The sequence below is a fragment of the Nicotiana tabacum genome, chromosome 18 (genome assembly GCF_000715075.1).
Source record: "Nicotiana tabacum cultivar K326 chromosome 18, ASM71507v2, whole genome shotgun sequence".
Lineage (NCBI taxonomy): Eukaryota > Viridiplantae > Streptophyta > Magnoliopsida > Solanales > Solanaceae > Nicotiana > Nicotiana tabacum.
Genome location: NC_134097.1, coordinates 10,585,558 through 10,657,646, shown reverse-complemented (window position 1 = coordinate 10,657,646; position 72,089 = coordinate 10,585,558). Strand labels below are relative to the sequence as shown.

The window sequence follows — 72,089 nt, the reverse complement described above, 5'->3', positions numbered from 1 at the left end:
CTTAAAATTCAATGAATGGTTGAGAAGGGGTGCGATGCGTATCTAGCTTATATGAGAGATGTCAGTATTGATACCCCTATAATTGAGTCAGTCCCAGTAGTGAGCGATTTTCCAGATGTATTTCCAAATGATCTTCCGGGCATGCTGCCCGACAGAGATATTGATTTTGGTATTGATTTGTTATCGGGCACTTAGCCCATCTCTATTCCTCCATATCGTATGGCTCCTCCTGAAATGAAGGAGTTGAAGGAGCAGTTACAGGAGTTGCTTGATAAGGGCTTCATTCGGCCCAGTGTGTCACCTTGGGGTGCTACTATTTTATTTGTGAAGAAGAAGGATGGTTCTATGTAGATGTGTATTGATTACTGCTAGTTGAACAAAGTTACAATGAAGAACATGTATCCATTACCTTGTATTGATGACTTGTTTGATCAGTTTCAGGGTGCCAGGGTATTTTCCAAGATTGACTTCCATTCAGGCTATCATCAGTTGAAGATTCAGGAGACAGATATTCTGAAGACTTCTTTCAGGACTCGGTACGGTCACTACGAGTTCCTTGTGATGTCATTTGGGCTGACCAATCCCCCAGCAGCTTTTATTCACTTGATGCACAGTGTGTTTTAGCCCTATCTTAACTTATTCGTCGTTGTATTTATTGACGACATTCTGGTGTACTCCTGGACTCGGGAGGATCATGAGCAGCACCTGATGACTGTGCTTCAGACCCTGAGAGAAAAGAAGTTATATGCCAAATTTTTAAAGTGTGAGTTTTGGCTAGACTCAGTGGAATTCTTGGGTCATGTAGTATCGAGTAATGGGATCCAGGTGGATCCAAAGAAGATTAAAGCAGTGCAGAGTTGTCCCAGACCGTCCTCAGCTACGGAAATCTGGAGTTTTATTGGTTTGGCGGGGTATTATCGTCGATTTGTAGAGGGTTTCTCATCTATTGCAGCACCTATGACCAGGCTGACCCAGAAAGGTGCTCCATTCAAGTGGACAGAGGAGTGTGAGGAGAGCTTTCATAAGCTTAAGACAGCTTTGACTATAGCCCCAGTATTGGTATTGCCTATAGGTTCGGGGTCTTATACTGTATACTATGATGCGTCGTGGATTGGTCTCAACGCGGTGTTGATGCAGGACGGTAGGGTAATTGCCTACGCGTCCAGACAGTTGAAGGTGCATGAAAAGAACTATCCTGTCTATGACCTTGAGTTAGCAGCTATTGTTCATGCCTTCAAGATTTGGCGGCACTATTTGTACGGTGTATGTTATAAGATTTACACCGATCATCGGAGTTTGTAGCATCTATTCAAGCAAAAGGATCTTAACTTGCGTCAGCGGAGGTAGTTAGAGCTGCTTAAGGATTATGATATCACTATTTTGTACCATCCCGAGAAGGCCAATGTAGTGGCCGATGCTTTGAGTCACCGAGCGGAGAGTTTGGGGAGCTTAGCATATCTACTAGTAGTAGAGAGGCCATTAGCATTGGATGTTCAGGCCTTAGCCAACCAGTTTGTTAGATTGGATATTTCTGAGCCGAGTCGAGTATTGGCTTGTGTGGTCTGTCGGACTTCTCTTTATGATCATATCAGGGAGCGTCAGTATAATGACCCCCATCCGCTTGTCCTTAAGGACACGGTTCAGCACGGTGATGCTAAGGAGGTCACTATTAGAGATGATGGTGCATTGAGGATGCAGGGTAGGCTTTGTATGCCCAATGTAGATGGGTTGCGTGAGTTGATTCTCTAGGAGGCTCACAGTTTGTGGTACTCCATTCATCCGGGTGTCGCAAAGATGTATCAGGACTTGAGACAGCATTACTGGTGGAGAAGAATGAAGAAGGACATAGTGAAATATGTAGCTCGGTGTCTGAATTGCCAACAAGAAAATTATGAGCATCAGCGGCCAGGCGGATTGCTTCAAATTTTAGAGTTTACGGAGTGGAAATGGGAGCGTATCACTATGGATTTCGTTATTAGTCTTCCACGGACTCAGCGGAAGTTTGATGCATATTGAGTGATTGTGGATAGGCTGACCAAGTCAGCTCATTTCATTCCTGTGATGACTACCTATTCTTCCGAGCAGTTGACTTGAATTTATATCCGTAAGATTGTTAGGCTTCATGGCATACCGGTATCTATCATCTCTGACCGGGGTACGCAGTTTACATCACCGTTCTGGAGGGCAGTACAACAGGAGTTGGGTACTCGGGTTGAGTTGAGCACAACATTTCACCCTCAAACGGACGGACAGTCCGAGCGCACTATTCAGATACTGGAGGATATGCTCTGTGCTTATGTGATAGATTTTGGGGTTGCTTGGGAGCAGTTCTTGCCACTTGCGGAGTTTGCTTACAATAACAGTTATCAGTCGAGCATTCAGATGGCACTGTATGAGGACTTATATAGGAGGCGGTGCCGGTCTCCAATGGGTTGGTTTGACTGGGTGAGGCTAGGCTATTGGATACAGACTTGGTTCAGGATACCTTTGTAAAAGTTAAATTGATTCAGGATCGACTTCGTACAACCTAGTCCAGACAGAAGAGTTATGCGGATCGGAAGGTTCGTGATGTTGCATTCATGGTGAGAGAGCGGGTGCTGCTCCCGGTGTCACCCATGAAAGGTGTTATGAGGTTCGGAAAGAAGGGTAAGTTGATCCCAAAGTTTATCGGCCCATTTGAGGTGTTGTGGCGTGTTGGGGAGGTTGCTTATGAGCTTGCCTTGCCTCCCAGTCTAGCAGGAGTTCATCCAGTATTCCATGTCTCGATACTCTGGAAGTATCATGGCGATCCATCCCATGTGTTGGATTTCAGCTCAATCCAGTTGGACAAGGATTTATCTTATGTTGAGGAGCCGGTGGCTATTTTGGATAGGCAGGTTCGAAAGTTGAGTTCAAAGAACATTGCTTCAGTGAAGGTTCAGTGGAAGGATCAGCCGGTCGAGGAGGCGACTTAGGAGACCGAGCATGATATGCGCAGCCGCTATCCTTATCTTTTCACCACTTCAGGTATGTCTTTATGCTCGTTCGAGGATGAACGATTGTTTTAAGAGGGGGAGGATGTAATGATCCGGCCGGTCGTTTGGAGTGTATTAGCCCCGATCCGCTGTTTACTGCTTTCTCCGTACCTTTTCTACTTAGGTAACTTGCCGGGAGGTTGTTGTTGTGGTTTCGGAGTGAATTGAGATACTTAGTCCCTAAAACGGAATCTTAAGTCTTAGAATTTTGACTGTAGTTGGAACTATGTGAAGACGAATCCGAAATGAAGCTTCGTTTGTTCCATTAGCTCCGTTGGGTGATTCTGGACTTAGGAGCGTGTCCGGACTGTGAATTGGAGGTCCGTAGCTGATTTAGGCTTGAATTGCCGAAAATCGAATTTTTGGAGATTTTGACCGGTAGTGGACTTTTTGATATCGGAGTCGGATTCCGATTCCGAAAGTTGGAGTAGGTCTGTAGGGTTGAATATGACTTGTGTGCAAAATTTGGAGTCAATCGGACGTGGTTTGATAGTTTTCGGCATCGGTTGTAGAAATTGAAAGCTTCAAGTTCATTAAGTTTGAATCGGAGGGTGATTCGTGTTTTTAGCATTGCTTGATGTGATTTGAGGGCTCGACTAAGTTCGTATGGTATTTTAGGACTTGTTGGTATGTTTTGTTGAGGTTCCGGGGGCCTCGGGTATGTTTCGGATGCTTAACGAATTGAATTTGGACTTATGCAAATTGCTGAAGTTTCTAGTTTCTGGTGTTTTCGCACCTGCGGAGGGGAGACCGCAGGTGCGGACTCGCACGTGCGGAAGGAGGAGCACAGGTGCGGTTTGGTCAAGCTTGTTCTATGCGTGTAGATGCGAGATTGGCCCGCAGAAGCGGAGCCACATCTGCGGAAGATGGAGCGCAGAAGTGGGCGGGGCTTGGAGCGTGAGGATCGCAGAAGCGGACGATATCCGCAGGAGTGGGCGCGCAGGTGCGGCCCCTTTCTTGTAGATGCGGACCTAGCCTCCTTAAGTCATTTCCACACCTGCGAGAGAAATTCTGCAGGTGCAGCGTCGCACGTGCGACCAGTGGTCCATAGATGCGGAAATGCCTGGGCAAAACCTTTTTAAGCGAGGTTTCGAGATTTTTGGCCATTTTCTTCATTTTTGAGCTCGGATTGACGATTTCTTGAGAGCATTTTCGAGGGTTTTTGTGAGGTAAGTCCCTTGTGCTTATTTTTTATCAATAATCTTGCTTCCCCATTTATTTTCCACCTAGCTAGTGTGTATTTAAGGTGGAATTTGGGAGTTTGAGGCTAGGGATTTGAAGAGTTTGATTTTGGGTTTTGAGTGGTCATTTGAGATCGGATTTTGATAAAATTGGTATGGTTGGACTCTTGAGTGAATGGGCTTTTGAATTTTATAATTTTTACCCGATTCCGAGATGTGGGCTCGAGTCAACGTTTTAGGATGAATTTTGGAATTTTTGTTAAAGTCTTGATTTCATTAAATAGATTAGTCTATTATAGTTGTATTTATGATATGTAATTAGTTTTGGATAGATTTGGGCCATTCGGAGTCGGATGATCGAGAGAGAGACATTGTTACCGATTGATTGAGCTTGGTTCGAGCTAAGTGGCTTGCCTAACCTTGTGTGGGGGAAATTCCCTTAGAATTTGGTACTGTTGTGATATGTGAGCGCCGTGTATGTGAGGTGACGAGTACTTACACGGGCTATTTATTGTAAAATCTGATTTATTTTACTGAGTAGCAACCTGTTTTTTCTTTAATTTGAGTTATACCGTTTAAATGAGTATTAGTCTATTTTCATTCTTATTTAAGTTATTCCAATATGTGTAGTTATCATATTTAGTCTAATATCGCATGTCTACGTGCTTTAACTACTTATTTGAACTTTGTGAAGCATGCCTAGTTGATTCCCTACTTTTTCTTGTTCTTTATCCGTATAAATGTAGAGACCTTGTTGTTAACTATTGTATTTGTCGGTTTGAGTTGTGTGTTTACTTTTGAGACTATAAGGCGATTCCTCGGGAATTCTCCCTGCACATTTACTTTTGAGACTACGAGGCGGTTCCTCGGGAGTTCTCCCTGCACATTTACTTTTGAGACTACGAGGCGGTTCCTTGGGAGTTCTCCCTGTAGATTTACTTTTGAGACTACGAGGCGGTACCTCGGGAGTTCTCCCTGCATATTTATTTTGAGACTACGAGACGGTATCTCGGGAGATCCCCTGCTGTTTACCCTTGTGTGTTGTACTACTACCTTGTTATGTTTCCTTTTGTTATATTCCAGTCTCTTATTATATTGTACATTCTCCTACCTTATTTATTATTTACCAGTGGACCCGACCTGATCTCGTCACTACTCGACCAAGATTAGGCTTGGCACTGACTGGGTACCATTGTGGTGTACTCATGCTACTCTTCTGCACATATTTTTATGTGCAGATCCAGGTAATTTTTATCAACCTCGCTATTAGCTGAGAGTGCTTGCTGTTGTACGGAGACTTCAAGGTACATATGCTGCGTCCGCATACCTCGGAGTCCCCCTCTATTCTCTCCTATGTCATTTACCTTCCGTACTTCTTTTGTTAGACTCTAGTGTATAGAGATTCTAGTTTCCTTCTGTAGTTTGTGACTTACGATGTTCCGAATTTTGGGAAGACTGTGTATTTATTTAGTATTGGTTATTGTACATGCCGAGCGGCATTGTTACTAGTTACTCAGTTATCCACTGTTGTTAATTGCCAAATTTTACTTTCATTTTTTTGTTATTTTTCGAAATTTGTTAAGCTTACCTAGTCGTAGAGACTAGGTGTCGTCACGACATTATACGGAGGGAGTTTGGGTCGTGACAATTGCCATATAGAACTCATATTTTTCGTCATCATCATTACACAGGGCTTGTTGTTGGATTTAGTCAAATCATGAAAATGACCTGTTTCTTCCCATTAGTTTAGGTACCTAACAAATAGAGCTTTATAGCTTTTAAATTCGAATTATTTTGTAAATACTTTTCTCAAAAGTCATTTTACAAAAGTATTTTTTATGAGAAATAATTTGTATTTGATTAATTAATTTTAAATAAAATATTTTTAAACAGTAATTATTGTTTGGTCAAGCTTTTAAAAAGTATTTTTAATTATTATTCTTTTCAAAAGTATTTTTCAAAAAAAAAAAGTTTTAATCTGTTTTTCAAAAATATTTTTTACTTTTAAAAGTTTGGTCAAACACCTTAACTTTTAAAAATAAAATTGTAATAAAAATAATATTTTTAGCAAAAAAAAAAAGCTTGCTAAACAAGTTATTAGTAGAAAAAGAAAGGCTACAAGACGTGGAGCTTCAAGCAAAGGTATAGATTCATAAATTAGTCACAACCGACATAAGATACCCTATTTTCATAAGAAACCATGCAAGACCGGCAACAAAATTCTCAATTTTCCATCATAACGTGATAAAAAGGATAAGGCTAAGTGACTGGAATCCATCAATTTGGGCACGTGGAGTGACCGGAATCCACTAATTTGAGATTATATATTATCTGTGATCGAAAGCTGAGGGGTAGATTTGGATTTTTTTTTTCTCAAAAAATTTGGACACGTGGAGTGACTGAATTCCAATAATTTTATATTGGGGCTCCGTTAATAATTTTGGTGTAACTGGTAAAGTTGTTATCATGTGATCACTAAGTCACGAGTTCAAGCTGTGAAGACAGTTTCTTACAGAAATGCAGAGTAAGATTGGGTACAATAGACTCTTATGATCCGGCCATTCTTCGTACCCGTGTATACCGAGAATTTAATATAATAGACCTTTATAATCCGATTATTCCCCGTACACGCTTAAAAATACAAAGTAAAACTGCGTGCAATAACTTTCTTACTCTTTTTTCTCTTCTTTTGTTTCTTTTATGTGTCTTCTATATATGGAAGAAGGTGGTAAAAAAATGTGATTGGTATAGATGGATTTCATGAGATAAGGAATATTTTTAAGATGGTGGTCCGATTCTTGGAGAAAAAGGGATTTTGCCTATATCTAGAGTAATGATTTTTAGTTTTTGTTGAATAAGTGATGGGTAAGGAAAAGTCAGAAGAAAGGGAAAAAAAGAAAAAAAACAAAAAGAAAGGGAAGACAGAAAAAATGAGAAAGAAAATTAGCACCAAAAATAACATTAGAACAAGAAGCAAGAAACTAGGTACTCAGTGTTTCGAAACTAACATGAGTACCAAAAATACACGATGATATTTGTTTCATACATTACCGTTTGAAAATATTTTTGAAAATATTTGAAACTTTTAAGAACAAGGATGAACAATTATCTGAAATTAACAGATGCTAATGTTTGTTTCACTTTCCGAATTACCATTTTGACACAATTAGTGTTATTAGTATTTCGACACCTTTTTGAAAAATATTTTGTTGGTGAAATTTCTAAGAATTTTTAAAAATAATTTGTGTTTGATTAGTTTAGTTTTTACCCAAACAACAATGGGCTTTCTTTCTTTAGAATATATTTTTTAAATTTATGAAAAAAAACATTTTGTTTCTTTGGTCAACAAAATAACTTCACAGTAGGCAGGCATTTTCTTCTCCTTGATCTTATCACTTTAAGGGAGGAAAGAACTTTTGTGAAAATATGGATAAATTGTCTTCGAGAATAGACAAGTGAATAAATTTTGATTGCTATTAATAAAGAAACAATCTAATCCCCAAATCAAGACCTTAAAATTAAAAAATATAACTAAAATCAGAATTTGCTTAAATGAATTTTTATTAAACGAACCATTTTTTTAGGTGAAAGAAAGAAGAAGGATAATACCTAATTAAAGAGTTATTTTCGCTTGAGAAGCTAAAGACAAGAAAAGTAGAAGAATTCCTATATATATTCACTTAAATTCTTTATATCAATTTTAAATTAGATAAAGATGAAAAAGCACGCTTCTATTACTTCCTTTGCACTTGTACCAAACAAGTAATAAAGAAAACTATGAATCCTTTATGCCAAGGAAAAAATAAATAAACTATTCTCCTTTATCTTCATCCTTCCCTTTGTTAAGAAAGAACTAGGAAGTTTTAAGTTAGCTCTTCACACAAAAGTAAAATGTCACTTTTCTTTCGCCAATGATCCTATTTATCTTTTTTCTTCCTTTTTTGTATTTTTCCTTCATTCTTTTCATTTAATTTGTATAATAATAGAAAAATGATCATTTTCTAACCTATTTATTACATCTCATTATATTTAATTCAGTTACAAAACAATTAATTAAAATACTCAGTAAATGAAATAGGCCTAATAAAGCTCAAGTAGCCGTTTGGTTTTCCTAAGGAATGCTCAAATGATTGCAAAAACGGATTATTAAGCTAGAAAATGGAAAGACACCGCTTAATTATTGAATTTGAAAAGGTTCTTCACAGCCTTGAAGTTAGATCTATATATATCTACAACTATATCCTTCAGCTTGCTTTGATATGTGTAAGTAAATTTCATGCCTTTTTGTTTTCAACTAAATGCTAATTATATATAGATTTGTTTTTGTTCCACTAAAAACAGTGGTAATCTCATGTTTTCTTATAGGTGCAAGATATGAATATATTTGTGCGGACGTCTTCTTAATTTAGTAGTTCACAACTCATGTGATTCAATTGTGCCACCATGGCATCTTTTATATACTTGATCAAATGCCGAGGCATTATTTGCAAGTGCAGTATAAGAAACTATCATGTCGAAACTATAGGTCCCTGGTAATTGTATTACCTTTTTTAAGAAAGAAAAAAAGAACACAATCAGCTCATATAGTGATAGAGAGGTTAAATTTAGTTCATGTACTTATATCTTATACCATCTTGTGATCTTATAGCATAGAAATGAGTTGATCCTTTCATATTTTTCGCATACTAGAGGTTTAGTTTTATTTTATGAAAAGAACATTGTTATTATTTCATAAAACAACTTGCCTCTAAGGAATAACTTATAGGTAATATTTTCTCATTGTGATAATGCTGGTCAAGAACCAATCTTAAATTATGAATATGAGATTGTGATAAGATACAAATTATATACAGATATATTATTTGACCCTTGTTAAATTTTTATATGTTGTCGAGAAATTATATACATTTAATAGGGCCTTTAAATAAGGAAGAAAAAAATAACCAAGACTATTAAATAGCAAAATGAGAAGAGAAAACATACTGTGCTTGAAGATTGATGAGTAGCAATACTCTTGAGACCTGCAACAGATGTTAAACTTGTAACTGTTTGAATCTGCTTGGCCACTTAAAATAAATACTAAAAGTTATAACCGTTTGATTAGCAACGTTTCAGCAAAAGTAATAAATGATAATAATCAGTCATTTCTCCTAACTCAGGTTTGATGAAGATGTTTGGTGTTTGTGGTTAAGTAATGAGGTAAACAATTAAAGTTAGCTGGTAAAAAAGAGGAGAAAAATTCAAAAGGAGGAAAAAAAAATCATTCTTAGCTTTTGAGTGATGCCAAGTCATCCTCTCAAAATGTTTTTAACTTAAATTCTAATCTATTTGGATTTAAAGATTATAAAAGATTTAAATACATTTCAATACTCGAGCATTAAAAATATTATTTTATAAATCCAATAAAAAAAATTATAACTGCGCGAAGTGCGGATCAATTCACTGGTATATGCTAATTCCGGAACCTTCTATTTTTCCTCTCCAAGTCAGGCCCAAAATCAGTGTGGACCCCTCTCCCCCGAGAAATGCCGTGTCTTTTCTTGCGTGTGTGTCACGACCCAATTTCACCTATAGGTCGTGATGGCGTCGGACACAGCTGTCAGACAAGCCAACAATAAATACTAAATAAATTCTCATTTTAATATTTTTGAAGTCATAGTTGTTCCCCTCAACTAAATAGCAGAAGATGACATTTACCAAATACGTACTAATATCTTTAAAAATTTTCAATACAATGCAACCCATAATCATCCCAAAACCCGGTGTCACAAGTGCATGAGCATTTACTAGGGAATTAAAATAAAATACAGCATCTGTGTAGAATACAAATTAGACAGAAAAATATAATAACTCTGAAGGAGACTCTATTAGCTTTGGATCGTAATATAGAATGCAGCTCACCTATGTCCCCATAATTATTAACCATACCTCTATGCCCACAAGGCCGCTATACATATATATACCTGTACAATAAAATGTGCAGCAAGTGCAGTATGAGTACGAAAATAACGTGTACCCAGTAAGTATCAAGCCTAATCTCGAAGAGGTAGAGACGAGATGGCCGACTATGACACTCACTATGAGTCAATAATATTAAATAATCATGAAAATAGAAATATTTATATCAACGTGATTCACAGAGTTAAAAATAATTTTATTGTACCAGCAGAGGTAATTAAATTCCTTCAATTCCAATAATTCTCAATATATTAATTAAATTCCTTCAATTCAAATAATTTTTAATTTATTAATTAAATCCTTCAATTTCAATAAAAATTTCAATTTATCAAATAGCTTTACAAGCTGCAATTCAATTACAATAAATTTCCAAAGAAAGAAGGACATTTTCTTATGTACCTCCGGAAGGAGAGTATATTCATTATAAGATAAATTTGGGAGGATGAACAATTTCTTTAAACAGTTAATTAATTTAAACAGAAAATTAAGCATATGAAATTTTTATCTTTATTATATTTTCTAACAATTCACAATTTATATATCAAATAATAATATTAAATAAAGAATATAATTTACACAAGTAATTCATGCTTTGTGTCCTAAACTACCCAGACTTTAGCATTAATAGTAGCTACGCACGAACTCTCGTCACCTCATGCGTACGTAGCCCCCACAATTAACAACATTATTAATTTAATCACCTATGGGGTAATTTTCCCCTCACAAGATTAGACAAGAGACTTACCTCGCTCCGAAGTTCCATAGCCGGCTCCCAAGCCTTTCAAATAACTCGACTGATGCCCAACGCTCCAAAACTCGCTTTCGCTTTATTAACATTCACAAGCTTTTAATCCTCCTCTGATATCGTAACATTGAGTAAAATACTCATACGCCACCAACAAATTGATATCTACAATTACAATCCCAATTACAATCAAAATATGACTCAAAAATATTTATCAATATCCATTTATGGCTCTCAAGTTGGCTACAAGCCTCCAGCTAAAATCGTCTAATAGTTTCACTTACTAGCATATTCAACTCCACTCTTATCATTCAATACCCATTTGAAGTCATCAATGATATTACATTAATTCTCCAACACCGCCAAATTACTATTCATCGTCTTCCTTAACCAACATTTTTAAAACATTCAATTCGGTGATTACTTAGTTGAATACTTTCAACTAAGCTAGAATATGATTCCATGGGTTCATTGCATCCTTTAATTTTATTTTCTAAGAACACTATTTATCTTTCCTTCATTTTCTCAAGAACACTATTCATGCCATGAACTAGAGTTTATGAAATCAATTATCCAACCATAACAACTTGAAACAACTATTAGAATTACTCTCACCGACTCATAAGAAATGAGCTTGAAGCATTAGTATTACCTTCTTGAAGCTTTTTCTTGAAATTCCAATATTTGGGAAATTTGGTGTTCTTGAACAACTTGAAAGATTTCTAGGGATTTCAAAGATTGAAGGATATTAATACTAGTGTTAATAAGATGTTATTAACTTAAAATATCCAAACAAAACTCACCTTGTATTCTTAAGTAGTCCCCAAGGTCGAATCCACCATGAAAGAACCAATCCCTAGCTCAAGAAAATCCCCAAAAATGGCTGCTGCCCATGACTGCCTTATAAAGGCACAGGTGCTTCAGCGAGTTGTACCTTGCGTTGTGCAGGTGGTACCTCGTATTACAAGTTTTGCCCTGCTGGACACCATTTACTAAAACGTCCATAAGTCCTTGTAGAAATATCCAAATGACGAACGGTCAAAAGCGTTAGAAACTAGACTCAAAGATCTTTCATTTGATAGGTTGTCCACTATATAAATCCTTATATATATAGGTATATATATATATATATATATATATATATATATATATATATATATATAGGCATGCTCGTCCAAAGTTAGGTTTTTGTGTGTACTTATTTGGAACTTTAGTCTATCATGCAATTTCCAACTTGATTAAGACTTAGGGCTCTCCTTAGACCCTACATCACTTATAATATGACTCGTTCACTTATTAACATACGAACCTGTTGGAACCTTAAAATTCCGATTCCGGGGTCGTTTTCTCAAAGTGTTGACCGAAGTCAAATTTGCCCTTTTAAGGCTAACTTAAGGAACCAAGTGTTCCGATTTCAACCCAAACACTTCCAAATCCCGAACCAACTATCCCCGCAAGTCATAAATTATTAAAAATATATTCGGGGAGTTTTATTTAGGGGAACGGGGTTCTAAAAGTCGAAACGACCAGTTGGGTCGTTACATTCTCTCCCACTTAAATATGCGTTCGTCCTCGAACGTGCTAAGGAGTGTTCCGGAGTTATCCAAAATTATTGTTTAATACCTCATGCACCTACTCGTGCTACCACACCAGTTGAGCACATTAACTCGAGCCAATCTGAAAATTCTCCCCTTTATTTTGGAAAATAAGCCTTAGAGCCCAATTCTAACATCCAGAATTCTCCACCATGCCTGTTTCCAACCTATGAATGTCGTATCTATCATTACACGATGCACCAATACAGGGTTGCATACCTTTGTTGAATTTAGACCATGCACTGCATCATTCACATGACTATAATAACATCCTCCGATAACAATAGCTAAAATTCCACGAATCTGATGTTCACAGCACACCTCATGATACATATAAGTCATGTTCCAACTCTTGAAATGCTTCCACGATGGAAGAAATGTGTAGAAATTCATAACCAACTGCCGAGTCAACAATTATTGAGTTTCTCCTTCTGACAAGAATCATTACCTCATTATAACCAAATAATGGTATTTGCTCTTTATTACACTTCATATAATCCGATCGCACTAATCCCGAATCCAATAATCTCGTCTCACCAAGTATAAGCTGCTCAGGCAATAAACCACCTCAGACACGATCAAAAAGCCTCATATGACGCCACAATGAGCTAATAAGCTACGGACTTGATTGCGATACATAAGAAACACGAACTCTGGAAAGGATTTCTCGACCCACGTGACTAATTAGACAACTGAAAAGGTGTCATGAACCTTCCTCAGAAAATGGGACACAAAACACATAAAATAGAATATAGGGGACTGTACTTAACATCACACTGTTGCGGCATGCAACCCGATCCAAACAACATACCCGTGGCGGCGTGCCACCCAATCCGCACATAAAGAATCTATAAGGAAATACTTACCGAGCTAGAATGCTCATTACTACAAAATATCCGAATATCGGACACAAGTACGCTAAGTGCATAATACCATCCCTGGAAGGACCGACATCGCCATACGCTACAAAACTCAAGCACAACTAAGGTGCGACATATAATCTGAATCCCGAGAGCCATCCTGCTCACATAACACCATCGCTCTGTGGAACCTCAACACATAAGAAATTTATCAAGTCATTTCGTAACTCACACGGCACAATATAGTATTACATGAAATAACCGACGATGAAACGACATCCAACGTCCGAATACTCCTCCATAGGGAGCTTTTATGCTGAAATGAACACATCCGGCCTGATATAGAGCCCGTATTCATATTTAATTCCATCCACAGACCTTAAGCCGATTCTGAGGTCTAGGCTAATAACCTTTCAAGGATCCATAATAACCCTTTTTCCCATAACACACAAGAATAGCCGTCATAATCGGAACAAACTTTCACAGTCCACAACCAAATGAACCAAGCGCCCTCCAGGCATAAATTCTCGAATCAACGATATTACCACAATCTTCATACTTGGTTTCAATATTCACTCAATTAAGTGACTACACGTTACTCTTACACAATATTTCCGTGAGACATGCTCCCACGACCTTCCACACCAGGTACCAAGTCTGCACATTCATGCTACCGGTTAGACAAAATACTGTAAAGCATATCAAGAATCCACAAATCAATACACAAGGTCCCTTATACCTGACATCGACCTTAGATGATGCCAAAAACAATACCATCTTACTTTAAACATCTAAATCCCTTTCTTGCTCATCCGAGCTCATAACATCCTTGTCAACACCGAACTCTTAAATCCTCAACTTTCGAATCCCATGCTACTTAGTGCAATTAATCACGCCAATGTGCAAGAGTACAAGAATTTTATCATAACTCCCGAACCACTTAATAGGGTAAACACTTCATCATATAGAAACCTTCTTCTTAACTCATTTCAAGAGAACCGTTGCAACACGTGGCTGAATTCCTATATCCGTAGAAAATACCGACCTTAGGTAGTGGTTTAAACCACCATAACTCTTCTGGGATCCCTCTACACATAACATGTCATAATACTTGAATTTCTCCAAAATAAAATCAATTACGGCGATCGTCAAGCCTCGCACGTACCGCCACAAATCACATGCATAATTCAATGCGATGAAGGAACTGATCATTGCCACCATCGTGTCGATTCAACCATTGTTAGCCGATCCATTTTTTTTTCTCGATTTACTCTCAACTTGCCTTAGAAATAATAATAGCTTCATTCATTATATCACGAACTCAAATCCACACTCATCCAAAGTAACCTTATTTCACGAGACCACGCTATTTCAAAACCCACTAATTATCTCATATCCCTTCTTGTGCGCACTTTTTACATCTTCAACTAGTACACCCATTCTGATACTTCTTTTATGAATCTGAAGTTATTTTCTTCCGTTTTTTCTAATGCTACACCACAACCTGAAGATAACGTAGAGTACTCCAAGACCTGTTTAATAATCTGCTGTAAAAGCTCGATACTCAACCATACTATAGACTCGAGATCCTTAGACACCACACTTTAAATTTTTGAATGCACTAGGACCGTTATTGAGAGTCACTTGCTCTGACTTGTTCCCATACATGATCAACTCTAAGGCCTTGCTAGCACATGGACACTTTCTCAAGGAAACACCCGACTGTCTCACTCTCCCTGTGCATTACATCTACACGAAGCATAAACTCTGAGTCTTCCCACAAACCTGAATATGGATTGATAAGGCCAAATATGGCACACATTCCCCAAATCCTTTGCTCAAATTACCAGCGATGTTTTCTTTCCTTAGTCGTAATGATCCACCAATACACCGATAACCAGAAATCGCACAAGTTGACACTACACAATCCAATCATAGACAGTGGGTCTCTTCCACTTAGCTTGAAGCTACAATTACAAAATTCTGGAATCCACCGAGATTCTTTCTTCATCGTCGGCATGATCCTGCACACGCAACTTGCCAAATGTCTTGAAATTCTTCTATTAACCTTTAATAAACACTCCGAACCACTAGCCATATTTACATATTAAATTTCTTACCGGGTAGCTAGTAAAATTCTTCATAGAAGCTTCATCAACACCACGCGACCGCTAACCTGCTCACATGAGATAAGCCATATGTGGAAATTACATGCTAACATATTCCAATGCTGCTGCATTGGGTGCAATTACTACAAAATCAGTAGATCACCCTGAGTCCGAGCTAATTCACCAGCTGCACCAGTCCGTTCACTCCTCATGGCCGTCAACTAGAGGTGCGACAATACATTATAATCCAAAGTCATGTTGTATCATTCTTCATATCAAGCAACTCCCTCCTGTTGTATCCAATATTCCTCAATATAGCAGTTCATATTACAACTTAAGTCCATAGACCTAGTCACTGTCCATTTTACATCCCAAATCACTCCAAACGTTCCTCAAGACATGTAATCATCCTACCACGTAACCCATGTGCTACCTTGCCACTCTCCCACTTTGGTCAACCATCTCCTTTAAGCAACTACTTTGCTTTTGTTTTCTTACACTTGGCATTTTCGGAACCTAACCACCGCAAGGCACCTTCCACATGTCCTTCCTCATCCTTCGTTGCCCAGTTGTTTCCTTAACTCATAATCCGTCTCTGTAGCACTTGAACCAATAGATCGTTACCATCTTTAAACCTTTCTGACGATCATCCTTCTAGAGACATCAATACTAGAAATGTTGTTTCGATCCTGAATCACTTCACATCGCGATCTCTAACGACTGCTTCCTCTATACCAATTCCTAACACCCCGTCATGAAGGTGAGTTAATGAAAATCATAACACTGGCGAACCTTAACGCATTTTACAAGGCGATGACACCACATCAAAATTGAGAACTCTACCACACTCGAAAATATCAAGCTTCGTTACTCCATCAACCCCAAACCTGAACATTCATAGTCCGATTGCCTTTTCTCTGCTAGAATTAAAACATGGAACCTCTGAATCATGTACTGAGAAAATCTTCTTTCAAATCGTTTACTGCCCCGACACATAGACGGATATTGTTTTTTTCCATTACATAAACACTGTGCGATAACAAAGCACGAATCGTCATAACAATTAATGCCAAATCTCAAAACCTTAAGTAGTACTGATACTTAATTTGAAATGACAGAGCGGCCTTTCGTAAGGCGATGACAATAGCCCAATTAATTACATAAGGAGAAGTGTCCGGTACTACATCTGTAGTACCATTAACAATTTCCTCGATACCCAATTTATAACAAGCGCTTCACATCGCATAAGATTGAGTAGGAAGGAAATAAAGGCATAAGCATCAAAGGAATCGAATCGCACGATGAGGAATCAAAAATGGAAGTATTCCTAACAGCCTTGTAGCCTCTCGAAGATAAGTACAGACGTCTCCGTACCGATCCGCAAGACTCTACTAGACTTGCTCATGACTTGTGAGACCTACATGAACCTATTTTAGGACCCATAGTGTCACGACCCAATTTTACCTATAGGTCGTGATGGCGTCGGACACCGCTGTCAGACAAGCCAACAATAAATACTAAATAAATTCTCATTTTAATATTTTTGAAGTCATAGTTGTTCCTCTCAATTAAATAGCAGAAGATGACATTTACCAAATACGTACTAATATCTTTAAAAATTTTCAATACAGTGCAACCCATAATCATCCAAAAACCCGGTGTCACAAGTGCATGAGCATTTACTAGAAAATTAAAATAAAATACAACATCTGTCTAGAATACAAATTAGACAGAAAAATATAATAACTCTGAAGGAGACTCTATTAGCTGCGGATCGTAATATAGAATGCAGCTCACCTATGTCCCCACAATTATTAACCACACCTCTGTGCCCACAAGGCCGCTATACATATATATACCTGCACAATAAAATGTGCAGCAAGTGCAGTATGAGTACGAAAACAATGTGTACCCAGTAAGTATCAAGCCTAATCTCGAAGAGGTAGAGACGAGATGGCCGACTATGACACTCACTATGGGTCAATAATATTAAATAATCATGAAAATAGAAATATTTATATCAACGTGATTCACAGAGTTAACAATAATTTTATTGTACCAGCAGAGGTAATTAAATTCCTTCAATTCCAATAATTCTCAATATATTAATTAAATTCCTTCAATTCAAATAATTTTTAATTTATTAATTAAATCCTTCAGTTTCAATAAAAATTCCAATTTGTCAAATAGCTTTACAAGCTGCAATTCAATTTCAATAAATTTCCAATTTATCAAATAGCTTTACAAGCTGCAATTCAATTTCAATAAATTTCCAGTTTATCAAATAGTTTTACAAGCTGTAATAAGCTGTCCAAGTATCATGTAATTATTATTATTATTAAGCATGATTTTTGCCGAGGTCGTACGGCCCGATCCAAAGTTTCGTGTACACTGCCGAGGGACGTGCGACACGATCCATAGAAGCATCTATCCTGCCGAGGCGTTAGGCCCGCTCTACAAGAAAGGAAGATATTTTCTTATGTACCTCTGGAAGGAGAGTATATTTATTATAAGATAAATTCGGGAGGATGAACAATTTCTTTAAACAGTTAATTAATTTAAACAGAAAATTAAGCATATGAAATTTTCATCTTTATTATATTTCCTAACAATTCACAATTTATATATCAAATAATTCAATTAAATAAAGAATACAATTTACACAAGTAATTCATGTTTTGTGTCCTAAACTACCCGGACTTTAGCATTAATAGTAGCTACATACGGACTCTCGTCACCTCGTGCGTACATAGCCCCCACAATTAACAACCATTATTAATTTAATCACCTATGGGGTAATTTTCCCCTCACAAGATTAGACAAGAGACTTACCTCGCTCCGAAGTTCCATAGCCGGCTCCCAAGCCTTTCAAATAACTCGACCGATGCCCAATGCTCCAAAACTCGCTTTCGCTTTATTAACATTCACAAGCTTTAATCCTCCTCCGGCATCGTAACATTGAGTAAAATACTCATACGCCACCAACAAATTGATATCTACAATTACAATCTCAATTACAATCAAAATATGACTCAAAAAAATTTATCAATATTCATTTATGGCTCTCAAGTTGGCTACAAGCCTCCAGCTCAAATCGTCTAATAGGTTCACTTACTAGCATATTCAACTCCACTCTTATCATTCAATACCCATTTGAAGTCATCAATGATATTACATTAATTCTCCAACACCGCCAAATTACTATTCATCGTCTTCCTTAACCAACATTTTCAAAAATTCAATTTGGTGATTAATTAGTTGAATACTTTCAACTAAGCTAGAATATGATTCCATAGGTTCATTGCATCCTTTAATTTCATTTCTAAGAAAAATATTTATCTTTCCTTCATTTTCTCAAGAACACTATTCATGCCATGAACTAGAGTTTATGAAATTAATTATCCAACCATAACAACTTGAAACAACTATTAGAATTACTCTCACCGACTCATAAGAAATGAGCTTGAAGCATTAGTATTACCTTCTTGAAGCTTTTCCTTGAAATTCCAATGTTTGGAAAATTTGGTGTTCTTGAACAACTTGAAAGATTTTTAGGGATTTCAAAGATTGAAGGATATTGATACTAGTGTTAATAGGATATTATTAACTTAAAATATCCAAACAAAACTCACCTTATATTCTTAAGTAGTCCCCAAGGTCGAATCCACCATGAAAAAACCAATCCCTAGCTCAAGAAAATCCCCAAAAATTGCTGCTGCCCGTGACTGCCTTATAAAGGCACAGGTGCTTCAGCGAGTTGTTCCTTGCACTGTGCAGGTTGTACCTCGTATTACAAGTTTTGCCTGCTGGACACCATTTACTAAAACGTCCATAAGTCCTTGTAGAAATATCCAAATGACGAACGGTCGAAAGCGTTAGAAACCAGACTCGAAGATCTTTCATTTGATAGGTTTTACACTATATAAATCCTTATATATATAGGCAAGCACGTCTAAAGTTATGTTTTTGTGTGTACTTATTTGGAACTTTAGTCTATCATGTAATTTTCAACTTGATTAAGACTTAGGGCTCTCCTTAGACCCTACATCACTTATAATATGACTCGTTCACTTATTAACATACGAACCTACTGGAACCTTAAAATCCCGATTCCGGGGTCGTTTTCTCAAAGTGTTGACCGAAGTCAAATTTGCCCTTTTAAGGCTAACTTAAGGAACCAAGTGTTCTGATTTCAACCCAAACACTTCTAAATCCTGAACCAACCATCCCCGCAAGTCATAAATTATTAAAAACACATTCGGGGAGTTTTATTTAGGGGAACGGGATTCTAAAAGTCGAAACGACCGGTTGGGTCGTTACAGTGTGTGTGCTCTTTGTATTTGTTACAAGGCAAATTGATAAGGTTTGTTAGAGGGAATATTTGGGAAAGTGAGGTGGTGATATTCTATTGGTAAAGTACAACAACAACAACAACAACAACAACAACAACAACAACAACAACAACAACAACAACAACAACAACAATAAAAAACCCAGTATGATCCCAACAGGTGGGGTCTGGGGAGGAAAGTCTGTACGCATACCTTACCCCTACCTAATGCAGGTAGAGAGGTTGTTTCCAATAGACCCTCGACTCAGGGAGGGCAAGAAGAAGAAGAGGAAAGCAATGAAGGAAGAAAGAAGGAAGAGAAAAGAAAAAGGGAGAGATAAAAGATAAGTAGTACCAAATAATAGCAATAGGGAATACAATACCTGAGGCAAACAAAATCACATAACGTAATGAAAATCTAAGAATATGAATGGACATGCATGCTACTAAGACTATCGGTGAACAACTAAAAACTACCCACTAACCTTGTACCTTAATCATCGACCTCCACACCCTTCTATCAAGGGTCATGTCCTCAGTGAGCTGAAGCAGCGCATGTCCTGTCTAATCACCTCTCCCCAGTACTTCTTAGGCCTACCTCGACCTCTTCTCAAACTCTCCATGGCCAACCTCTCACAGCTCCTGGAAAGAGCATCAATGCTTCTTCTCTTAACATGTCCGAACCATTTCAGCCTTGACTCCCGCATCTTGTCCTCCACGGAGGCTACTCCCACTCTGTCCCGGATAGCTTCATTCTTAATCATATCTCTCCTGGTATACACACACATCCATCTCAACGTTCTCATCTATGCTACTTTCATCTTCTGCACGTGGGAGTTCTTGACTGGCCAACACTCAGCCCCATACAACATAGCTGGTCGAACCACCACTCGATAAAACTTACCCATAAGTCTTGGCGACACATTCTTATCACATAAAACATCGGAAGCGAGCCTCCACTTCATCCATCCCGCTCCGATGCGATGTGCGACATCTTCGTCAATCTCCCCGTTACCCTGGATAATAGACCCAAGATACTTAAAACTCGCTCTCTTGGGGATAACTTGAGCATCAAGCTTAACCTCTACGTCTGCATCATGGGTCCCGTCACTGAATTTGCACTCCAAGTATTCTGTCTTGGTTCTACTCAATTTGAAATCTTTAGACTCCAAGGTCTGTCTCCAAACCTCCAACCTCGCGTTAACTCCGCTTCACGTCTCGTCAATCAACACTATATCATCGGCAAATAGCATACACCAAGGCACCTCCCCTTGGATGTGTCGCGACAGTACATCCATCGCCAAGGCAAATAACAAAGGGCTAAGAGTCGATCCCTGGTGCAACCCCATCACCACAGGGAAATACTTCAAGTAACTTCCCACAGTCCTCATCCGAGTCTTAGCATCATCATACATATCCTTAATCACCCTAATGTACGCTACCGGAATGTCGCTAACCTCCAAACATCTCCACAGTACCTCCCTCGGGACTTTATCGTACGCTTTCTCAAGGCCAATAAACACCATATGCAACTCCTTCTTCCTCTCCCTGTACTGCTCCACTAATCTTCTTACCAGATGAATCCCTTCCATAGTCGAACGCCCCGGCATGAATCCAAACTGATTCTCGAAAATAGACACGCACCTCCTCACCCTGGCCTCAACCACCCTCTCCCAGACCTTCATAGTGTGACTCAACAACTTGATACCCCTATAATTGTTGCAATTTTGGATATCGCCCTTGTTCTTGTAAAGCGGAACCATCGTACTCCGCCTCCATTCTTCGGGCATCTTCTTCGTCTTAAGAATAACATTAAACAGCCCAGTGAGCCACTCCGAACCTGCCCTCCCCGCGCTCTTCCAGAATTCCACCGGGATTTCGTCTGGCCCCGTCGCTCTGCCCCTGCACATCTTACGCATCACCCCTTCCACCTCCTCTACCGTAATCCGCCTACAGTACCCAAAATCCTGTCAACTCTCAGAGTGCTCCAACTCACCCATTACAATGCTTCTATCCCCCTCCTCATTCAACAGTTTATGGAAGTATGTCTGCTATTTTCTCCTAATAAGTGCCTCGTCCATCAACACTTTGCCATCCTCGTCCTTGATGCACTTGACTTGGTCTAAGTTACGGGTTTTCCTTTCCCTCACCTTGGCCAACCGGTATAACTTCTTGTCCCCGCCTCTTCCCCTGAGCTCATCATACAAAAGAGCAAACGACGCGTTCTTAGCTGTCATAACTGCTAACTTCGCATCTTTCTTTGCCTTTCTGTAACACTCCTGATATTTCCTTTTTTCCTCCTCGTTTGTACTCTCCACTAGCTTCAAATAAGCAACTTTCTTAGCTTCCACTTTACCTTGAACCTCTCCATTCCACCACCAGTCCCCTTTATGACCCCCAGGAGAGCCCTTCGTGACCCCTAAGACCTCTCTAGCAGCTACCCTAATGTAATTTGCAGTCTTGAACAACATACTAGACGCGTCCCCCCTACTCGTCCAGGCCCTCATAGCCAACAACTTCTCCCCTAAATCTTGAGCTTTGTCCTTGGTCAAGTTACCCCACTTGATCTTAGGTTGCTTGCACCCCTCCCTCTTCTTCCTACTCCTCTTAATCTCCAGGTCCATAACTAGGAGCCTATGTAGGGTCGTGAGGTGCTCACTTGGGATGACCTTGCAGTCAGTGCATAGACCTTTATCGCATTTCCTGCAGAGAAGATAATCAATCTGAGTCTTGCCCATTGAATTACGGAAAGTGACCAGGTGCTCTTCCATCTTCGGAAAACCCAAGTTAGCTATAACCAAATCAAAAGCTCTAGCAAAATCCAATAGTGAATTACCTCCCTCATTCCTATCCCCAAAACCGAACCTGCCATGCACATCATCATAACCCCCAGCACTAGCCCCAATATGGCCATTGAAATCTCCGCCAATGAACAACTTCTCTGTGTGCGTGATATTACGCACCATCTCGTCTAAATCCTCCCAGAATTGCTTATTGACCTCCTGGTCCAAACCTACCTGAGGAGCGTATGCACTAATCACGTTTACAGTAAACACACCAACTACCAGCTTAATACTCATCAACCTATCATTTACCCTCCTAACCGCGACCACGAGCTCCCTGAGGTCCCTGTCTACTAAAATACCTACCACATTCTTACCCTCAGCGCTTCCTGAGTACCATAGTTTAAACTTGTCTACATCTCGTGCCCTAGTACTCTTCCATCCAGTCTCCTAAACACACGCTATATTGGTCTTCCTCTTCTGAAGAATCTTACCTAACTCTATAGACTTCCCCGTCAACGTCCCAATGTTCCAAGACCCAACTCTCAGCCTAGAGGCTTTCTTACCCCCCCCCCCCCTTCCCACCCTCGGACCCCTCCCCCAGACCCACCCGAGGACATGACCTTACTCTCACATCATTCACTACCGCCACTATAAGCTAAAGGTATTAGGTAAACACTACTACTAAGAACAAGTAGCGGGGACGAAGGACTACAAGCTACGAACCCGAGAACTAAGAACAACTCAAAGGAGCTACTACGCGAACAGTAATGCGAGCAGGCACTAGAACAATGAATCTACCACGTCTAAGAAACTACCCCTATGCAAACACAGAATTAAAATGGATAGATGAAACCTTAAGCTTAAAACACTAGTAGAAAAGATAGAAAAAGCAAGCAATCCAATTAAAATTGCCAGCAAAGCAACAGTAAATAGATGTGCGCAAATACAATTCAAGAAAGATGGAACCTGGATCACAGTCGGGGATGTCCGGACGCGCTTCCAAATCTGCTGAATGATGCTGCCTCCCGAACCCGTGTGTAGGAAAGTTTCGACGATTTGTCAATTTCACCGGAAAGGTATCTCACAATGGCAGTCGAAAAATCTCTATTCGATAATCAGAACTTGACACGAGAACTTTTACAACTGGCTAAATAAAATCTCAACTTCGCCGGAATTGAGAAGTTCGTTCGCCGGAATCTCGCTCCCTGTCCTAAATTAACAGAAATCTCCACTGCAATACTCTGACGGAGGGTTCTTTATTTTTCCGGCCAAATGCAATTCAAATGTGAAAACCGAGCCAACCACATAATTTGTTAATCGTATTAACTAAAATATTCCTTGATTGCGAGATGTCTTTGAGAAACAAAGCCAAGAAGTCAGGGAACGAAACCAAATAACAAAACCACCGTGATGGGGCAGAAAAAAGAGAAACGGGGGACCACTTCTAATTTTCCTTTCTTGCCTTTGTTTGTTGCTTTTTCAATTTTTCTTTCTTTTCTTTTTTCCTAAAGATAAACCAAAAATACTAATTATCTAAATAATAGGAAATAACTAAAAATGAAGATAAAATAGCTAAATTAAAGAAATTGAATACTACTCAATACTTATTAAAGGCCTACAACTTTAAAACTAAGCTAAGTAAATATAAATATATTTTTGAAATCTTTCTTTTTTCTTTTGTAAAATGAAATAAAATTAACTAGACAAAATATCAATAAGCTAAAACAAAGGAAAATATTTTTGTAGTTTTTAATTTTTAAGATAAAATAAAGCAAAAGAGTCAAAATTAGTTAAAATAGCAAATTAGACCTAAAAGAAATATTTAAGAATTAAAAGTTACAAAATTTCAGGGAGGTTAAAAATTACATGTCTACAATGTTATGTTGGGGCTCCATTAATAAGTTTTGACGTAATTGGTAAAGTTGTTGTCATGTGACCACGAAGTCACGAGTTCAAGCCGTGAAAACAGCCTTTGCATGCAGGGTAAGATTGCGTACAATAGACCCTTATGATCCGTCACTTTTCTGTATCCCACGTATAGCGGGAATTTAGTGCATCGGACTGACCTTTGCTCCGTAAATAACAAGAATAAATACAAGGAGATTTGCTAACAGCAAAAATATGGGATGATAAAATTGCACAATTCTGAAGGATACACAGGAATATTTTGACCTTTTCTCCTTTTAGAAACATCGAGAATTCAACCACTTTCTAATGGAGTAGTAAATGTTTAGCCGCCGGTAGACAGTAATCTTAACTCAAATTTTCGAACTTATATAATCTCGGGGTCACAAATTAAATAAGCTATCAACCTTCAATTTAATGGCTAATTCTGTCACTCTTTTTTCTATTATTTTCTCATGTTTCCTTCTCCGGCAACTAGTTTGCACAAATAGCCAAAATGTTATTAAGGGAGGGTACTGGTTTAAGAACAGTGGATTAGCATTAAACAACATAGACTCAACACTTTTCACTCATCTATTTTGTGCATTTGCTGATCTTAATCCACAATCAAATCAGTTAATCATTTCGCCAGAAAATCAAGATTCATTCAGCCAATTTACAAGTACAGTTCAAAGGAAAAATCCCCCAGTCAAGACTTTCTTGTCTATAGCTGGAGGAAGTGCTAATAAAACTGCCTATGGAATTATGGCTAGACAACCAAATTCAAGAAAAAGTTTTATTGATTCGTCAATAAGATTGGCTAGACAATTGGGATTTCATGGCCTTGATCTTGATTGGGAATCTCCATTATCAGCTACAGACATGACAAACATAGGTACTATTGACAAACATATTTTTTTTAAGCGTATAATTTGTATTTCTTTTTTATAATGTCGTGTCTATGCTTTTCCGAACCGGAGGTCTATCGCAAACAACTTCTATATCGTTACAAGGTAGAGGTAAAGTTATGTAGGCATTATCCTTTTCAAATCCCGCTTATGTAATTATACCTAGTCTGTTGTTGTTGTTATTGTTGTTATTGATATTTGAACCCAATTGGACATTTCTGCTTTGATACCATATTAAATTGTGTGGTAATCTCATTTACTATTATAAATTAGTATACACATAACATATTTTAATTTATTTAATTATAATATTTTTAACATGTCCTTCACGCGCATGCTTAATGTTTTTCATGGACAAGCATTTTGAAATTATATTTGGTAATGATTGAGACAGAGGCGAATCCATGATAAATTTGATGGTATCAATCTTAGTAGGGTTTGGACATAAAAATTGTAATTTTGAAAAAAATTTAGTATTTGAGGTTAAGTTGAAAAATGGTACTTATTTGAAATTTAAAATTTAAAATTATGTTTGGACATGCATTTCACTAGAAAACATATTACATTTTTGTGAGTGAATTTTTTTTTTTTTTTTGAAAATTTAGAAAAAGTGAATAAATTTCTAAATACTTGCAAAAAGACACATTTTTGAGAAAAGAAATTGAAAAAAGGGGAAAAGTTATGGACAAATGGGGCTAGTTATCTCACACTCAAAATTATATATAATTTATATAAAAAATGATAGGTTCCGTTGAACCTGCTGATTATATGTTCCATCTGTCTGTTATGATATATATATATATATATATATATATATATATATATATATATATATATATATATATATATATATAACCATGAAATTAAGATAACACATCTAGTAGGCGTTTGGACATAAAAATTATTTTTTTTAAAAAAATAGTATTTGAAGTTAAGTTGAAAAATGGGAGTATTTGAAATTTAAAATTATGTTTGGACATGCATTTCACTAGAAAAAATATTGTATTTTTGTGAGTGGAAAAAAAAATTCTGAAAATTTTGAAAAAGTAAATAAATTTCTAAATACTTGCAAAAAGACACATTTTTTAGGGAATTTGTTTTTGAAAAAGCGGAAAAGTTATGGACAAATGGGGCTAGTTATCTCACACACTCAAAGTTATATATAATTTGTATAAAAAATGATAGGTTCCGTTGAACCTGCTGATTATATGTTCCATCTGTCTGTTATGACACCATATATATATATATATACACCATGAAATACAAAGTGTTAGAAATAAGGTTAATTATGTTAAAGATAGAGGACTGCTTGGTTATTTTGCATGGCACGTTGCAGGGGATCAAAATTGGGTACTTTCTCGTACAGGTTAGTAGTTTATTTACTTTTTATTTTATTTTGGTTTTTATATTTTTGTATGGATAACACGTAATCGAATTATTTGCTTTTATTAAAAAAAAATGAAGTGTAAATAGGAAATTTTATTTATTACTAAGTAGTACCATGGCATAAATTAAATGTTCCATTGGGATCATTACTCGTAAAACTAAAATAGTTATTTGCAACATAACACGACATTTAAGTATTTTTGAGTAGTGGGAAAAAAACTTCAAACTTCTTTTTCTTTAGCATTTTTGTAGTTAATTGTCAAAACATCATTTTTATTGGTGCATATTTTCTCATTAAATTCTTAGGAATGCATGACTATTCTTTTTGGTCGATAGTCTTGTTAAATTTGATACATGATCAATGTTTTTAAATACCATAGTTCATATATTGGTACTTATCGAGTATAGAATAGAGTAACTTTTTTTTTCCTTATGAATAAAATACATCTATTCGAAAATAATCGATTGGACTAGAGCAGGGGCGGTCTTACCAATTTCGTGACCTAAAGGCAAACTTTATGAGGGGTCTTAACTTTTTTATTAATAAAAAAATATTTTATTTTTATTTGAAGTCTATTTTTCTAACTTTTTTAGATGCAAAATTATTATTCATTTTTAAAATTAATTTCTCCCAATAAGTCTTTCTCAATTAACAATATGCATGGCTGATTCATTTAATATATTTGAGACATTGTTGATCTTAGGTAAGGTTTTATCATTTTTAATTTTGAAACACTTTTTTCTGTTGAAGCAACAATAATATGAGTTATTAAAATCATTCTATAAGTAATATAGGCATTTAAAAAATAATTAAATCTTTTTATTTGATTGAGTATATCAATTAAATTGTTATCTTCTAATTTTACTATTTTTCTTAATATTTTTAATGCAAAAAATAAATCTAAATTATCAATATCGGGTTGATTGTTATGATTTAAGGAGCATTCAAGATGAAGCCAATATGTTTTCAAATTTCCATCATCTAGTAATTTCAGTTTTTACCGCTAAATAAAAAATCAAAAATATTTTCATATGCCTCTAATTGGTCAAATCTATTTTAAAGTGAAAAAATAAACTTGTCTACTACTCTCTCCAATCCATAATAAATTACTTTTTTGGCTTTTATTTTGGTTCAAAATAAGTGTCTTTTTATATAATCGAGAAAGAATTAACTTTATTTTCCCAAAATTTGCCCTTATTTACATATCTCTGTGTGCCAAGTTAACAACATATAAATTTTAATTAAGGATAATTTAGTCAAAATACATTTTTATTTTATTAGTCAATATTTTCTTAAGGGGCACAACAAAGGTTAAAAAGTCATTTATTATGGACCCGAGGGAGTATGTATAAAAAGTAATCAACTCTAAAGGACTATTCGAGAGATTTTGAGATTTCACTATTAACATTCTCCTCAAATTGTTTCTTCCTATATATTACACGTTTCTTATGAAATTCGGGTTCAATATTAATTGCAAATGCAATTTCCTTGGCAGAAATCAAAGCAGTTGCAAATTCTTCATCTCTATATTTGTTAAATAAAGAAATCACACTTTTTCACCACTAACTTTTTTTTGAAATTTATATATAGCCTATTATGTGTAAAACAAAATTGGGGCCTCCACAAATATGGGGCCTAAAGCAGTTGCTTTACCTGCTTTATGGACGGGCAGCCCCTGGAATAGAGGGATCCTGTCACGACCCAATTCACCTATAGGTCATGATGGCGCCCAACACTATAGCTAGGCAAGCCAGCTAATAAATTAAACATATATCAATGAAATTTCAATCCAAAAAAATAATAAGACACCAAATTCTACCAATGTATGTGCCAAGACCTGGTGTCACAAGTGTATGAGAATCTAGTAGATTATATAAAACTCCAAATACTGTCTGAAATGAAAATAGACAGAATAAAAATAATACAAGAAGAGACACTAGTAGCTGCATAACGGTTCAGAAAGGCAGCTCACCACTATGCCCCTGGATAGCGTGGGTGTAAGACGATAGGTCCCCCACTAGTACTTGCCTCAGGTCCTGCACAAGAAAAGTGCAGCAAGTGTAGTATGAGTACGTAAACAACGTGTACCGAGTAAGTATCAAGCCTAATCTCGAAGTGGTAGAGAGGAGATGGCCGACTTTGACACTCACTATGGGTCAATAATAATACTTGAAATAAAACTAGAATATTTAAATCAACATGATTAACAGAATTTACAATAATTTATTTAACGAGTAGAAATAATTAAATTCCTTCAAATGCAACAATTCTCAATATATTAATTAAATCCTTCAATTTCAATAAAAATTCTAATTTATCAAATAGCTTTACAAGCTGCAATTACTGTTCAAGTATCGTGTAGTTATTATTATTAATATTAAGTACGATTTCCGCCGAGGACGTACGGCCCGATCCAGAGTATCGTGTACACTGTCAAGGGATGTGCAGCACAATCCATAGATGCATCTATCCTGCCGAGGCGTTCGGCCCGATCCATAAGAAAGGAGGACATTTTCTTATGTACCTGCGGAATGAGAGTATTTATTGCAAGTTTATTCGAGAGGATAAACAATTTATTACAACAATTAATTAATCTAAACAAAATATTTAGCATATAAGAATTTCATCTTTTAATATCCTTATCTAACAATTCACAATATATATGTGTGTATATATATATATATATATACATATATATATATAAATATATCAAATAATTTAATTAAGTAAAGACTACCATTTACACAAGTAATTCATGCTTTTGAGTCCTAAACTACCCGGACTTTAGCATTAATAGTAGCTACGCACGGACTCTCGTCACCTCGTGCGTACGTAGCCCCCACAATTAGCAACAATTATTTAATTTAATCACCTATGGGGTAATTTCCCCCTCACAAGATTAGACAAGAGACTTACCTTGTCTCAAAGTCCACTTTTCGATTATCGCGTCGCGTAAAATTCTCGATTCGATGCCGAAAAATCCGAAACTATCCAAATATTATACAAAATAATTAATATATGTTCAATAATTCGAAATTCATTTATTAAATAAATTACCCTATCCAAAATGATAAAATTCTTAAAATTCACCCACGGGCCCACGTGCTCGGATTCTGGAATTTTCGGATGAAAACGTTACTCATAATCTCAAGAACTTAAATATATAACTTCTATCCAATTCCATAACTATTTTCATGGTTAATATCCTATTTTTATAAAAATCTAGGTTTTTCATCTAAACCTTTGATTTTTAAAATTTACTAGTTGTAATCTACCCATAATCTATGTATTTAACTCAAGGGGTGTAGAATTAACTTACCTTCAAATTGCTAGTTGAAATCCCCCCTTCAAATTGCTAGTTGAAACCCCCTCTCAAAAGCTCTGAAATCGCCCAAATGTGGAGAGAAAACGGGCAAAAATGGTGGATTCCCGTTCTTTTAAGCTTTCTGCCAAACAGGCCTTTCGCACCTGCGTAGGTTGGAACGCACCTGCGGAAAATCCTCGCAGGTGCGAGTTCCACCCGCCTGACCAATCCTCGCATCTGCACGTCTAGCCTCGCACCTGCGCGTTCGCAGGTGCGCCCAATATTCCGCACCTGCGATAGTACGCCTCCCATTCGTCCGCATTTGCGGTGGATTTCCCCTTCCCTTCTTCCGCTTCTGCGCTCAAAATCTCACATATGCGAGGGCCGCGCCTGCGACTGGCCAAGCGCAGGTGTGATTTTAACAGTAGCTGGGAGCTTCAGTTTTTGCTCCCAACTTCCAACTTGGTCCGAGCCTCGTCCGATTGACACTCGGGGTCCCCCAGGACCCCGCCCGAACATACCAACAAGTTTGAAATCATAAAATAGACTCGCTCGAACTCTCGAAACGTGTAAAACAACATCAAATCTAAGAATCATACCCTAAACCAAATTGATTCAAACTTAAGAATTTCAAGTTCTTCAATTTACTTCCAATGCGTCGGAATATACTTAAACTACTCGAAATGACACGAAATTTTGCGTGCAAGTCTTAAATCACTATATGGAACTATTCCCAAACTCAAAATTCCAAACGGACTTCAATTCCTCAAAAACCTACTCCAAACCAAATTTAAAGAATTTTAAACCTTCAAATAGTTAATTTTTACTATTAAGCGTCAAAACACTCCCGGGTTATCCAAAACCTGATTCGGACATACGCCCAAGTCCAAAATCATCACACGAACCTATTGGAACCGTCAAATTCCGATTCTGGGGTCGTTTTCTCAAAATGTTGACTGAAGTCAAACTTGGCCATTTAAAGCCAACATAAGGAACCAAGTGTTCCGATTTCAACCCAACACTTCCAAATCCCTAACCAACCATCCCCGCGAGTCATAAATTAATAAAAGCATATTCAGAGAGTTTTATTTTAAGGAACAGGTTTTTAAAAGTTAAAATGACCGATTGGGTCATTACAGATCCATATGATAGTCATATTATAGCATTTTCCTTTGTTAATCTAATTAGCTTTCAGAGACGTTTACTTAGGTTTATATCGATCTTTTCTAAATCAAAACTTTATGATATTCAGAAAGTACTTGAAAAGTAAGGAAAGTTACTACTATTTAATTTTCTAATCTATACGAATGCCCTTAACAAAATGTCGTTCACCTTTTTTACCCTTTAAAAATAGGTTTCACATTGGACAAAGTGTCGCTTTCGTTCGCCTTAACAAAATGTCGTTCGCCTTAAACAAACGTTCGTTCTCGAGCGGGTTTAGAATAATACTTAGAGTGCTAAATAAGTGTGGATATTTGCTCCGCATGTCCTCCTCGGCATCCCAAGTCGCTTCCTCGACTGGTTGGCCCCTCCACTGGACCTTTACTGCAGAAATTCTCTTGGACCTCAACTGGCGAACCTGTTTATCAACAATGGAAAATGGCTCTTCTTCATAACCCAAACTCTTATCTAGCTGAACTGTGTTGAAGTCCAACACATGTGACAGGACAGCATGATACTTCTAGAGCATAGATACATGGAAAACTGGATGAACTCTCGATAGACTGGGAGGCAATGCAAGCTCATAAGCAACCTCCCCAACTCGTCTCAACACCTCAAATTGGCCTATACACCTTAGGCTCAACTTGCCCTTCTTCCCGAATCTCATAATTCCCTTCATCGGCGAAACCTTCAAGAGAACTTTTTCACCTACCATAAATGATAAATCACGCGCTTTCTGATCTGCGTAGCTCTTCTGTCTGGACTGTGCTGTACGAAGTCGCTCCTGAATCAACTTTACCTTTTCCAAGGCATCCCTCACCAAATCAGTACCATATAACTTAGCCTCACCGGGCTCAAACCACCCGATGGGCGAACGACATCGCCGACCATATAAAGCCTCAAATGGATCCATCTCAATGCTGGATTGGTAACTGTTATTATAAGCAAACTCGGCCAAAGGCAATAAACGATCCCACTGACTTCCAAAGTCAATCACTCATGCCTTGAGCATATCCTCCAAAATCTGAATTGTCCGCTCTGACTGTCCGTCGGTCTGCGGATGAAAAGCTGTACTGAGCTCTACACGGGTCCCCAACTCACTATATACTGCTCTCCAGAAATGTGAAGTAAACTGAGGACCTCTATCTGATATGATGGAAATTGGCACACCGTGCAACCGAACTATCTCCTGAAAATAAATCTGGGCCAACCTCTCTGAAGTATACATAGTCACAATAGGAATAAAGTGTGCCGACTTGGTCAACCTGTCAACAATCACCCAAACTACATCAAACTTCCTCAAGGTCCGCGGTAACCCAACTACAAAGTCCATAGTAATTTGTTCCCATTTCCACTCTGGTATAGTTATCTGCTGAAGTAGGCCACCTGGCCTCTGGTGCTCATATTTAACTTGCTGGCAATTCAGACACCTAGCTACATGCTCGACTATGTCCTTTTTCATTCGCTGCCATCAATAATGCTGCCTTAGATCACGATACATCTTCATAGTACCCGGATGAATAGAGTACTTGGAACTGTGTGCCTCCTCTAGGATCTTTTTCCTCAGTCCATCCACATTAGGAACACATAGACGACCCTGGAGTCGCAGAACACCATCTGCACCAATAGTGACTGCTTTGGCACTACCTCGTAGTACCGTTTCACGAAGAACCATCAATTGTGAATGATCATACTGGCGAGCCTTGATATGCTCAAATAGTGAAGAATGGGCCACAACACATGCAAGAACTCGGCTGGGCTCTAAAATATCCAGCCGCACAAGTCTGTTGGCCAAGGATTGTATATCTAAATCTAATGGCCTCTTTTCTGCTGAAATGAAAGCCAAACTACCCATACTCTCCGCCTTTCTACTCAAGGCATCTGCAACCACATTTGTTTTCCCCGGATAATATAGGATAGTAATATCATAATCTTTCAGTAATTCTAGCCATCTGCACTGTCTCAAATTTAGGTCTCTCTGCTTGAACAAATCCTGCAAATTGCGATGATCAATATAAACTTCACATGACACCCCATAAAGATAATGCCTCCAAATCTTAAGAGCATGAACAATCGCAACTAACTCCAAATCATGTACTGGATAATTCCTCTCGTGGGGCTTCAGCTGACGTGAAACATATGCAATAACTTGATTTTCCTAAATTAATATACAACCCAAACCAACACGTTAAGCGTCACAATACATTGTATACATCCCCGAACCGGAAGGCAACACTAACACTGGTGTTGTAATCAAAGTTGTCTTGAGCTTCTGAAAGCTTGACTCACAATCATAGGACCATCGAAACTGAACGCCCTTCTGGGTTAATTTGGTCAAAGGCGCTGCAATAGATGAAAAACCTTCCACGAATCGACGATAATAACCTGCTAAACCTAGAAAACTCCTAATCTCAGTCGCCGAAGTGGGACGATGCCAATTCTGAACTGCCTCAATCTTTTTAGGATCAACTTTAATACCTTTGCCCGATATAATATGTCCCAAAAATGCTATAGACTCTAGCCAAAACTCACATTTAGAGAACTTAGCATATAGCTTTTGTTCCCGCAATGTCTGAAGCACTACTCTCATATGCTGCTCATGTTCCTCCTTACTGCGCAATTAGATCAATATGTCATCAATGAAGACAATGACAAACGAATCAATATATGGCCTGAATACCCTGTTCATCAGATCCATAAACACTATCGGGGCATTAGTTAAACCGAAAGACATTACCAGAAACTCATAATGACCATATCTAGTACGGAAAGCAGTTTTCGGAACATCCAAATCCCGAATCTTCAACTGATGATACCCCGACCTCAAGTCGATATGAGAGAATACCCTAGCACCCTGTAACTGGTAAAATAGATCATCAATACGCGGCAACGGGTACTTGTTCTTAATAGTAGCTTTGTTCAATTGGCGATAATTAATACACATTCGCATTGTGCCATCCTTCTTCTTCACAAATAATACTGGTGCACCCCAAGGCGATACACTCGGTCTGACGAACCCTTTGGCTAGTAACTCTTTAAGTTGTTCTTTCAACTCTTTCAATTCTTTTGGAGCCATGCGATACGGTGGGATAGATATAGGCTGAGTATTTGGAGCCAAGTCAATATAGAAATCAATATCACGATCAGGTGGCATACCTCAAAGATCTGAAGGAAATACATCGGAGAACTCCCAAACTACAGGCACTGAATCAATAGTCGGAGTCTCTGCAGTAGTATCCCGAACATAGGCTAGATAAGCAAACAACCCTTCTCAACCATGTGTTGAGCCTTTATAAAAGAAATAACTCGATTAAATGAACTAACAAACGAACCCTTCCACTCCAGCCTAGGCAAATATGGAATAGCCAAGGTAACAGTTTTGGCATGACAATCTAGAATAGCATGATATGGACATAACCGGCCCATACCCAGAATAATTTCTAAATCGGTCATCTCGAGCAATAAGAGATCTGCTCTAGTTTCAAAACTACTGAATGTAATAATACAAGACCGGTAGATCCGGTTCACAATAACAGAATCGCCTACAGGAGTGGACACATAAACAGGAGTACTCAAGGACTCACGAGAAATACCCAGGAAATGAGCAAATAGAGATGACACATATGAATACGTAGATCCTGGATCAAATAATACTGAGGCATCTTTACCACAAACAGAAATAATACATGTAATCACAGCATCTGAGGCCTCTGCATTTGGTCTAGCCAGAAAAGCATAGAACCGAGCTGGAGCGCCAATTGGCTGGCCTCCGCCTGGCTGACCTCCACATCTAGGACGGCCCCTACCCGCCTTTCCTCCACCTCTAGGTGGTCGGACGACTGGTGGAGCAACTGGTCCAGTAAGCATAGGCTGCTGACCCTGCTGTGCTGGTCTACCCTGAAGCCTGGGGCAAAATCTCCGCATGTGACTGGGATCCCCACAGTCGTAACAACTCTTCGGTGCGGTGGGCTGCTGACTAAGAGTCTGGCCATGGGGAACTGAATACCCACTGGGAGGGCCCTGAATAGCTGGTGGGCGATAAGAACTCTCTGGTATAGCACTGAGATAAGGTCGCATTGGAGCACCTCGAGGAGGTGATAGTGCTGGATATAGGGGCCTGCTAGACTGCCCCCTCATGAACTGACCTCTACCCCCAGACGGAGCACCTCTGAACTCTCCAGAGTACCTAAACCGCTTATCTCTCATAACCTACTCCCGGCTCCACTGACGTACACCCTTAATCCTCCGGGCTATCTCCATAACTAGCTCATAAGAAGTACCCATCTCAACCTCTCGAGCCATAGTGGCCTAAATGCCAGTATGTAACAGCTACAAACCTCCACACTCTCTCCGCCTCAGTAGGGAGTATCATAAGTGCATGGCGAGATAACTCAGAGAACCTCGCCTCATAATCGGTCACTGACATCTGACCCTGCTGGAGCGGCTCAAACTGATACCGCAACTCTTCCCTCTGGGAGGGTAGAATATACCTGTCCAGGAAGATACGGGTGAACCTGTCCCAAGTCATAGGAGGAGAATCTGTTGGTCTGCCAAGAACATAAGACTGCCACCATCTACGGGCTCTGCCCTCTAGCTAAAAAGTAGTAAAGTCTACCCCATGAGACTCCAATATCCTCATGTTGTACAGTCTATCCTTGCACCGATCAATGAAATCCTGAGGATCCTCGTGTCGCTCACCCCCAAAGACATGAGGATGTAGTCTAGTCCATCTGACCAATAGTTTCTGAGGATCAACGGCTACAGCTGGCCTGAGCTCCGCCCACGGGTAGTGCACTCTGGGTCTGATATACAGCAGCTGCCTGTCCATGAGCCTGCGCGGTAGGGGTCTGTGCTCCCCCACCCGCCTGAGATGTGGCTGGGTCTACCGGAAGTAAACCGGCCTTAGTCATAGTGTCCATGAATCGCAGCATACGACCCATAACATCCTGAAATCCTGGTACAAATGTGAAATCTACCGGAGCTGGCTCTGCCACAGGCACTTCACCCTGCTCCTCAATAATAAGATTCTCTGTTGGACCCACTGGCGGCATAACTGGAATAGTCCTGGGACGTCCTCACCGTCTACCACGGGCTGGAGCCCTCCCTCGGCCTCTGCCTCGACCTCTAGCAACTGGGGGAGTAGCTCTTCCCTGGTCTGGAACCCCATTCAAGCGCGTTCTCACCATCTGTGAGAGAATAAAAGAAGGATATTTAGTACTACATTAATTGCACGATGGAATATGAAGAAAGGTAGTTTCCTAACATTCTATAGCCTCTCGAAAATAAGTAGAGACGTCTCTGTACCGATCCGCAAAACTCTATTAGGCCTGCTCATAACTTGTGAGACCTATGTGAACCTAGTGCTCTGATACCATGTTGTCACGATCCAATTTCACCTATAAGTCGTGATGGCGCCCAACCCTATAGCTAGGCAAGCCAACTAATAAATTAAATATATATCGATGAAATTTCAATCCAAGAAAAATAATAAGACACCAAATTCTACCAATGTGTGTGCCAATACCTGGTGTCACAAGTGTATGAGCATCTAGTAGATTATACAAAACTCCAAATACTGTCTGAAATAAAAATAGACAGAATAAAAATAATACAACAAGAGACACTAGTAGCTGCAGAATGGCTCAGAAAGGCAGCTCACCACTATTCCGCTAGATAACGTGGGTGTAAGACGATAGGTCCCCCACTAGTACTTACCTCAGGTCCTGCACAAGAAAAGTGCAGCAAGTGTAGTATGAGTACGTAAACAACGTGTACCCAGTAAGTATCAAGCCTAATCTCGAAGTGGTAGAGAGGAGATGACCGACTTTGACACTCACTATGGGTCAATAATAATAATTGAAATAAAACTAGAATATTTAAATCAGCATGATTAACAGAATTTACAATAATTTATTTAACCAGTAGAAATAATTAAATTCCTTCAAATGCAACAATTCTCAATATATTAATTAAATCCTTCAATTTCAATAAAAATTTTAATTTATCAAATAGATTTACAAGCTGCAATTACTGTTCAAGTATCGTGTAGTTAGTTTTATTAATATTAAGCACGATTTCTGCCGAGGACGTACGGCCCGATTCAGAGTGTCGTGTATACTGCCGAGGTACATGCGGCACGATCCATAGATGCATCTATCCTACCGAGGCGTTCAGCCCGATCCACAAGAAAGGAGGACATTTTCTTATGTACCTCCGGAATAAGAGTATTTATTGTAAAATTTATTCGAGAAGATAACAATTTATTTCAATAATTATTTAATCTAAACAAAAATTTAGCATATGAGAATTTTATCTTTTAATATCCTTATCTAACAATTCACAATATATATATATATATATATATATATATATATATATATATATATATATATATATATATCAAATAGTTTAATTAAGTAAAGACTACCATTTACACAAGTAATTCATGCTTTTGAGTCCTAAACTACCCGGACTTTACCATTAATAGTAGCTACGCACGGACTCTCGTCATCTTGTGCGTACGTAGCCTCCACAATAAGCAATAATTATTTAATTTAATTACCTATGAGGTAATTTTCTCCTCACAAGATTAGACAAGAGACTTACCTTGTCTCAAAGTCCACTTTTCGATTATCGCTTCGCGTAAAATTCTCGATTCGATGCCGAAAAATCCGAAACTATCCAAATATTATACAAAATAATTAATATATGTTCAATAATTTGAAATTTATTTATTAAATAAATTACCCTATCCAAAATGGTAAAATTCCTAAAATTCACCCCCGGGCCCACGTGCTCGAATTCTAGAAATTTTCAGATGAAAACGTTACTCATAATCTAAAGAATTTAAATATATAATTTCTATCCAATTCCATCACTATTTTCATGGTTAAAATTCTATTCTTATAAAAATCTAGGTTTTTCTTCTAAACCTTTGATTTCTAATATTTACTAGTTGTAATCTACCCATAATCTATGTATTTAACTCAAGGGGTGTAGAATTAACTTACCTTCAAATTGTTAGTTGAAATCCCCCTCTCAAAAGTTCTGAAATCGCCCAAATGTGGAGAGAAAACGGGCAAAAATGGTGGATTCCCGTTCGTTTAAGCTTTCTGCCAAACAGGCCTTACACACGTGCGGAGGTTGGAACACACCTGCGGCTCCGCACCTGCGGAAAATCCTCGCAGGTGCGAGTTCCACTCGCTTGACCAATCCTTGCATCTGCGCGTCTAGCCTCGCACTTGCGCGTTCGCAGGTGCGCCCAATATTCCGCACCTGCGATGACAGGCCTCCCATTCCTTTTCCGCTTCTGCGAAGAAATCCCGCAAGTTCTTCAATTTACTGCCTAAATATACTTAAACTACTCGGAATGACACGAAATTTTGCGTGCAAGTTTTAAATCACTATACGTAACTATTCCCAAACTCAAAATTCTAAACGGACTTCAATTACTCAAAAACCTACTCCAAACCAAATTTAAAGAATTTTAAACATTCAAATAGTTAATTTTTACTATTAAGCGTCAAAACGCTCTCGGGTTATCCAAAACCCGATTCGGATATACGCTCAAGTCCAAAAATCATCATACGAACCTATTGGAACCGTCAAATCTCGATTCCGGGGTTGTTTTCTCAAAATGTTGACCGAAGTCAAACTTGGCCATTTAAAGCCAACTTAAGGAATCAAGTGTTCCGATTTCAACCCAAACACTTCTAAATCCCTAACCAACCATCCCCACGAGTCTTAAATTAATAAAAGTATGTTCGGGTAGTTTTATTTTAAGAAACGAGTTTCTAGAAATTAAAATGACCGGTTGGATCATTACAGATCCATACGATAGTCATATTATAGCATTTTCCTATGCTAATCTAATTAGCTTTCACAGACGTTTACTTAGGTTTATATCGATCTTTTCTAAATCAAAACTTTATGATATTCAGAAAGTACTTGAAAAGTAAGGAAAGTTACTACTATTTAATTTTCTAATCTATACGAATGTCCTTAACAAAATGTCGTTCGTCTTTTTTACCCTTTAAAAATAGGTTTCATATTGAACAAACTTGTAATTATAATTTGCTTATTTTCCTAATACTTAGGAACTACTAAATTTTATTTATTAAATTCTTCCTTATTTGAACTATGTGGAAACTCCTAATATTTAGGAATCTAAAATTGAGTAAGATTTTACATATATAATTATTTTCTTATTTAAATTGTGTAAGTATAATGAAAACGTTATTTCAAAGTTTGTCTTCTTTTTTAATTCTTTGTAGACCGAACCACGTAACAATATCATCAAACATGTCAAATATCAATTTATTTTGTCAATTTATTTTTTAAAATATGTGAGTATTTTTAACTCTGACTTTTCTCACGAGCACGAAGTGTTAAGGTGACTTAAAATTATTTATTTTGATTTAAATTATTTAATTGCTAATGATAGATAACACATACATCATATTATACATTAAACAATTTTTTCTATTTAATTATTTATTAACATTTATTACTTTAAAATTTACTACAAAAATTTACCATAATATAAGCTCCTAAAATTTACAAATTCAAAATCGAATGACATTTCAGCTTATATGAATCATTTTCTTATTTAAAAGAACATAATTTTTGAAACTTTGATATGAAACAATACTTGGGGAAAATTTTAATATTAAGAGAAAAAAGATGCTATAGAAGATAAGTTTGGTCAAAGACCAAAAAATTGAATATGGAGAAATCATCTATTCTTTAAAGTTTGATTTAGAGATAACTAGCAAGCTCAAAGATAAACTAAATTTAGAGCTCTTTTGTGAACGACAATAACAATTCAGTAATCACAACTATAAAAAGGTGTATTTGAAAATTTTTATATATTTATTAGACAAGAAAATAATTAAAATTATCTTATTAATTCTACTAATATTTAGATTTTAATTTAGTGAACTTCGAATGCAATTCGACTTATGTCCACTTAATTGTTTTTTGATAAAACAATAATGGACTATTTTCTTCGTATTCAAATTACTTATGGCATTCTTTTGTGATGCGAAGGAAGAAGCTATAGGTTAATCAAAATTGGATTAAATATATGTGTTGTTTGGATTTATATTTTATATCAATATTTTATTTTAGAGTTTCATCCTACTAGTTTTTGCATTATATGATTGGAAATTTTGTATGGTAAGACATCTTCCTTTATTGATCTATAATATTAACATTATTCATTTTCAAGAAATTACACTTTTTAAATTTTTATTTATAACTCAATTATTTTATTTAATAATATTCTATTGATTTTATAAAATATATATATATATATATACTCATTGATGTAGGTACACGCACAACGCGCGTACACTAAAGCTAGTTATATAAAATGAGATGAAGCAACACATTGGAAAACCTTAATAAGAATTCTTTTGTTTTATTTGGAAGAAACTGCAGGATTAAATAACAATATTATTGTTTTGGAATTATTAAATAATTGACTTTCTCAATTAATTTCAATTGCTTTATGTTCTTTGTTTTTACATTTACCCCACTTTTTTTTGCAGCTTCACAAACATGGGGAGTGTCATTTTAAGAGATGAAGTGATGGATTACGTAATTATGTTTGTCAAGTACTACTATATAATAAGGTTACACATATGTGAACCATGACATAAATAATAAATTGTGTTCTCCAATTTTATTTTTCTACTAATAATATATTTCTTTGTTCCAAAATAGTTTATGCTTTTTGTTTTTCGATAATATTTCCCGTTTTCATATGAGAAAAATAATATTATTATTTTATTATTTTTCGCCAATGTGTGTAATTAAAATATTTTTTACAAAAAATATTTTCAAATTAAATCTAAACACACACAGCTGGGCTTTTAATTAGATATATAACTGATTTTTCTAAATTAATTGCATAATGTTATAAGAAAATTAAATTATGGTGGATGTCTACTTTTCTCCTTATCTCCATAACTCCCAATACTTTCTAATAATTATGGAGTTATGATTGTAACTCCATAATCTCCTTCATGATATTCCCCTCCTCCATGATCTTCCTCTCAAATGCTTAATAACATGTTCAATGACATATTTTGCAATAGTGATCCTTCACTTTTCATGCCTATATAAAGGCCTTGTAATAGATAGGAATAGATATACACAATTGAAGAAGAAATCTCTTCCTTCTCTCTATCTCCATTTCTTGTTAATGTTTTACTAAATTACTTTTATTTCATAACAACATTTCTTGTTCATGTTTTACTAAATTGCTTTTATTTCATAACACGTTATCAGCACGAATTGCTCACAAAATATGAACATGAAGCGGATAAGCCTCTATTTATTTTTGTTATGTCGCCGCGCTGGATTCCCCAAGGCAATCCAGTTTCATTCCCAGAAAAAATACAAAGATAACACACCTTATGGTGAGTTATGGTGATTAGTACAGTAAGTTAAAAATTATGAAATGGTTGAGCCATTAACAAAGGTTTGTATCTCTAACACTGAGGCTTCTTTTGCCATTGACGTTGTTGATGCCCTTTGTCATAGTATGAGTTTGCACTTATCATTTGTTAATACATAAAGGAAATAATTTTCTCCATTTATGCTATATCCGGGACCAACTATAAGTTTCTTTAAAAATGACATTTGATTTACCGTCACTTGTCACGACCCCAAATTCCCTCCATAGGATGTCGTGATGACACTTAGTCTCTAATACTAGGTAAGCCTATCAATGCGGAATAATAATAAATATCTGAAATAAATAAACTACAATTCAAACAATTTCAACTCCCAAAACCCGGTAGAAATAAGTCACAAGCTTCTAAGAATTTATCCTCAATGTCTCTATACAACAGAATCTAAAGAAAATAAAGAAGCAACATAACAAGAATAGAAGGGGACTCTGGAGTCTGCGGGCGCTAGCGGATATACCTCGAAGTCTCCTCGTACAGCTAGTTTACTAATGCCTGGTCTGATAAGATGTACCTGGATCTGCACAAAACGATGTGCAGAAGCGTAGTATGAGTACACCACAACGATACCCAGTAAGTGCCAAGCCTAACCTCGGTAGAGTAGTGACGAGGTCATGCCAGGCCCTACTGGAGAATAAATAATGACATGGTGAAAATGTTTAAATAATATAATAAGATAAAATGACAATGAAAATGAATCAAGTAGTATGTCACATTTAATTACATCAAATAAATACATAAATACCTCGTAGAAACAAAACATAATATCTTTTCAACTTTAAGAAAGATCACAACAAAAATCAAAGGCAACTACGGTCATAAATCAATATCAACAAGGGCACTCACGAGGTACCTTCTTGTAGTCCCAAATCATAAAATAATTCACAATATCTCGTTTACTTATCTCATCGAGGGAGCCTTCACAATTTATTTTAAAGAAAATATTTTTTCCGAAATAGCATCCCGTGTTTTAGCCATCCTTATCACATCACACGACTTGTAGTAGTTCTCCCTACTAGCCACGCATATCAAGCCACCCTTATCTCACCGCATGTGTTTCAATACCCAGACTTTATACCACCGCATGCGTATCAATATCATAATATATCATAATTTACACCTCACGTGCTCAAATAATTTAACTTGCCAAAATAATTCAACAACAATATTTTTCCACAATAAATAGCTCACGGCTCATGCCAAAATAAATCATCAATAATATTTTTCCATAATAAAGAGCTCACAGCTCCATCACAATGAGTACAAAAATCTTACTAAAATATTCAGGAGTAAATAATTCAGGAAAATAATATTTCAAAATCTTTAATACGTTGCTTCAATATCAAGTTTAAAAATATCAAATACTTCATATTAATAATATATAATTTAAAGAAAATCAACCTTCAAATAATGCACAGAATAAAAGAAACCAAGTTTGAACTAAACAGGTAAAACAATTAGCAGAAAAAGGTCAAACAAATTTGAAGTATATATCTCAGATCAATGATGAAGAATATAACAAGATAAAATAATTTAATAAATGCGCAGCAATGATCTACACAATTTAAAAATATAATCTTTCACATTTAGCCCGTGTACACACTCGTCACCTTGTGTACACGACTTTCATTACATTTCAATAATCACATCATTACCAATCCTAGGAAAATAATTTCCCACACAAGGTTAGACAAGTCACTTACATCGACTTGCTCTAATTTAACTAAGTAGTATGCTTTTTCCTCGATTTTTCGATTCCGATGGACTCATATTTAGTCATAATTAATTCGATACAGTCAACAAAATTTATAGAATTAATTCTGTAAGAAAATACTATATTTTTCAATAAAAATCCGAAATTAACTCAAAAATGGCCCGTGGGGCCCACGTCTCGGAATCCGGCGAAAGTTACGAAATATGAACGCCCATTCAACCACGAGTCTAACCATACTAAAATGACTAAATTCCAATAACAGCTCGACCCGAATTAATTATTTACCCGAATTAATGAGTCACATTTAACGTCACATGGGCGGGCACCTACCTCGTAGGTTAAAAATTAATAATTACAACACGAATTTGACAACTATGCACAGAGAATTTCATATAAGCATTTTCAAATAAGCCTAACATGCATGACTTCCTATTAGTAGTATAGTACAAATTTAATTTCACAAGGGAGAACTTAAACACAAGAATCTTCCTCACAAGGATCTCGTCCTTATATAACTTCCACCGCAGCTCATAGCCTGGTTTAAACCTATCAATTTATATAAAAATGTGAGGATCTCGTTCTCAGTTCTGGATCACAAGTAATATGCACATCGTGCCAATCGAAAATTTCCATTTTCACTTTTTAAATAATTTCGGTTACACCAAATCACAACACATAATAAACCCCACACCGGTATGGCATATAATTCACAATTTGCAATAAATTATTCGGAATTTACATCAAAACTTATCGAAATGAGTAACAAAAAGCCATATTTAGCCTCACAGCTCTTATTAGTGACCAACACAAAATGATAGGCGTAGTTATCTCCATAAAATCTCCCAACAGGGGTAAACACATAAGTATATTATAGAATTATGAAGCTCACTCATAAGTGGAGCGCAATAGGAGGACTCGTCTTGATACTCAAAACCGAATCAAGTTAAGGAGATTATTCCTTTATATTATATCAAGGTCATACCTGTAACGACACCAACTGATGTAGCGACCTCTGCCATACCATAAAACAAATATATCAACGGCTGGGTCTCCACCTCTAGGACATATTCTACCCGTCCGTCCTCCACCCCTAACTGGTCGTGTGGGTGATGTAGTAACTGCAATGGGGCACGTAGCCTGAGTGCTTTGATGAAATGTCTCTCCCAAGTTTGGGATAATTTTCTCATGATGTGCCTAGTATCACCATATTCATAACAACCCCTTTGTGGGTTAGACTGCTCATATTGAGTCTGTGCCAGATAACTGGAATAACCATTGTAGGAACTCATGTCGGTGGTGCATTAAAAGAACTTACTGGAGCACCCCGAGTAATCCGATGTGCGGACTGGGTTGGCTGACTGCCCGAGCCCCCTCCATAATGATTTATACTTGCATAGTAGAATCCACTGAATCCCCAGAACCTTGAGATGTCTTGGTCTCCTTAGTTTCCTCTTTCCTCACCCCGAACACGTTCTAATATCTTGGCAATTTGTACAACTGGCAGAAATGAAGTATCAACTTGTAGCTCCCGAGTCGTACAAAATTTTACGATCATAATTGAGTCCTTTAATGAGTTTGTGAACTCGCCCTCTAGTTGTATGAAGCAAAGTAGGAGAATAACGGGCTAACTTATTGAACTTGATGACATATTCTGACACCATCAATGGTGACCTGACGCAACCGTTCAAACTCTATGTGCCACGCATTACGGAGAGTTCGGAAAACAAACTCTTTCAAAGGCATTTCTGAGAACTGAGCCAAGTGGGCGGTGTTGCATTGGCTGGTCTGTCCTCTTTATAGGCTTGTCACGAATACCGGTGGAGAATTATCTCTCCCAAGGCAAATTTCTTCTTTTGTTATGTCGACTCAATACTGTTGAGCTGACCCATTTCTTAACATACTCTTCGATTCTTCTTTGGGGTAACCCTTACCCCTATTTATACACAATGATCACAAAAGTAGAGCTCCATACAGACAAATCTTGTCATGAACCACATAGTCTGAAATCTCGTCAACAACTGTACTTCCTCCAAAGCACCCAAAAATCCGCAACCGTGACGTCAACTCTGAGTAGACCTTTTGTAAATTTAGATTTGTTTCTATAACTCCTTTGGTACTGAAGTATAGTATTATTAAGGAGGCGGACATACTGCAAGTCCCAACCTTATCCTCTACAAAATCTCAGGCCTTAAACATGTGTAAATTTTAGGGAACCTTTCAGTACCACATATATACATTTCAGGCCAAAACTGATATAACACATGACTCCGCAATCCACCCATTGATAGTGGACTCCCCCTATTCGGCGTGAAGTCATAGGTCACAACGTCCGATGATCCACAATAATAACCTTCACAGCTCGTATAAATTAACCAGACGCCAACGCCCGTTGCACCCCTACATGATCCATTGAGTGATCTCTCAATACGTCCACATCTTCAGTCGGAACCACACGTTGAGGCAATATTTGAGCGTCTCTGGCTCCCTTGCAGTCCATCCGCGGCATCACGAACCGTCGACGCACCACTGATACCGAGTGCGCAATGTCATACACGAGTGGATACAAAGGAATATGAGATATATGTTTCAAGCTAAATCAATGCCGCATGATAAGGAATCAAAGAAGTAAATATTTTCCTAATAGTTCCATAGCCCCCCGAAGATAAGTACAGACGTTTCCGTACCGATCCGCAAGAATCTACTAAACCTGCTTGTGACTCATAACACCTATGAACCTAGAGATCTGATACCAACTTGTCACGACCCCAAATTCCCTTCGTGGGATGTAGTGATGGCACTTAGTCTCTAAGACTAGGTAAGCCTATCAATGCGGAATAATAATAAATATCTGAAATAAATAAACTACAATTAAAACAATTTCAACTCCCAAAACCCGGTAGAAATAAGTCACAAGCTTCTAAAAATTTATCCTCAATGTCTCTATATAACAGAGTCTAAAGAAAATAAGGAAGCAACATAACAAGAATAGAAGGGGACTCCGGAGTCTGCGGGCGCTAGCGGATATACCTGGAAGTCTCCTTGTACATCTAGTTTACTAATGCCTGGTCTGATAAGATGTACCTGGATCTGCACAAAACGATGTGCAGAAGCGTAGTATGAGTACACCACAACGATACCCAGTAAGTGCCAAGCCTAACCTCGGTAGAGTAGTGACGAGGTCAGGCTAGGCCCTACTGGAGAATAAATAATGACATGGTGAAAATGTTTAAATAATATAATAAGATAAAATGACAATGAAAATGAATCAAGTAGTATGTCAAATTTAATTACATCAAATAAATACATAAATACCTCGTAGAAACAAAACATAATATCTTTTCAACTTTAAGAAAGATCACAACAAAAATCAAAGGCAACTACGGTCATAAATCAATATCAACAAGGGCACTCACGAGGTACCTCCTTGTAGTCCCAAATCATAAAATAATTCACAATATCTCGTTTCCTTATCTCATCGAGGGAGCCTTCACAATTTATTTTAAAGAAAATATTTTTTCCGAAATAGCATCCCGCGTTTTAGCCATCCTTATCACATCACACGACTTGTAGTAGTTCTCCCTACTAGCCACGCGTATCAAGCCACCCTTATCTCACCGCATGTGTTTCAATACCCAGACTTTATACCACCGCATGCGTATCAATATCATAATATATCATAATTTGCACCTCACGTGCTCAAATAATTTAACTTGCCAAAATAATTCAACAACAATATTTTTCCACAATAAATAGCTCACGGCTCATGCCAAAATAAATCATCAATAATATTTTTCCATAATAAAGAGCTCACAGCTCCATCACAAAGAGTACAAAAATCTTACAAAAATATTCAGGAGTAAATAATTCAGAAAAATAATATTTCAAAATCTTTAGTACGTTGCTTCAATATCAAGTTTAAAAATGTCAAATACTTCATATTAATAATATATAATTTAAAGAAAATCAACCTTCAAATAATGCACAGAATAAAAGAAACCAAGTTTGAACTAAACAGGTAAAATAATTAGCAGGAAAAGGTCAAATAAATTTGAAGTATATATCTCAGATCAATGATAAAGAATATAACAAGATAAAATAATTTAATAAATGCGCAACAGTGATCTACACAATTTAAAAATATAATCTTTCACATTTAGCCGTGTACACACTCGTCACCTCGTGTACAGACTTTCAACATATTTCAATAATCACATCAATACCAATCCTAGGAGAAATTTCCCTCACACAAGGTTAGACAAGTCACTTACCTCGACTTGCTCCAATTTTAACAAAGAAGTATGCTTCTTCCTCGATTTTATGATTCTGGTCGACTCGTATCTAGTCATAATTAATTCGATACAGTCAACAAAATTTATAGAATTAATTATGCAAGAAAATACTATATTTTTTAAATAAAATCCGAAATTAACTCAAAAATGGCCTGTGGGGTCCACGTCTCGGAATCCGGCGAAAGTTATAAAATATGAACGCTCATTCAACGACGAGTCTAACCATACCAAAATGACTAAATTCCAATAACAGTTCGACCCTCAAATCCTCAAATCTATCCAAGAGGGTTTTCAAAATTTTCCAACTTAAATCATCAATTAAATGTTAAAAACAGTGATAGATTCGGGTAATCTAATAAATATTGAGTTAAGAATACTTACCCAACATTTTCTCTGAATATCTCTCAAAAATTGCCTCAATCCGAGCTCCAATTCATTAAAAAATAGAAAATGGGACGAAGTCCCATTTGCAGAACTTAAACATTCTGTCTAGGCTTTTACTCATCGCGATCACGAACATCCACACGCGATCACGAAGCACAAATTATCACTACCCAAATTAACTCTACGTGATCGCATATTTCCTCATGTGATTGCAGAGCACAGAATTTCCAGCTCTACGCGATCGCAGTCCTCTTCACGCGTTCACGAGTCACAAGGTCTCAAAGCTACACGATCGCATCCCGCTTCACGCGATCGCGAAGCACAAAACTTAGCAACCCTTAATTAACCTTACGCGATCGCAAATAATGCCAGGCGATCACGATGCATAGCTTGCCAAACCTACATGATCGCGGTTGACCTCACGCGATCGCGAAGAACAAAATTAACACTGGCTCAACTAAGCCTACGCGATTGCGTCCCAATCTTCGCGATCGCGAAGAAGGTTTAAAATACTAGAAATCAGCAGCTACCAGCAGTGCCAAAATGAAGGAAAATACACTGAATACCATCCGAAACATGCCCGAGCCCCTCGGGACCTCAACCAAATATACCAACAAGTCCTAAAATATCATACGGACTTAGTCGAGTCTTCAAATCACATCCAACAACACTAAAAACACGAATCACACATAGATTCAAGCCTAATTTCACTACGTACTTTCAAATAAAATTTTAATCACGCTCCTATGTCCAAAATCACTATACGGAGATGTTGGAATCATCAAAATTCTATTCCGGGGTCATTTGCACATAATTCGGCATCCGGTCACTATTTGAACTTAAACTTTTTATTTTTCATCAAAATTCCATATTTCGGGCTAGGGATCTCGGAATTTGATTCCGGGCATACGCCCAAGTTTCAAATCACGATACGGACCTACCGGAACTGTCAAAATACTGATCCGAGTCCGTTTGCTCAAAACGTTGACCAAGGTCAACTCAGTTGAGTTTTAAAGCTCAAATTCACATTTTTCCATTTTCACATAAAAACTTTTCGGAAAATTTTACGGACTCTGCACGCAAGTCGAGGAATGATAAATAGTACTTTACGAGGTTTTAAAATATAATTAATTATTAAATTTAAAGATAACATTTTGGGTCATCACATCATTCTAATTACCCCAACACATTAGTCATATGTGTATTTATAATTAATTGAATCACGTGTATTGATCCTAAAAATACTATAAAAATTATGTCCATACTCCCAAGTTAGTTCATTATTTTTATTGATGACCTTTCTTTAATTTGGTCATTATCCAGTAACTTGGGGAGCGTTCTAACTAGGAGTACTTTGATTGTTTTGTCATATGATAGTATTTTCTCATTGACATGATAATATATGATGGAGATCTGCTAGTCTTAGTTAATGAATTTATAGAGTTTATGTTTTTCATAATTTAAAATGCTATGACTAATGTATTTCTTAAGCCATAAATGCAAGAAATGAAACGACATAATAAAAGATCTCCCGCCCAAAGTTCTCTATGTGTGTTACCTCCGAGAAGACCTTACTTTGTCCGCAAGGAAGTTGAACATGTATCCCGCTTATTCAATTTCATTTGACACGCTATTCATTATAATGTGTTATTATGCTAACAATGCTTGCTTTGCATTTGTTTTGAAGTAGTTAGTCTATCAGAGAAGAATTTGAGAGGATCTAAATCCTTAGTGACTAAAGATCCAATGAGCACTATTAATAGTATGTCCGAGAGGCTCGAGGAAGAGTCTCAGTGCAGTATGGCCTATTATATATGCCATTAGTTGAGGTAAGACGGTGGATTCTAGTCCCATCGCACCATAATAACAAAATGTTGGGTTCAAGTTCCAACATATTGAGGCCTAACACGCTATTATGAGAACAAGACATCAGATATAAGTTCTGATGCACATCATGAGATAAGACGTTGGGTTTGAGTCCCGACGTATTATGGCTTAAAACGCCTTTATATGGGTAAGGTATTGGGTTTGAATCCCAATGCACCATATTGATGATATAATGATGACCAAAGAAAAATAATGTATTTTTCATGAAAAAGCATGAAGCTTGTCCTACTTGATTTGCTCCATTTTTGAAGTGAATGTGATAGCAGTGCATGATAAGTCTAAATAAAGACAAGTGGTAGGCCAATAAATGTGGGCGTGCGAAAGACCAAAATAATAATAGTTATCATTATGGTAATTATAAAAATGGAGAACAAGGCAATGTTTACCATTAAATTGGTATGAAAAAAAAAAGTACAACGCTATGATTATACTCTATTCTTTGAAGAGAATGTGACTTGTGATAAACATTGAGAATGCAGACTCATTCCTGAAAGTGAATGTGAAGATATATATGTGATAAAGATTATGCATAATAATGTACTTATACATGGTTGAATAAATACTACAACTCACCTCTAAGGGAGGTTTGAGACAAAGAAAGATAATGAATATTACTATGTAGTTACATGAATATATCATTGGTCGCATACATGTGGAAAAACTTATTTTTTTGTCATACCTTATAAAAGTTATTAAAAGCAAAATTAAAGCAAGAAATTATTTTGCTTATGATAATTTTGAATATGACAATTATTATGATATTTTCTCTTTGTAAAGGAGACATTCATTATATGGATGGTGTGACAAAAGATCTTGTAGTACAAAAGTAGTTAAGAGGTCTGAAAGAACTAATTTGTTACTACCCGGATGAATAAAATTGTTCATGACATTAATATTGTAGTAAGTCTCAAAAGAAATATTTTGATTTACAAATATATTAGCCAAAGTGGTTGGGATATTAAGATTATAAATGAAAAGAAGATTGAATATATTTATATTACTATAATCATACCGGGTAAATATGAAAGGTTACCTGATTTTTCTTCTATTTGTACTACACAAATGTATGCACGATGATGCAATCACATGCCACAAGTAATGTCACGACCCAATTTCACCTATAGGTCATGATGGCGCCCAACATAACAGCTAGGCAAGCCAACTAATAAATTAAACATATATCAATAAAATTTAAATCCAAGAAAAATAATAAGATACCAAATTCTACCAATGTGTGTACCAAGACCTGGTGTCATAAGTGTATGAGCATCTAGTAGATTATACAAAACTCCAAATACTGTCTGAAATGAAAATAGATAGAATTAAGAATACAAGAAGAGGCATTGGTAGCTGCAGGACGGCTCAGAAAGGCAGCTCACCACTACGCCCCTGGATAACGAGGATGTGCGATGATAGATCCTCTACTAGTATCTGTCTCAGATCTTGCACAAAAAGTGTAGCAAGTGTAGCATGAGTACGTAAACAACGTGTACCCAGTAAGTATCAAGCCTAAACTTGAAGTGGTAGAGACGAGATGACCGACTTTGACACTCACTAAGGGTCAACAGAAATAAATGAAATAAATTATAATTATTCAAATCAGCATGATTCACAGAGTTAACAATAATTTTATTCAATTAGCAGAAATAATAAAAATCCTTCAAATGCAATAATTTTCAATTTATCAAATAGCTTTACAAGCTGTAATAAACTGTCCAAGTATCGTGTAATTTTTATTATTATTAAGCACGATTTCTGCCGAGGTCATACGGCCCGATCCAGAGTTTCGTGTACACTGCCGAGGGACGTGCAACACGATCCATAGATGCATCTATCCTTCCGAGGCATTCGGCCCGCTCCACAAGAAAGGAGGACATTTTCTTATGTACCTCCGGAATGAGAGTATATTTATTATAAGATAAATTTAGGAGGAAGAACAATTTCTCTTAACAATTAATCAATTTAAACAGAAATTCAAGCATATGAGATTTTCATCCTTTAATATTTTTATCTAATAATTCACAACATATATATAAATATATCAAATAATTTAATTAAGTAAAAACTACCATTTACACAAGTAATTCATGCTTTTGAGTCCTAAACTACCTGGACTTTAGCATTAATAGTAGCTACGCACGGACTCTCGTCACCTCGTACGTACGTAGCCCCCACAATTAGCAACAATTATTCAAGTTAATCACCTATGAGGTAATTTCCCCCTCACAAGATTAGACAAGAGACTTACCTCGTCTTGTCCAATTTAATCCACTAGTATGTCTTTTCCTCGATTATCCAACTTCGATTGGCTCGAATCTAACCAAAAATAATTCGATACAATCACTAAAATTTATAGGAATCAATTCTATAAGGAAATACTACATTTTCAATAAAAATCCCGAAATTAATTAAAAATTCGTTCGTGGGGCCCACATCTTAAAATCCGGCAAAAGTTATGAAATCTGACAACTCATTCAATTACGAGTCCAACCATACTAGTTTCACTCAAATCCGACTCCGAATCGATACCGAAATCACAAAAATTCGTTTCTAAAAATTTTCCAAATTTAAATCTCAAAACACTAATTAAATGGTGAAAATAATGATATATTTGTATATATAGACTAAATCCGAATTAGAATCACTTACACCCAATATCTTTCCTTGAAAATCTATCCAAAATCGCCTCTGCTCAAGCTCCAATTTGTTAAAAATGGCGAATGGGACGAATGCCCTCTTTTATAATTCTGCCCAGGCAGCCTTCGGAACTGGGCCTCGAACTGGGCCTCGATCGTGGCTTCGATCATGGCCCTCGAGCCTAGGCCTCGATCGTGGCTTCGATCACAGGCTCGAGCCTAGACCTCGGTCATGGCCTCGATTATGGCATCGAGCCTGGTCCTTCGATCATAGCCTTGATCATGGCATCGAGCCTGAGCCTTCGATTGTGACCCTCGATCTTGGGTCTCGATCCTGGCCCTCGAGCATTGCCTTCGATCATGGCCCTCGAGCTGGACCTTCGATCATGGCTTCGATACACAAGCTCGAGCCTGAGCCTCGTCAACCCTGGGCTCGATACCTGGGCTCGATATCTGGGCTAGATACCTGTCACGACCCAAAATACCACCACAGGCGTCGTGATGGCACCTAGTCTCTAAGACTAGGTAAGCCGATTTTCATTACATTTCGAAGCCATCTTTTTTTTAACTAATAACGGAAATAATTACAATATACAACCTCCCAAGACTGGTAGTACTGAGTCACGAACTCTAACTGGATACATAGAATGATCACGAGGACCGAATATACAATATTGTTTGATTACAAGTTAACAGTACAATGAAATGAAAAGACTCCAAGGGACTGCAACGACCAAGTAGCTCTACCTTGAATCCTTACGATCCCGCTTTAATTCCGCTCAAGTCCGTTATCTTCAAAACCTGGCTCTGCACAAAAATGTGCAGAAGTGTAGTATGAGTACGCCACGGTCTGTACCCAGTAAGTATCAAGATTAACCTCAATGGAATAGAGACGAGGTACAATCAAGACACTCACTAGTCTAATAGCATGTGCAATATAATGTACAAGATAGTAGGAAACATATAACAATAAGGATATCATAAAATAATCAGTGATATACACAACAAAATAACATAACACCATTTAATATCGCTCAACAAATAATAATACAAGTACACTCAATTAAATCAAATTCTTCAAATATTTGTCCTTCGCATATAATTCTACCAAATACTCTCTTTCAAATATAATTTTTCTCAAATAAATATCTTTCAAATATAATTCTTTCATAATAAAAATCCTTCCAAATAAATATTTTGAATAACATTCTTCAATTAAAAAGTCACCATGTGACACCTCATTTCATAATCATAAAAAATGCGGGTCTCAGCCCATTTTTTTCATATCTCCACGACACTTCATGCCCATAATTAAATCATCATATTTTCCCGGCACATCGTGCCCTCATTTCATATCTCAACTGCACGGATAATTCACGTGCCAAATATCATTATCATTTAATCACAATACCTCGTGCCCACATTTCATATCACAACCACACGGACAATTCACATGCCAATATCCTCAATGTATATAAGATCCACATGATCAATTTATTTCCACTAAAGTGAGTTTAAAAGTTTTTAAATCAAGTAAGAAATCAACAAAGAATTGAATTTATTTTTAGAAATCATTTGGGTGAAGAAAATAACTTTGCACTTATATCAAAGCTTCAGATAAACTACTGGTTTGGTTGTAAAACTATTTAATTTAAAACATAACAATAATTTCTTTTATTTAAATCATCTCAATCATCGAAAATCAGTAAGAAAAATCAGAAATACACTTCTTCAGAGTCTCGTGCAAAAAAGCCAAAGTCAACACAATACAACTAGGAGCACAAAACACATAATAATAAAATCAGCTAGTACATCACGAAAGAAGACAAGAATTTACATATTAAATGAAACAAAATCACCCAAGGCAAGAACATGAATAAAGAAATATCAACAGGGCACTCCCGAGGTACCGCCTCGTAGTCCCAAATCATAAATAAATTCACAATATCTCATTTACTTATATCACCGCGGGAGCCTTCACATTTAATTTTAAAGAAATCATTTTCCCGAAATAGCATCCCGCGTTTTAGCCACCCTTATCACACCGCATGACTTCTAGTAGTTCCCCTACTAGCCACGCGTTTCAAGCCACCCTTATCTCACCGCATGCGTTTCAACACCCTGACCTTATATCACCGCATGACTTCTAGTAGTTCCCCTACTAGCCACGCGTTTCAAGCCACCCTTATCTCACCGCATGCGTATCAATATCACAATATTTCACAAATCGCACCTCAAGTGCCCAAATATCACAGCATAATATAACTTGCACCTCAAGTGCCCAAATATTACAGCATTTCACAAATTGCACATCAAGTGCTCAAATCTTACAACATATTACAGATTGCATATCAAGTGCTCAAATCTTACAACATATCACAAATTGCACATCAAGTGCTCAAATCTTACAACATATCATAAATTGCACATCAAGTGCTCAAATCTTACAACATATCACAAATTGCACATCAAGTGCTCAATTCTTACAACATATCACAAATTGCACACAATATATTATTTTCCACAATAAGGAGTCCATGGCTCGACCATAAGGTGCACAACACCCAAAAACAATCAATAGAGATAGAAATTACTCAACATAAAGCAAAGTCTTCATTAAATTCAAATTTTTAATAATTATATAAACACCTCTTCTTAAACTCATTTAATTAATTATTTGAAGATGGAAAATCCATAATGAAATTAAATTCCAATAATTATCAAACCAATAAATTAACGGAATTACATAAATAATCAAGTAACAATCACATCAAATTGTCATATAACAACAGATTCAACAACAAGGATTTAGGCACGACAAATTGATGATTAAATATATACCAACAATAATCCAATTTACCACACAATATACTCAAGACTTTAACTCAATAAAATTTACACATATAAGCCTGAGTACGTACTCGTCACCTCGCGTACACGGCTTTTCACATTTCACAAATGGCACATAAGACTCGATGCCTAAGGGGTAATTCCCCCACTCGAGGTTAAGCAAGACACTTACCTTTTTGAAGTTAGGCCGATATTCCAAAATCGCCTTCTTGCTCGAATTGACCTCCGGACGCTCAAATCTACCCAAATTAATTGCATAACTTCATTAAAATTCGTCGAAAATAATTTCGAATAATAATATGTCGACTTAAAAATTTATTCCAAAAAGTCAACGCGGGGCCCGCCCCTCGGAACGCGACATAATTTTCATGAAATCCTAACACTCATTCCGATACGAGTTCAACCATACCAATTTTATCGAATTCCAATAACAACTCGACTTCCAAATCTTAAATTTTCGTTTTTGAAAGATTTTTCAAAAATCTTGATTTTCCTCCATTAAATCCGAATTAAATGATGGATTCAAAGACATAATCATGAAAATTAATCAAAGCGGGATAAGAATCACTTACCCCAAACACCCATGAAAGAATCTCCACAAATCGCCTTTTACCGAGCTCCCAATTTGATTTTGAGTTATGAACTCAAACCCCCATTTTTGAGACTTTTAATTCTGCTTAGATATACCTTCTTCGCGTCCGCGAAGGCCAAAAACCCAGCTGCCTCAAATCCTTCTTCGCGTTCGCGTGACCAGAGTCGCATTCGCGAAGGCCAACTATTCTTGCCCCATCATTTCCTCTTCGCATTCGCGACCTTCTTGTCGCGTTCGCGATGACCAGCTGACCAGCTCTTTCGCGTTCGCGTTCGCGAAGGTCACACGGACCTCAGCCCTAACTCTTCCTTTCTTCTTCACGTTCGCGTTGCCTTGGATGCGTTCGCGAAGGCTTTCCATGCTCCTTCTTCGCGTTCGTGAAGGACGAACCATCAGCCCCTCAAATTCCTCTTCGCGAACGCAGGACTCCCTTCGCGTTCGCGAAGAAGGAAGCCAGACTTCAGTAATAACAGTCCAAACAGCTCCAATTTGGTTCGAAACCACCCCGAAATACACCTGAGCCCCTCGGGACCTTGTCCAATCATACCAACCTGTCCCATAACATAACACGGACCTGCTTGAAACCTCAAATCACATTAAACAACATCGAAATCATGAATCGCACCCTAATTCAAACTTAGCGAACTTTGAAACTTCAACTTCTACCATCGATGCCGAAACCTATCAAATTTCGTCCGATTGACCTAAAATTTTGCACACAAGTCACATTCGATATTATGGACCTACTCCAACTTTTGAAATCGGATTCCGACCCCGATATCAAAAAGTTAACCCCCGTTCAAACTTTTCAAACTTTTGAGTTTCGCCATTTCAAGCTTAATTCCACTACGGACCTCCAAATAATTTTTCGAACACGCTTCTAAGTCCAAAATCATCATACAGAGTTAACGAAACCGACAGAACTACATTCCGGAGTCATCTTCATGCAGTTCTGACTACGGTCAAAATCCTAAGACTTAAACTTCCTTTTTAGGGACCAAGTGTCCCAAATCACTTTGAATCATCCGGTAACTGAATTCAACCACACACGCAAGTCAATACGCATAATACGAAGCTGCTCCGGGCCTTATGCCGCCGAATGGGACTTAAATTCTTGAAACGACAAGTCGGGTCGTTACAGTCTATTCTCCATTATCTCCATAACTCCCAATACTTTCTAATAATTATGGAGTTATGATTGTAACTCCATAACCCCCTCCACGATCTTCCTCTCAAATGCTTAGTGACATATTCAATGACATATTTTGCAATAGTGATCCTTCACTTTTCATGCCTATATAAAGGCCTTATAATAGATAGGAATAGATATACACAATTGAAGAAGAAATCTCTTCCTTCTCTCTATCTCCATTTCTTGTTAATGTTTTACTAAATTACTTTTATTTCATAACAACATTTCTTGTTCATATTTTACTAAATTGTTTTTATTTCATAACACATAACAACATTTAAATGATATATGCCCATTGGATTGTTTGCAATAATAATATATCAAAGTCAACTGCACCATCGTCAATGGAAAGTTTAATAATTGAAAAATAAGTTGAGGTAAAAAGAAAATATTTGAGAAAGGACTTAATATTTAAATCACAAATTTGTCACTTTTAGCTGTCTATTATTTGGAAAAGAATTTACTTACCTTTACAGAATTGTTCAAATAATATAATTTACTTTAGTCAAGTCCTCTCTTATAGTTGCATTGACTTAGCATAGCATGCGCTACGGCAGCTAAAGTTTGACTAAAACAGCCATTAATGGAAAATAAAGAAAACGCGGGCGACATATTTCGCCCTTTTGGACGTGAAAGTCTGATTTTTTATTTTATTTTATTAATGTCCCGATTAATTAGAATTTACATCGCTTAAGCTCGTTAAAGGGGAAGCGTTTCATACTAGAATTTTTTCACAACTAGCACTCAAACTTCATACTTCTAGTTAAGGATAAGCAAAAATATAGGGAAAATAACACTATATAGTCACTCTCAAAATAATAACGAAAATAATAATATCTCCTATTATATATATATATATATATATATATATATATATATATATATATATATATATATGTTATATATAAAAAATATACAAATTTTACATACTTTTACGGCTATCGGATATAAATAATTTTGATTGCAGGCTAAAAGTGATCTTTGTCCTCATCATATCCATCACGCCACAACTCTTATTTATGTTAAAGCAATATATACATATAAGAGGAAAAAAACAATGTATACACACAAGTTTAACTTTTATATGCTGAAAATAAATTTTACACTATTATATCACTTAATGCATAAATATAGTCAACAATCTTTAATAAATGAAGATCAAACCAGCAACCTAAAAATTATGTAAGTAAATCACTAACTTGTACAATAGGTTAATATTCACATAAAATGTACATTTTCATTCTCATACAAAGTAAAGTATTTTGTCAAATAGCCATAGGTCTCCAATGAATTATGCTGAAAATAGTACTCTTTTACCAACTTGCTCTCTTTTATATTCTCCAAGCTAAGTATGATATTGTCAACTACACCTTGATGTATATTCCTTCTAAATTTTGATTATCTATCTTTTCGATAAAATATCAAGTGTTGCTTTAACGAGAATTTTTTACATTATCACGTCACTAAGATGCATAGGCGTATCTAGTATAGAAGTTACGGGTTCAACTTAACACATCGTTTCTGCTCATACTTTGTATTTTTACCCAAAAAATTATTAAATATATACAAATAATAAATTTTGAACCCATTAAATTAGATGAGATGTAATAGATTTGTGAATCTGAACCCATAAAGTTTAAATCGTGGATCCGCCTATGCTCATATGATATTTATAGGTAAACCTCCTTAAAATATACTCCATTCGTTCACTTTTACTGGTCTAGTATTCTAAAAATAGATTTTCACTTTTACTTGTCACTTTTCGCATATCAAGAGAATGACAAATTTTTTTCATGTTATACCCATAGTATTAATTACTCATTTCAAATTATTTTTTCAAATCCACTAAAAATATGCATCAATTAATATGTGTATCATGGTAAATTATGCACATAATTTATTATTTTTTAAGGAGTGTGCAAAATCCATAGTGGACAATTAAAGTGAACGAAGGAAGTATATATATATGTGAAAATCCACTAAAATTTTAATATAATTGTATTTAAACCCATAATTTTGAAAATACTTAGGATTTAGTGCTAGAACCTTAAATGTAGAACCCATCAAGTTTGTATGTTGAGTTGTCACTGCACAACAATCTATAATAAGTGAAACTAAGTGCATAATGCATCCCGTATTTACATAGGATGCGGGAAAAGGGCGCACCTCAAAGGGTGTGATGTAGACAGTCCATCCTAATGCAAGTATTAGTGGTTGCTTCCACAACTCGAATTCGTGACCTAGATGTCACACGAATACAACTCTACCATTGCTCCAAGGCTCCCCTTCCTATAACAAGTGAATATATTTACCTAAAAGACAAAGCATGTATTTTGTTACAGCGGTCTCATTTATATTACACTAATACTATTTACCTAAGAGATAAAACATGCATTTTCTTATGACAGTTTAAATTACACTTATAATATAAAATTACTATTAGTGGGTTGCTCTAGTAATGAGCACCATCCACTTCCAACCAAGAGGTTGTGAGTTCGAGTCACCCCAAGAGCAAGGTGGGGAGTTCTTGAAGGGAGGGAGCCGAGGGTCTATCGGAATTAAACAGCATCTCTACCCCAGGGTAGGGGTAAGGTCTGCATACACACTACCATCCCCAGACCCCTAGTGGGATTATACTGAGTTGTTATTGTTGTAGTATAAAATTACTCATATTATCAACGACTCATGTATATAATTGTATATAAGTTAAGCTTTTCTAGTGAGTTAATGTAGCTCATTCTTCTAGCTCTTCTATGGCATTCAAAAACATTATCATTCTTTTCTTCTTCCACACAATTTTCCAATCTCAACTACACAATTCCATAGCAGCAGAAACTTGGATAAAAGCTGGTTATTATCAAGCTAATGATATATCTTACTCTCCAAATATCCAAAGCATCAATTCAACTCTTTACACTCACCTCATCTATGGCTTTGCTAATATTGACTTCAATACATCAACAGACCAAATGATTGTCTCAATATCAGATGATGAACAATTGAAAAACTTCAATAACATAGTCAAGAAAAAGAATCCATCTCTTAAGACTCTCTTATCAATTGGTGGAAAAGACCAATCTTCTTATGACTCAGGTATTTACTTATTAATGTCAAGTACCTATTTTTCTGGAAGAAAATTCTTTATTGAATCTTCCATCAAAATCGCTCGTCTTTACGGATTTGATGGACTAGATTTTTGTTGGATTTCACCTAGTTCGTCACAAGAAATGACGAATTTGGGTACCCTTTTGGATGATTGGAGAATTGCTATTGATTTCGAGTCCAAAAACTCGAAAAAATCACAACTTTTATTGACCATGGCTGTTCAATACACACCCTGGATTCAAGATTTGAGTTTCCCAATTGAGTCAATGAGGAAATATTTGGATTGGGTACATGTTTTTGCCTTTGATTATTATAATCCAGAGTCAACAAATAATACATCTCCAGTTGCAGCATTATACGATTCGAATAGTGATTTGAACACTGATTATGGTATAAATGCATGGATTAAATCAGGTTTTCCAACTCAAAAACTTGTTTTGGGATTTCCCTTTTATGGTTATGTATGGACATTGGCTAGTCCTAAAGATAATAAAATTGGCGCGACAGGAACAGGACCAGGGCCTAAAGATTATTCGTTTGGTGCTGAAGCTGAAAATGAGCCGTTTTCGAGTATAAGTAGTTGGTTAAGATTCAATGATATTAAGAGAGGTATGATAAAATATCGTGCTAATAATGCATCGTATAATGCAACTTATGTGATGAATTATGTCTCTGTTGAGACAAGTTGGGTTGGTTTTGATGATGTTGAGGCAGTGAAAACCAAAGTTGCATATGCAAAAGAGAAGCATTTGAGAGGCTATGTGGCATGGCAAGTCTCATATGATTGGAATTCTGCACTTTCTCAGGCTGCTGCAGGAGGTAATAATCAATTATGACATTCTTCTTTTGCACATTTAGTGTACCCGGAATACACTGGCCGATTAATCCAGATTAAATATGAATCTAGTAAATCAACTAAGGGGAAACCAAGAATTTTGCTAAGACCGTTCAAGATTTCATATTTAAGGGAAGCCTTGGAGGAACAATAATGTTATTTCTATGTCACCTCTAGGTCACGGGTTCGAACCGTGGAGGCAGCCACTAATGTTTGCATTAGGGTAGACTGTCTATATCAGACCCCTTGGGTGCGGCCCTTCCCGGACTCTACGTGAATGCGGGATGTCTTGTGCAGTGGACTGCTTTTTTTTATTTTTGTTCAAGATTTCATATATATATATATATGTATAAAAAGTAATATTTGACATATATATACAGTATAATTTTCTAGCGAAGGGTGTCAACTAACCACCATTCGCTGGTTGTAGCTCTGCCCTTGTGTAAAACGCTCCTTATCAAGACGCTCTTCGGGCTCGGATAATCACATTATTTATTTGTTATTCAATTCTTGCTTTATATATGAATGAATGTCTTTACAATTTGTTTACATTTTTAGAAGTTGAAGATATCCAAGAAGGAGTAATTGATCAACCAGGAATGCACAAGAAGAAAAAATTCAATCGAGTGATTTTCATTTTGATTCCAGTTGGAGCAGTATTGATCTTGTTGTTGCTTGTCTTTACACTGTGGTGTCTTAGAAGGAGACGACTATTGAAGTTCCAAGGTAATTCTTTACTTTTGTTTTGGAACCCACAGCCGCGGCCCTTCGGGTATACACAGTGTAAACTCTGCTTTTGTATAATAGCACCCAAACTACATAGTTAATTTTATTCTAATGGAAACTTGGATTTATTGTAGGAGTATTCACTTTTTGCTCGCGCCATAAGTTATTTGTCTTTGGTAGTCGAAAAATTGTATAAAATTTATATATAACATACAAAATGTGTGTGTATATATATATTTGAATATTATTTTGAGATCGGTTATACAATGTCATTTTCTCTTTATTTACACCAACTTCCAAGTAATTATAATTATTGTAAACTCTCTCAATTTTTATTTTTTTTAATATTTGTTGGCATCGTTACATTGTAGATGCATAAGGGGTCTTTTTCATTTTCTTCTCTTTACATTTCTTTTTATGTCGGTGTTTAACCGAATATTAATTGGAAATAGGAAGAATTCCAAGGAACAAAATTGGAAGCAAAAATGAAGATAGAAGAGGTGGAGAGAGCAGCAGCTTGCATGTATTCACTTTTGAAGAGATGAAGGCAGCCACAAATAATTTTTCAGCTGACAATGAGCTTGGCCGAGGTGGATATGGACCTGTTTACAAGGTAATTAACATTTTGACATATTTTTCAAGATTTGACTTGTTAAATAGCGAGTATTGAGGCGTGATTATTATTGTTATTATTATTGTAGTAGCTATGCTTAACCCTCAGGCTATATGCAGCACGAAGCTAGATAGAGGAAAGGGTTCAATCGAGTTTCCTTCATTAAAAAATAATACCGTACAAATATTGCAAAACAATAAAAACGACAGCTCGATGTACAAAGTATTTTACATTCATCCAGGGTCCTAGGAAGGGTCGCACCATAGGAGTATAATGTAGACACCTATGCTAATGTAAGCATTAATGGCTGCTTCCACACGGCTCGAACCTGTAACTTGTACATCATACTGAGACAACTTTAATTGTTGCCGGAAAACAATCTTTTTAGTTATAAATAATTTTTGTAATCCCTTTAACATTAGGAAATACTCCGATAGCCAAGAGCGTTCAAAATTTATTTTTAAGTCATATATATGTTCAAATGTCAAGTATGATATTTTACTATTTTTACTAAATTCTTTTGGATAAATTTCGGATTCCGCCACTAGATCTGTGAAGCTTAGGGATCCGGACCGAGCAGGTCCCACATTGGCTGAGCCAATTCATGGTCAGCTCGGCCAGCTTGTCACGTTTAAACTAGCAGCATGTTGAGCCTGTAGTCAACTTCTTCATAAAAGCAACTAATCAAATTGTTTTATAGGTATTACTTTTTTAATTCTAAAAAGGCAAGTTCTTCTCCCTTTAACCTCCTGATTTACCGGTTTTAGAAAGGGTCAATGATCATTGTTCCCAAAAATTAAAACTTAATAAGTTAATTATATATATACTAGTTTTAGGGTACGCGTGTTGCGCGTATATTTTCACTGTACATGTAGACTTTTTTGAAACTACATAAATATTATCAAAGAATATACTTGAGTTAGAAAAATATAAAGAAAAAATTAAGTCCTGAAAATGATAGATTCTGTTATTATTAAACTAACTCAGCCTACCTCATAAAAGTAGTCATTATGTTATCCAAAATTCAACCCGCATTCGCACAAGAGATATAAGTACCAATAGAATACTATGGTGTCACATTTCTTCCGTAACAAATGACCAAATATTTATTATATATTTTTATCATAAATTTTCAGAGAATCATCTAATTAACACAAATTTTTAAAAAATATATCTTTCTTTTAAAAATTCAGAATAAAGTGGTTGGTCATATAATTTTTTTTTTAAAAAAAGGATAATTAAGTGACAATATAAAGTCTGGAAGTGACTAATATTGAGGGAATATTTTATAACAAATTACTAATGTATAAAAAATTACAGAGGGCTATTTGTTGGAATTGATGAAAAAAGAAAATAATATATTTAATATCAACTAATTTTGAATCCATTTTGTCTTCTATACTTTTATTCTTGTTTCTTCTAGTTTAAAATTTTAATCAAGTCAACTTTACTAATATACTGAAATCGGTTTTGATCTATTTTTTGATTTCTTTCATCACTAGTAGTCTATTTATGGAAACACATTTATGTAGCCGACAAAAAGTCATGTCAGCTTGAATGTTTTTTACTTTATGATGAATTTGAAAAAGAATTGAATTAGATTTTATTGCTAATTAATTACTTCAAGTACTTTATTTTTTCTCAAAATAACATAAGTTATTTTTGTTGATTCAAATTCGTCATGGTAGCTCATAATAAATTTAAATGTTTGATTATTATTATATTTTAATTCAATAAGAATCTTTCATCAAGAATCACTATATGAGAGGAATAAAATTTAAAAATCGAGTTCACTTTAGAAATCACAATTACTGTAGTTAAAAATTCATTTATATTCATCTAAATGTATCATTAATTAAAAACTAAAATATCTCTTAAATTATCTTGTTGGAATAATTGATAAAATATGTGTTTATTAATGATTTGCTCAACATTCCAATTAATTGTACTTCATTTATAAATTTTGAAAGTTAATAATATAATATAAATATTATTTTTAGTAAATAGTCATGTGTATTTTAAAATATTTTAATCTAAAAATAATTGTATATAAATGAAAACATAAGAAAGTTGTTAAAATGTGGACTGCTATTATCTAAGAACACGTATGTCCTCTCTTTAAACTTTTTATTCTTTCCTTTATGTATTTTGTTTATCATTTATATATAGATATGTATAAAGTACTCTTAATATTTTCAAAGTTCTAATAGTAGGACTTTCTGCAGAGTTCAAAAAAGATTTTGTTTTTAATTTTAATTAAATTTCAAACTCCTAAATATTAGAAAAATAATTAAATAAATATTCAACGAAATATTTTTATAGTAATTAACACATATTTAAGGGACTACAAATTTTGTTTTTATTTATAAATATCAAGGTTTAGATGAGATAAATAGTCGTTAGTTTTAAGTTCTAAAAGGTAAGCATTTATTAATTGATAGTAGTATTTTATTGGTACCGTTGAATTAATGTAATAGATAGTGTATCTCTTGTTAATGAAAGGTAGGGGAGAAAAACACAGTAAACGTATGTTGTTGACTTTTTTCTTTCTTTTTAATGATTCATATAAGGTAAAAGTTTAATTATTAAGTCCTAAATATTAGGATTCTTACATAGTTTAAATAAGGAAGCATTTAATACACAAAATATAATTAACTTTCAAGTCCTATATATTTGTAAAATAATTTAAATGACTATTTTATCCAGTATAAAATTAATTTTAAAGGGTAAAAAAGGCGAACGATATTTCGCTAAAGGCCTTCATACGCAATTGTGACTTTCTAGTGAGCAAATAAAGTTTAAATTGTAGTTTTTTTTTCTTCTGTAGTTGAAATACATTTATCAATATTTATAAAAATGTTAAGGATATTTTATTAATCCAATTAGGGAAAGTTGAGAAATGGGCAAGAAATAGCTGTGAAAAGGCTCTCAGAAACTTCTACTCAAGGATTGGAAGAGTTTGAAAATGAGGTTATCCTTACAGCAAAATTACAACATATAAATCTTGTAAAAGTTGTGGGTTTTTGCATTGAAAGAAAAGAGAAGATGTTGATCTACGAATACATGCCCAACAAGAGCTTGGACTACTACATTTATAGTAAGTTATTATATATATATATATATATATATATATATATATATATATATATATATATATATATATATATGTGTGTGTGTGTGTGTGTGTGTGCATTTCCAGCTTTATACTATTACGTCATTTAAAAGATAATTGCAGTTGAAGGTTAAATTGCCCTAATATTAAATAATTGTTAAGTTGTTAGCTGATATAAGTGCTACACCCTATATTATCACTCACCCCCGCCAGAAATTACTTACATCTCCGATAGCCGAAAAAGTATATAAAACTTGTATAATTTTTGTATATAACATACATAACATATATATAGAAAAAATATACAAATTTCATACATTTTTCGGCTATTATTTTTACAGCGGCTATATAGTGTCATTTTTACTTTATTTTATGTGACACTCTTTCTTTTATAGTTTTTTTTAAAAAATGACACATTTCTATATTTATGACTATTAGTTTTAAAAGTTTTCGTTTTTTCTTAAATGTTACGTACGTCAAGTCAAACTATGCCACATAAAATGAAGGAGCGGGAAAGTAGTATACATCAACTAATATTGTTACTCATTTTTTAATTTACTAATAAGAAATTCTTTTTCCCATGCATTATTCTAATTTTTTTCCATCAACTTGATTTTTCATATAGATCAAGTCAGAAGATTACTTCTAAATTGGGAAAAACGAGTTCAAGTAATTGAAGGCATTATTCAAGGGCTCCTATATCTCCAAGAATACTCAAGATTAACAATTATTCATAGGGATTTGAAAGCCAGCAATATTTTATTGGATATAGATATGAAACCAAAGATCTCTGACTTTGGAATGGCAAGAATATTTAAGAAGGATGAAGTTGAAGCAAATACCCTACGAGTAGTTGGAACAATGTAAGTAATATATATATATTTAGAGTTTAATTTATATACACTGACTATATTAAAAAAAAAAAATACACTATCAAGTTATATTTATTTGTCGTAGAAAGGCAACCTGACTTAGTTTCAATTTATGAAAAGTTACTTATAAATATCTTTTGGGTGATTTGAATATATTGTATAAATTTCTTAAACTATCGTTAGACTCATTTATTCATATGTATATCTTAGCATAAAGCATTCTTATGAATTATGATTATATTCTTAATTTACCATATCTATATTTTCAATGAATTGCAGGGGTTATATTCCACCTGAATATGTGGAACAAGGCATCTATTCAACAAAATCTGATGTTTTCAGCTTTGGAGTACTTTTTCTTCGAATCATAAGTGGAAAGAAGAATACATGCCTACACGGTCCAGATGAAAACTTGAACCTTCTTGAATATGTGAGTTGTGATTATAATTTCAATATATGTTTACTAAGTATTTAATTAGGGTTTAACTTATTTACTCCGATATTGTAAAAGAATTTTACACTATCAACATATTTTAACCTATTTGTAGCAAGTTGTATGTTTTATATAGTTACATGTTGCTATGTTTTAGATGACCTAAGAGTATAAAAAAAAACTCTACACTGTCACTGTATCACAAATAAACTCATATAATAAAGAGCTTAACTTTTATATGCTGATAATATAAGAGAATTTTTATACAATCATGTCATCTAAAATAGGACAACAAATAACCACTCATATTAATTAAGTGAGATTTGTAACTGAAAAGTACGATAGGTAATATCTATTAGAACAGATAAAAGTATATTGATACTATAAAAATACTTTACACTACCAGTGTATATATGTTAAATCTTGAGTCGAGAGTCTATCGTGAACAATCTCTCTACCTTCACAAGATAAGGGTAAGGTCTGTGTATACACTATCCTTCCCAGATCTCACTTGTGAAAATACACCTGGTATGTTATTGTTGTTATAATTCTGTATTGCTGTAATAAACAATTAAACTTTCTGAAAAAATAAAACAGAAAGTTAGTAATACTTGTTTAACGAAATAAATTCTGGAAAAAGCAGTATAAGAATAAATCGAGCTCACTGAATACACAGTGTGTCCTTAAGGAAATTATTCCCCTCAAGTACCCGAGGTGCTGGAATATATCCTCCCAGGATAGAACGATTTAACTCACCGGAGTGTTGGTAAAAAAACGCCGGTGAACAGCGAGCCACTCGAAGGCTGTAAAACACACTGGAATTTTTGTGCAGAAGAAGAAGCGCAGAAAATTTCGTAAGAAAAGATTCTGGGATTCAAACTCTATTTATAGAGTTGCTGGCATTGTTTCTGAAAAGGTTTGCAACCTTTCAGAAACAGTCATGGCTGTTGGAACAGGGTTATTTGAAATATTGCGGGAAAATATATTTAAAATAATCCGGGAAAGAAAACGGGCCTGACCGAACCGGGTCGCGGGTCATGAATTATTCCGGATTGAATTTTTCGTTAATTATTTAATTAATTAAATAAATAATTGAAAGAAATTTTATCCAAAAAGATTAATCAATCAATCGATCTTTAACCGAAGCCGAAGTCGAGCGAGCGACGACGACGACGGAGCAAGGCTTGCCTTCTTCTTAACTCTTTAAGAGATAGAAGAAGATCAATTATATATATACCCATCAAAAGCCTTTTCTTCCTCCGATATGGGACAATGTCCCTTTGCCAAGAGAAACTCAAATATTTCATTTTCCCTCTATTTCTCATTCACCCTCTTTAAGCTACACAAGCTTAAAATTCCAACAATCCCCCACATGAATAGGGAATGGCTATAAAATAAAGGAATGCACAGACGCGTGTGTGTTTTACATGCAAGAATTAATTGCATCTGGATAAGTAGGTTTCCCTTTGAACTTTCCGTAGTGAACTTATATCGGATATACTCGGTCAAATGGTAGATTTGATATCTTTGAACCGTCGATCTTTGTTGTATACCTAGACAACATAAGTCACACAATCAATCCTTAACCATCTATGGTTATCACGGTTGTGTTTGTTTCAGCCATGAACACTGCCTGGTTTCATGAGTGCTTAGAGAATGGGCCTTTAATTTCATTCCCCTTGAAGCGGCTTACACTTCACACTTATATAGATGATTTCTAAACGTGTAATCCTGTAGACACACTATCTGGTCATATCCTGCCAGACTTAGCAAATCATTAAAAACCTTTAAGCTTTGTTAACTCATCAAAAAGCCTTAATGCTTTACCTCGATTTCTGAACATTGTCTTCATCACGAGAATGGGTTGAGTTATTTGACAATATTGAACCGTCATTCATAACTTTGTTTGATCTCTTTGAACCTAGCTCGTGGGATCTCCAGTCTACTAGGTAGAGTTACCGTCATGATGACTTGTCCTAAACCTTAACCCCATTTCCTTTGATGATCTTTCAACTGCCTCTCTAGATAGGCCTTTTGTAAGTGGATCTGACACGTTATTTCTTGACTTTATGTATTCAATTGTGATAACACCACTAGAAAGTAGTTGTCTAACGGTATTGTGTCTCTATCGTATATGACGAGATTTTTCGTTATACATAACGCTCCCTGCCCTGCCTATTACTGCTTAACTATCACAATGTATACAAATAGGTGCCAAACGTTTGGGCCAAAATGGAATATCTTCCAAGAAATTCCAGAGCCATTCAGCTTCTTCACCGGCCTTATCTAAAGCTATGAATTCAGATTCTATTGTAGAACGGGCGATGCACGTTTGTTTGGATGATTTCCAAGACACTGCTCCATCCCCAATTGTGAAAACATATCTACTCGTGGATTTAACTTTAGATGATCCAGTGATCCAATTTGTATCACTATATCCCTCGATCACAGAGGGTTATTTGTTATAATGCAAAGCGTAATTTTGGGTATGTTTGAGATATCCCAAATCTCGTTTCATTCCCATCCAATGTATGTGATTGGGATTACTTATAAACCGACTCAGTTTACTAATAGCACATGCTATATCTGGTCGTGTATAATTCATGATATACATCAAACTTCCCAATACTCGTGCATAATCCAGTTGTGAATCACTTTCACCTTCATTCTTTTGAAGTGCATAACTCACGTCAATTGGAGTCTTGGCAATTTTGAAATCCAAATACTTGAACTTGTCAAGTACCTTTTCAATGTAGTGAGACTGTGATAATGCTAGACCTTGTAGAGTCTTGTGAATTCTGATTCCTAAGATCACATCAGCAACTCCTAAGTCTTTCATATCGAATTTGCTAGCCAACATGCGCTTAGTAGCATTTATATCTGCCATGTTTTTGCTCATTATCAACATGTCATCAACATATAAACAAACAATGACTTCATGACCTGGAGTGTTTTTAATATAAACACATTTGTCGCACTCGTTGATTTTAAACCAACTTGCCAACATTGTTTGGCCAAATTTGGCATGCCATTATTTGGGTGCTTGTTTAAGTCCATAAAGCGACTTAACAAGTTTGCACACTTTCTTTTCTTTACCAGTTACCACAAAACCCGCAGGTTATTCTATGTAAATCTCTTCCTCTAATTCTCCATTTAAGAAAGTTATTTTAACATCCATTTGATGGATTTCAAGACCATACACGACCGCTAGTGCCACTAACACCCTAATAGATGTTATCCTCGTTACTGGCGAGTAAGTGTCAAAGTAATCAAGGCCTTCCTTTTGTCTATAACCTTTGACAATAAGTCTTGCCTTATATTTGTCAATAGTGCCATCAGCTTTCACTTTCCGTTTAAAGATCCATTTCGAACCTAAAGGCTTATTTCCTGCAGGAAGATCTACCAATTCCCATGTATGGTTATCCAAAATTGATTGAATCTCACTATTGTTTGCCTCTTTCCAAAACGCTGAATCAGAAGATGACATAGCTGCTTTAAAAGTTTGAGGCTCATTTTCAAGCAAGAATGTCACAAAATCTGGTCCAAAGGAAGTAGATGTTCTTTGACGTTTGCTACGCCTTGGATCTTCTATACTTGGAGTATTTTCCTTTGGTTCTTCCCGAGGTCGTTTAGGTCTTTCACTTAACGACTCACATTCAGTTTTATACGGATAGATGCTTTCAAAGAATTCAACATTATCTGATTCTATTACCGTATTAACGTGAATTTCGGGATTATCGGATTTATGAACCAAAAACCGACATGCTTTACTGTTTGTAGCATATCCAATGAAAATGCAATCAACAGTTTTTGGTCCGATTTTAACCATATTAGGTAAAGAAACTTGTACCTTTGCTAGACACCCCCACACTTTGAAATATTTCAAGTTGGGTTTTCTTCCTTTCCATTTTTCATATGGAATAGATTGCGTTTTGCTGTGGGGTACTCTGTTGAGTATTCGGTTAGCTGTAAGGATAGCTTCATTTCATTCCAAGGGAAACTCAAATATTTTATTTTTCCTCCATTTCTCATTCACCCTCTTTAAGCTACACAAGCTTAAAATCCCAACAGTATTTAATTAAATTTATTTTAACTTTTTCTTTTATAATCCAGGCATTTGAGATGTGGAGAGATGGAAATGGTATGGCGTTTATGGATCCATCACTTGATGATACAACCTCATCTTGTAAACTATTGAAATGCATGCAAATTGCCCTATTATGTGTCCAAAAAAATCCATTGGATAGGCCTACAATGTTAAAAGTTTCGTATTTATTAAAGGATGTGAATTTAGCTATGAATTCTCCCAAAAGGCCTGCATTTTCTTCAAGGGAAGATGAAGAAGTTGGTAATCCAAATGGCTCAGTACAGGAAATTGGAGAAGTTGACACTGCAACAATTACACAATTGTTTGCACGATAATGTTACTCTTTGTAATTCAATGAATCACTTGAAAAATTGTAAGAAAAAATGTTCCATTAATTATATTAATTTCAATTTCTTTTTCAATTCTTCGCTCTGTGTCCTAGTTGGTAGGATTTTATGAATCTGGGATTCAAATTAACTCTTGATATGAAATTATATACACGCTGACAGCAGTGGCAGCGGTTCCAGGTTATTCACCAAAAGGTGGTTCAAAAAATAAAAAAACTTAAATAAGCAGAGAAGTCAAAGGCATTCAACATCCCATATATATATATATATTAACCCTCTTCCGCCCACCTAGCTCCGCCACTTGCTGACAGTATAAAGTAATTTAACATTATTTATAGCAGGTTTTTCCTTTATTTTCAATTTATTAAATCGATTATCATGTTTGATGTGAAGAGGTAGTTGTTATATATATATATATATATATAATGTAATCTGATCTCTCGGCGAAGGGAGTTCGGATGAACCCTCTTCCGCCCACCTAACTCCTCCACTGGCAAAAATTATAAAAAAATTTTAACATTATATATAGCAAGTTTTTCCTTTATTTTCAACTTATTAAATCGATTATCATGTTTGATGTGAAGAGGTAGTTGTTATTGTAAGTTAATTTTATCAAATGCTGGAAAAAATATATACGCGTACATTGTCCATGCATAGAAATAATTAAACTCGTTCAATTACTATAGCAGTGACAACTAAACTGGTAGACTTGACTTTTA

The 72,089-nt window shown here is 36.0% G+C and overlaps 3 protein-coding genes across 5 annotated transcripts; 2 read left to right on the top strand and 1 right to left on the bottom strand.

Annotated features, from left to right (window-relative positions):
- Positions 1-17,688: 17,688 nt before the first annotated feature.
- Positions 17,689-23,140, bottom strand: LOC107818936 (uncharacterized). Its single transcript, XM_075236598.1, has 3 exons — positions 19,094-23,140; positions 18,294-18,457; positions 17,689-17,915 (listed from the first exon to the last, which is right to left on the bottom strand). Exon 1 carries the CDS (start codon positions 22,869-22,871, stop codon positions 21,843-21,845), a length of 1,029 nt encoding a protein of 342 aa, XP_075092699.1. The 5' UTR covers positions 22,872-23,140; the 3' UTR covers positions 17,689-17,915; positions 18,294-18,457; positions 19,094-21,842.
- A 1,749-nt stretch (positions 23,141-24,889) lies between these two features.
- LOC107793288 (class V chitinase-like) lies at positions 24,890-40,877 on the top strand. The gene is made up of 3 exons (XM_075236019.1): positions 24,890-25,406; positions 26,612-26,735; positions 40,773-40,877. The coding sequence occupies exons 1-3, from the start codon at positions 24,900-24,902 to the stop codon at positions 40,799-40,801; spliced, it is 660 nt and encodes a 219-aa protein (XP_075092120.1). The 5' UTR covers positions 24,890-24,899; the 3' UTR covers positions 40,802-40,877.
- A 19,068-nt stretch (positions 40,878-59,945) lies between these two features.
- Positions 59,946-71,445, top strand: LOC107790460 (cysteine-rich receptor-like protein kinase 19). 3 transcript variants are annotated; one of them, XM_075236600.1, is made up of 8 exons: positions 59,968-60,333; positions 60,853-61,164; positions 61,739-61,906; positions 62,359-62,519; positions 65,406-65,616; positions 66,257-66,494; positions 66,783-66,933; positions 71,050-71,445. In XM_075236600.1, exons 1-8 carry the CDS (start codon positions 59,994-59,996, stop codon positions 71,356-71,358), a joined length of 1,890 nt encoding a protein of 629 aa, XP_075092701.1. In that variant the 5' UTR covers positions 59,968-59,993; the 3' UTR covers positions 71,359-71,445. The 3 variants fall into 3 exon arrangements, with proteins under 3 accessions (XP_075092700.1, XP_075092701.1, XP_075092702.1); XM_075236599.1 differs by having other exon boundaries at positions 59,946-61,164; XM_075236601.1 differs by lacking the exon at positions 60,853-61,164.
- Positions 71,446-72,089: the final 644 nt, after the last annotated feature.

Coding starts and splice junctions, on each gene's coding strand:
- LOC107793288 (XM_075236019.1), top strand. CDS start 24,900: ATGGCTAATTCTGTCACTCTTTTTTCTATTATTTTCTCATGTTTCCTT. Junction 25,407..26,611: donor GTATAATTTGTATTTCTTTT/TTATAATGTCGT, acceptor CACCATATATAT/ATATATATACACCATGAAAT. Junction 26,736..40,772: donor TTGGGTACTTTCTCGTACAG/GTTAGTAGTTTA, acceptor TTTTTTTTGCAG/CTTCACAAACATGGGGAGTG.
- LOC107790460 (XM_075236599.1), top strand. CDS start 59,994: ATGGCATTCAAAAACATTATCATTCTTTTCTTCTTCCACACAATTTTC. Junction 61,165..61,738: donor TTCTCAGGCTGCTGCAGGAG/GTAATAATCAAT, acceptor TTACATTTTTAG/AAGTTGAAGATATCCAAGAA. Junction 66,495..66,782: donor CTACGAGTAGTTGGAACAAT/GTAAGTAATATA, acceptor AATGAATTGCAG/GGGTTATATTCCACCTGAAT.
- LOC107818936 (XM_075236598.1), bottom strand. CDS start 22,871: ATGAGTATTAAGCTGGTAGTTGGTGTGTTTACTGTAAACGTGATTAGT.